This window comes from Nicotiana tabacum, chromosome 3, assembly GCF_000715075.1.
Source record: "Nicotiana tabacum cultivar K326 chromosome 3, ASM71507v2, whole genome shotgun sequence".
NCBI lineage: Eukaryota > Viridiplantae > Streptophyta > Magnoliopsida > Solanales > Solanaceae > Nicotiana > Nicotiana tabacum.
Genome location: NC_134082.1, coordinates 44,898,011 through 44,970,099, shown reverse-complemented (window position 1 = coordinate 44,970,099; position 72,089 = coordinate 44,898,011). Strand labels below are relative to the sequence as shown.

Here is a 72,089-nt window from a genome sequence, read left to right as displayed (position 1 = left end):
TCAGCCAGCTTATTGCGCCCACGTTGAGTAAGAAGCAGATGGAAAGTCATGTTTCCATGACATCAAGGAGTACCTGACAACAAGGGAATATCCAGAACTTGCCAACGCTACTCAGAAGCGCACACTTCGTAGGTTATCCAGCAACTTCTTTTACAATGGAGGAATCCTGTACAGGAGGACTCCCGATTTGGGTTTACTAAGGTGTGACGAAGCAAAAGAAGCATCCAGGCTATTGGACGAAGTGCATGCAGGGACCTGCGGGCCGCACATGAATGGTTTTGTCTTAGCAAAGAAGATACTCCGAGCAGGGTATTTTTGGATGACTATAGAAACAGACTGTATCCAGTATGTTCGCAAATGCCATCGCTGTCAGATACATGCAGATATGATAAAGGTGCCTCCAAATGAGCTTACTGCAACAAGCTCACCATGGCCATTCGCCGCTTGGGGAATGGATTTCATCGGACCTATCGAGCCTGCCGCATCAAATGGGCATAGGTTCATCTTAGTGGCAATCGATTATTTTACCAAATGGGTTGAAGCAGCATCATATAAGGCGATCACTAAGAAGGTTGTGGCAGATTTCGTCCGCGACCGCATTGTTTGTCGGTTTGGAATTCCGGGATCAATCATCACTGATAATGGTTCCAATCTCAACAGCGACTTGATGAAAGCAATGTGTGAAACATTCAAGATCAAACACAAGAACTCTACAGCCTACAAGCCTCAGATGAATGGAGCTGTGGAGGCAGCCAACAAGAATATCAAGAAGATACTAAGGAAGATGGTCGAAAGGCACAAACAATGGCATAAGAAATTATCATTCACCTTATTGGGATACCGCACCACAGTCCGCACATCGATCGGAGCAACCCCCTACATGTTGGTTTATGGTACAGAGGCGGTCATCCCCGCCGAGGTAGAAATTCCCTCCTTAAGGATCATACAAGAAGTAGAGTTGGATGATGCAGAATGGGTAAAAGGTCGCTACGAGCAGTTCGCCCTTATAGATGGGAAAAGGATGAATGCAGTTTGCCACGGTCAGTTGTATCAGAACAGAATGTCCAGAGTCTTCAACAAAAGAGTTAAACCAAGGAAGTTTACACCGGGACAGCTGGTGTTGAAGAAAATATTCCCACATCAAGATGAAGCCAAGGGGAAGTTCTCTCCCAATTGGCAGGGTCCGTACATGGTTCACCGGGTTCTAACTGGAGGAGCCCTTATTCTTGCAGAAATGGATGGAGAAGTCTGACCGAAGCCAATCAATTCAGATGCAGTGAAACTATATTATGTGTAACCATTTATGATTCCCTTTATGATGTAATTTGAACTACGCCTGACCTGATTCCTGTTTAAGAGGGGATACGTAGGCAGCCCTATGGGTTCGGTCACAATTTAATAAAAATTCCATTTTTCCCCGCTATTGGAACTGGGGCAGAATTTTGAGAAGGACCCTTAATTCCAAAGTTGATTTTAGTCCATGCATCGCCAGAAGCGCCAGCCCAGTAAACTGAGGCAGAATTTTGAGGAGGACTCTCAAAATTCTGAAGACGATTTTTTTAGTCATTCAGCACAGCCGTCAGAAATGTCCGCTCAGCGAACTGGGACAGAATTTTGAGGAGGACCCTCAAAATTCCGGAGTGAAAGAGGTTGCAATGTCTTGAACCACGTCGTAGTCATTGGTTCATCTAAAGAAAACTATTTTCGATTATATACTTACGTTATATTTACTAAATCATGCATAACTATTATCCGAATTGCTGTTGTTTAGCGACGCTACCCCAATGACACACAACGTCAAGAGCCCGGGGAAGACGAACTAACTTTTTCCCCTTACAGAACTCACGATTTTTCTTTGGATGCAGGCACTCAGTTCGCAATATCATTAGATATATTTATGCACTCACACTTTCCCAAGAATGCAACTTCTCAGAGCCATCACGTGCCCGCAATTGCTATCCGTACACAATCTCCCCAGCAGTCACATTGTCATAATCGGCTATCAACTAAGAGATCTTACTACTAATCGTCCTTTTACATTCTTGCACTGCATGAGGCTACTTTTCTGCCTTCCAAGGTTAAGCTCTACCTCCATCTGTATATCTTTGCATTGCATAAGGCTACTTTTCTACCTTCCGAGGTTAAGCTCTACCTCCATCATCATTTGCATAAGGCTACTTTTCTGCCTTCCGAGACTGAGCATTGTCTCCATCCTGCATTTCTCATCATTTGCATAAGGCTACTTTTCTGCCTTCCGAGGTTAAGCTCTACCTCCATCATCATCTGCATAAGGCTACTTTTTTGCCTTTCGAGACTAAGCTCTGTCTCCATCTGCATTTTGCATGAGGCTACCTTTCTACCTTCCGAGGTTAAGCTCTACCTCCATCTGCATTTCCTGCATTGCATAAGGTTACCTTTCTACCTTCCGAGACTAAGCTCTATCTCCATCCTGCATGGCTGAAATATCGCCACTTCATTTTCTTGCATCGGCTGAAAGATCGCCACCTTATCTCTCTCGCATGGCTAAAATATCGCCATCTTTTATTTACGTCTTGCATCAGCTGAAATATCGCCAAATCATACATTTCATGGGCTGAAAGATTGCCACCTTCTGCATTTTATGGGCTGAAAGATCGCCAAATTGTCCAAAGGCGTCATTGTTCGGAGGCACCATTTGCGTAGCCCGAGAACGTCATGTCATGGCCTGAGGACCCCATTTTATCTTTTTTATATCATTATTCAAAGGAATCATAGTTCAGAGGCATCATCTACATGGCCAGAGAACATCATTTCATGGCCTGCGAATTTTTATTTACGCTCTCATATCCCGGGACGTCATGGTCCAAGGACGTCATCCTAACCGTCCAAAGACAGCATTCATGGTCCAATGGGAATTTGCATCACGTTTAAATATATGCACAATATATGTTCGTATTGCTCATTTGTAGGTAAACCGGCTAGCAACGGCCGTCTCATCAGGATCGATCTCGCTCCAGTTCCCGCAGCCTATCGATTTTCAGAAACCTCTCTCAATCTAAACATCGCGTTCGTCTGTTTCAAATCTCCATCGGCATATTCCGTCAATTGTTCCTGAACTACATATGGCCTGATTCCTGTATGACCAGGGATATGTAGGCAGCTTAGAAACCAGAGCTCAGTCAAAATTCCTTTCAAATCGCCATTTCCGGTCAAAATTGGCCATCTTGTCTTTACCCGACAACTCTTTCATCCTCCTCGGGTAAAGAGGGGCAGCTGTTGATACCCAATTTTTCCCTAGGTAATTTTATACCCAAAATATTTCAAAATAGCATATATGTGCATATATCAGCACACCCAAGAGTTTTGGTATTTTTAATGATTTTTAAAACCAAGTTATTGCCTATTTTAATACCATAAATCCAATAATTGTTCCCAAAATTATTATTTTTGGTGAATAACTTATTTTATCCTCGTATTTACACCAAAATATAATTAAGGTGATTTTTGCACATTTTTACAAATTCGTTTGTCATTTTTAAAAGCTAAATTGCATATAATTGCAATTATAGCCTATTTTGTAATTGATAGCATCTTATAATTATAAAATTAACCCCAGCATTTTTTAATTAATATTTATATGATATTTGTCTACCCGGTAATTTTAATTTGTTCTTAAAATCGTTATTGCTATTTTTATAAAACAAAATGGGAAAAGTGGCTATTTACAATCTAGCCTTAATTGTATTTCAATTTCAGCCAATTTGGCACCCCTAATTAACCCAACTCAGCCCCAAATTCGAGCCCAAACTACCCAGCCCAATTACCTTTAACCCGACCCATCACCTACTCAACCGACCCAGCCCATAACCCCGTTCAATCTCGGCCGTTGATCACTTAGATCAACGGCCACCATTGATTCTTTCCTTTTTAATTTCAAACGAACCCTAAACCTACCTCATTCCTTCAGAGACGCCGCCTTTGAATCCCTTCTTTCTCTCAACTCTCTCTCAACCCACCTCAAACCCTAGTCGCTGCCTCTCACTGAAACCATAATCCATGGCTTCCTAGGCTCATCGGAGACCTGTACCAGCCTCTCATGGCCTCTACGTGCTCGTCTTTGAGGTCTTATGACCAGATCTTGAAGGGGTTTCGACCAAGCCTTGCTTGATGACTGTTCTCCGGTCGTCTTCAACCTTTGTCCAGGCCAGCCAAGGCTGTTCGAGTTCGATCTTCGACTTTCCTACTTAGATCGATAGTTTTCAAAGCCTTTCTCATCGCCTGGGTTTCTTACGAAATCCTAATCTCTAAGATTCCTTCGATTTTATTTCAGATCTGCCTCGGATCTATATGTGTTTGAACTTTCTAAGCATCTTTCTTAAAGTTTCTTTAATTTTTTGCTTTCAAAACTCTTTATTCTTTGATTAGGGTTTTATGTTAAGGTATTTCGAATCTCTTCTCTGATTCTCGACATGTTTTACTGTGTTTTGCTTGTGTTTTTTTCTATCTGAGTTAGCATGTTTAAAACCATAATTCTTGAGATTTTGTTTGAGTTTCTTAGTCTGTTTGTTAACATTCGTTTACCTTATTTTTCTATCTGAGTTAGCATGTTGAAAACCCTAATTTTTGGAGTTTATTCGAGATTCTGAATTTGTTTGCTTGTATCACTTGTTTATTGCCTCTAAACCTGACTGATTTTGAAAACCCTAGTTCTTTGGGGGTCTATTTGAGTTCCTGAAGTTCTTCGTCTATTGAAATTGCTCAATGTGATTCCTTTACTTCAACTCTTTTTTTTCTTTATGTGACTCTTTTGGTTCTGAGTTCTTGCTACCTGTCAAACTCGACTATGATTTTCACTCGACTCTTTGCATGCCTCTGATCTTTTTCTCTATTACTAAACCACTGAAACTTGACTATCATGCTTCGAATGCTTGCTCTATGCTACTACTGTATGTTGTTTCTTTTGCCATAGCTTGGCCTCACATGTCTATTACTTGTGCATTCCTTTATATACTAAGTCTCTTCTGTGATTGATTTTCAAACTCATAACTGATTTCAAAACTTTTCCCTCTTACTCGCCTGTTAAGGGTTAATTGATTCTCTTTCTTGGTTTGGCCTTACTAAACCCTTTCCAAAAATAAGTACAATCATGTACTTGGACTTAAATACCTATTGTATGATTTTACTGCTCCTTTTATGGCAACAACCATTCTGCTTATAGACTGATTTTCTTTCCTTATTTTGATCCTGTTAGTATCCGTTTGAAAAATAATCCCTTGATTAAAGGGAAGTCTTGTGTTAATTGATTCTGATTGTGATCATGCCCATATTTGTGTTAAAGCTATACTTGTTACCTTATTCTTTACTCGTCTTCAGTACTATAAGTACCCCCCCATTCTCTTTTGCATGACACTCACTAACACATTGCATATCACGAACACACACAGCATAAGTCACTACTTCTTCTCTCAAATACTCTTAGTTTTTCTTAAAAGCATTCGAGTTTTTCTCTAAACTCATAAGCTAGAATCCTCTTCTCTGATTGTGCTTTGGCTGCAAGTATTCTACTTTTCTTCCTGCTTACTTTTCTGCAACTGGTATGTCTCTTCTTGTTTAAATTTTGCCTCTCTCTTATGTGTTTATGCTTCAGTCTTCTCTTTGTTTATTTTACTGCTTTTTGCAAGTTTGTTTATTCTTGCTGCTATATGAATCCCCATCCCTAAACCCTTTGTATGTTGAGTTATGGTTCAGAAAACATGACAACACTTGATATTGGTGTTCATGTATATGGACTGGACTCCCTAAGTCCTAAACTCTTTCAATTCCCATTCCCTTTTCCCTTTATGTGTATTCTGAGCCTGAGACTTTGGTCTGGCAGTGTCCTAATCACTGTCCAGACCATAGTATGACCTTCAATAGGTCTGTACTCTTTATTTTGTTGGCTGAACATGCCTGGTCAGGGGTATGCCAGCCTATCCTATGGCTAGGCATGACCACCAGCCTGCCATGGCACTCCCTAACCCCCTCTTGCACTTACACTCATTCTTAGAAACTAAGTTCTGCCCCTCTCTTGTGAGCCTTGCCTTGGGACCCCCTGAGCTCCCTCTGAACTTGGACACCTGAGGGTTGGCCCTTCCACACTGCACTATAACTCTTTCTAATTAATATCTTGGGTTTAAGCACTGCTTTGAGTTCTTGAAACTCCTTGGATCTCTGAAACACCCTAGATAAGAGAAGGCTTTGGAAATCTAGATCTCGGAAGTGGTTCAATCTCATATTGTTAGATACTAAGTTTGAATTAGGCTGCTCGGATATAGCTGTAATTTCTGATGTATTTTTATTTCTGTCTTATTTTTCTAGTTTGTAATAATTTGTATAAACTCGGGGATCTAGTGAAAAGGGGAGGGAATTTACTTTTATGCACAAAAGGGTAGAAACCATGCCTATAGGACTTTTATTGTTAATCTATGCAATCTCACAAGTAGAAACCATGCCTATAGGATCTAACTTTCTGATTTATGCAACTATGCATGTAGATACCATGCCTATAGGGATTTGCATTTATAATGACATTAGGCAAACCGTTAGGTTTAATGATAAATCAGCATATAGATATCATGTTTATAAGGCTGTTAACGTTTGAAAGGTATTAAAATCAGTAACTCATAGAGATCATGCCTATAGGAACTTCAAATCAGAATTGTTTCACTCGTCTAAAACAGTACTGACCCTTTTTGCTAAAACAAGCGACTTTCTGCACGTTTTCTGAACCCTTAAAACTTTTCTTGCAACCAAATCCGTGCATCTTTTTCCTTCTTGATAAATATTCTCAAATCAGTGCATATTTTCTGAAAACTTACTGCTTTCCTGATAATTTGACAAACATTTTTTCAAATCAATCTGAATTCATTTCTTTATACTTATCTGATAAACCTTTTGAATCAGTCTACAATTCAGTTCTTTTGTGAAAGCTCGGCAACTTTTTTTCTTAAACAAGTATGTTTTCTAAACCTCGTTTTACACCATTGTCTTTGTATTAAGTCTGCAATCTTTTCTGAAACTCATCTTATTCTGCAACTCCTTTACAATCAGTAGTTATGTCCCACACTTAAGGTAAAGTTGACTAATTAAAGTGGCTCAGTCTTTAACAACTGCATTCGAGCGAGCCTAATGCGGCTTCCTGTCTAAAAGTATGAGTTGAACCAGTCCGCTTATCGCTTTAATTTTAAAAACCAAACCAGTACATGCAAGACATGCTAAACTCCATGGCTTATCTAATTTAAGGAGGTTTACTTGAGCCTTACTTGCTTATCTGCCTCCACTTTTACTTGTATTATGTGTTTTGATTAACGCCTTAGTATTTTATCCTTTGAAACTCTCAAAAGGCCCTAAATCCCTTTCCCTTTAGGATTAGTAGTCCTAAATGCCTCCGGGACTGATAGGATTGGGACGGGTACTAGCATGCAATAAGTAACGAAACTTTCCGCGCTTTAATAACTTAACGGGGTGGGAAGGGTAGAATATGGATATGATGACCGGTGCACTAATATCACATGCGACCCCTCTTCCGAGGAGAGATTGCTGGATATTGCATTGATGTGATCCATATTGTTTGTAAACCTAGGACCCCCTCTCCCCTTTACTTGTTAATTCTTTATAAGTTTTCTTTTAAACTTTCTAAACTCCTTCTACTTCTTTTCTTTTTCAACTCTTAAACTTGTTTGCGAAACTATGTGAAGCCCTTTGCTTTATTTTTCTACTTGTCTTCTTAAAGTCACAATTGTAGCATGGCCGGGAACCACACTTGTGGATCCTGAGGGGTGCCTAACACCTTCCCCTCGGGATAATTTCTAGCCCTTACCCTAATCTCTAGTCTCTTCATCTCAAACCTTTCTTAAAAATGTCCTAATGCACTATAATCATTAGGTGGCGACTCTTCAACTTCTAAGACCCAATTCTCGAAAGGGAATAGAATTGTCCTCCCAGTGTCGTATACCCGATTTCGACCCGTAGAAAAAGGGGGCGTCGACAGTGGGCACCATTTTTAGAAGATTCAGAGGGGTGGCGTAAGAAGGTATTTTAATACAATTCAAACAATATTAAAGCGGTAAATAAATGGTTAATTAGCACATTAGGTGCACAAAATACAGTAATATCAACAATAAATGAAGCCAAGTAAAAATCATATTAACAAGCTTTAATTCTTGAACCCTGAACCAGAGATTCTGGTTTTGATCCCCAGCAGAGTCGCCAGAGCTGTCACACCTCCTTTTTCACACCCCGAGAGGGTATAAGGGAGTTTTTCTAATTTAAGTAACAATCGAAACGGGATTATTTATCAAATTCAAAGTCGCCACTTGAGATAATTTAATGTGTCCCAAGTCACCGGTTTTAAATCCCGAATCGAGAAAATTGACTCTATTTACTGTTTGTGAACACAGAAATCCGGCTAAGGAATTCTATTAACCCGGAAGAAGGTGTTAGGCATTTCCGAATTCCGTGGTTCTAGCATGGTCGCTTTGATCATACTTGGCTTAAACAAATTGTGTGATTACCTATTTTCGAATCTATGTGCATTTGCCTTTTTTAATTAAGAAATTATCTTTAAACAGGTCACGCGTACGTGTACCCGTTTATTTGGCGCGTCAAAAATCATATCACGTGAACGTGTCCACAATTAATAATGCTTTATTATTATTAAGGAAGTTTGGCCGAAGTTGCGCGAATGCATACTCCAGTTTTGTTTTTAAGAATCATAATCATGTCACGCGAACGTGTCCACAACCACGATGGTATATTAAACGTGCCTAAGCCAGACTACGAACATTTGTCATTTTTATATTTAAGTCATAAGATTAATACGAGGGCCATGAATGATTAAATTGTGGATGGCACACCTCGAACTATATAAACTAAATTCAATTAGCGGCCTATTAGCAACCATTCTATTATTAAGAAAATTTGTTTGAAGTTGCATGAACACATACTCCGAATTGGTTTTTAGAATCGTAATTATGTTACGCAAACGTATACACAATCACGACGGTATTTTAAACGCGCCTAAAGGCTTTTATACGAATATTAATCTATTCCTCAAAGATGACTCTCCCTTTATTTCATTAGTAATGTGCATTGATAAGCTAATCGACGACATATGAGTTAATCAAATCACGTAAACACTAAAGCTTGGATGTAAAGTAAACTTAGCATATATTTCAAAATCAATTGCAATTGTGATTTCAAACGTCCTCAATCAGACAAAATTCGCGAAGGCCCAATCATTTTGAAACCAAGCTTTCTGATAAGTCAAATACATTTTGCTCACAGAGGAGCCAATTTGAGCCTACACAATTTATTTGAGTCAACTTCTTGGGCTCAAGGACTGAAAGAATTCAAGCTCATATTCATAACTTTATTTGGGCCACTCATGAGCCTGGCCCAATTCAATCTATATGCACAAATCAACACTAATTATGGATATATAGCCCTTACATAGAATAAATTAAACAAATAGGAATTACTGTATTGATTCCTCAACTTCAAAATCTCAACAAGTCAAGGAGATTGAATCACATCAAAATGGCATAAAAGTTGAGGCTAATGAGATTAATAATACTCAAATCCGAATATAAGAGACAATAAATATTCCCTTGGTTCTTAACCATCCAACTTTATAAACCATCCTTATGTCTAGTTATAATCATCACATCATGCATATTTACAGAATTAAACAACTAAGGCATGCTGAAAATGTTCAAGTGTCTAAACTCAGTTGGCAGCCTTATAGCCATAGTTTAACATTCTGAAATTACAACTAAATCATTGAAACTAGAACATTTGGCTTCTAAGTCTACTAAATAAAAGAGTAACAGTACTAATACTAGACTATAATTAGAGAATTTATAGTTATCAAACCAACAAACATGTTAAATGCTAACGGCACAAAGATAAGATCCAAGTAATTAATTTTCATGTTATACTTCAACTTGTCATTTCAAAAGTTGTGACAATACCTGGATATAGCCAAAAACAACAAAAACTTTAGCAAGATGATAATGAGATCAACAGAGCTTTAAACAGTAGTAAACAGCAGCAATACAATCAGCTTAATCCATGTTCAGAACCCAGAAACCAACAAGGTGTTCAAGCTTTTAAAAAAACCAGAAAGATGAAAACCAGCTAATCAATGGAACAGTACTTGAGATCCCCTTTTTTGTGTTTTTCTATTTCTGAAACTCTATCAGTGTGTGTGTATTTTTCAGTGTTCTAGGTACAGAGAATAGTGCTTGAAAATCTGATTTTGAGTGAAGGAAAGGCAGCCTTTTATAGGCCTCTAAGGTCATGTGCTTAAAAACCAGCCTTGAAAATTATTCCCAGCCTGCAAGCCATCTTTTTAACTACTCGGACAGCTGGTTGTCCCTTATTGGCTCAGCATGTTTGTGCTGACCAAATGGGGACAGCTGCCCCAGGTTCCAGAACCTTCCTATACCAATCTTTATCTGAAAATTTCATTCCTAACTCCCAAATTACCCCCCTAAGTTCTTAGTTGTTCAATTAACCCCCTGAAAATTCTAAATACTTACAAATTAAAGAAAACAACACAAAATAAGAACCAACAGGCAACAGAAATCAAATGGCACCAATTTCCTAAACCTAAATATGTTTATAATTGAGATGGAATTAGGAAGAACACATCATTTGAACAATTGAAACCAACATCACTATTAACTAATTAAGGTTCGAACTTTTGAACAAATTAAACACTGCCATCAACAGGGCACCAAACTACAATGAAAGATTAAACATGCTTGTTTCCAAACGAACTTGCCTAAGCATGAACTAAACCAATCCGGATAAACCCTAGCCAAAAAAACTTAAAAATTTAATGACATTGATAGAAAATTCATGAACAAATCCTAAAATACTGGCTAACAACAATGATTAAGCACAGAAATTAATAAACCATTCTAAAACACTAAAACCCTAAATCATGCAACTATGAATCAAATCAAATGCGGAAAGAAAAAAAAGAAAATGGTTAAGAAAAGAAAACAAAATGTTACCCATACCAAATGGGACTTGGAGAGATTGGCTGGAACCTGGATATGGTTGAGGCGGGTTTGAAACAATGAATCAAGCCCACATGAATCAATTGTCCCCATTGAGAGCAAATAAATCATGCGGGTATGACCCATTCGAAATCCAGTAGAACCTTAGGCTTTCTTCTTCTTCTCTTTTTTTCAGATTTTTTGTTTGATTTGAAATTGCTCCAGTTTGACAGGCCTTTTGAGCAAATCGACAGGATATGAGGGGTGAAGGGAACGAGGAGATGACTTGATGAGGTTTTGGGTAGGTTTGGGCGAATTAGGGTTTTGGGTATTGATTTTAGATCTAAGATTGGAGAGAATTGAGAGGGATTTGAAGGAAATCATTTTAGGATTTAGAAAGAGGAGAGGACGGGGATTATCGCCGTCGGCGGAGACGATGGGGATTTTAGGGGGAGGGGCAGATCTCTAAGGTTTGGAGTTTAGGGATGGAGATAGGAACTGAGAGGGTTTGGACTGGGGGGACTAATTTCAGACACTAATATACGTGGGGGTGATAAGTTCTGAGCCGTTGGATCATTGAAATCCAACAACTGAGATGAAGGGGCAGAAATAGCATCATTTGGTATGGGGACGAGGCTGGACAGGTTTGGAGGGATTGGGCTAGGTCGGACCGGGTGAAATTTTAACTGAAAATTTGGGCTTTGACCCTATACAATTAAACACACGATTCTCTTCTATCCAATTCTTTTATTTTTCCCTTTTTTTCCTTTTTCTTTCCTTAATTAATTAAAAACCTAAATTAAATTCCTAAGTTAAATTAATTTGCAAAATTAAGCTAATTATTTACTATAATATTTACAAAAAATTAATTACTCCAAGATTAAAAGAGAAAACTACTAATCTAAAATTAAAAAGCTAAAAATGCAAAAGTAAGCCAATTTTTGTGATTTTTATTTTTAAATAAAACAACTAATTTACTAATTAATCCTAAAATATGAAACAAAATCTCAATGCAATGCATGGTATTTTTGACATTTTTCATGATTTTTAACAAAAGTAAACATGCACAGAAATGTAAACAATTAGCTCAAATTTCCACAAAATCCTATAAAATTGCAAAAAATGGAAAAAATTATTTTCTTATATTTTCTAGGAGTAATTCCTATAGGGCAAAAATCACGTGTTCACAGTAATTCTTGAAATTCCTTCCACGCATTCGTGTGCGCGTATGAGCGCTCAGTATCAGATGTGTATCGACGGCTTAGGATTCCCTGATCGAGGGGCGAGATGTGATCTCTATGTGTTGATGTTGGTCTAGTCTAGAAGACTTGAGGCCGATTTTTGCCTGTAGCTTGAGCGTTGAGGCATTGATTGCGTGAGCGCGTGCTTTTGGATTTATATATTCGATAGTGTCCCTAGTAGGAGTGATGATCAGATGGCTATGTGATGAGTATGCGGTGACGGCGAGAGGTGTCCGTATGATTTGAATGTGACGAGAAGGGGTCGTTTGAAGGTAGAAAGAACTATTTGGTGTTTGATTTCCATTGTGATTTGATGTATAGCCCGAGTTGTGCACGTGTTGAAGGATATTTTCATGTTTTCTAGTTGGGGAGTGAAGTAAATTTCACGTTGTAATATGAGTACAGACTATAGATATGTGATTTTTGACCCTCCCCAAGATTTTATATATTTTAGCATGTAAATATTTAATTTAGGTCTAATATTGCTATTTCAACTAATTTTGACTCTTTTACTTTATTTTATTACAAGAAAATGAAAATTACAAAAATATTTTATTTTATGTATCTTTCATAAAGTAAAAAAAATACAAAAATAGTACCTTATTTGTATCTTTATATAATCTTGAAAAATACAAAAAATATATAATAATTTCATGTTTTAATATAGTTTAGTTTAATTAATTAGAATTTGTTTTTGCATCATGTAGTATAGTTATCTTATATTAAAGGAATTTAGCTATGGTTTTGAATAATAATTTTGGAGTCTTCTTAGCCCAAAATTGAGACAAAAAAAGACATGGTCCAACCCAATTATCATTAGCCCATTCTTCCCAACTCATTAGCCCATTTAAGTGCAAGATTTACCTAGCCATCTATTTTCTTCTAATCCAATGGTCATCATCCCTTCCCACTTCCATATAAAATACCCAATTATAGAAACTCTACCCTAAGTTTTTCAATTCTTAGACCTAGACAACAACAAAAAATGGCAGCAGCTGGACGACAAGAACAAAAAGAAATCTCAAGCAATACATTTTCGAACAGAACACTAATATTTCTCTTGAAATCATCACTTGAATTTGCTTCAATACCTAACAAATTCCTCAAATTTCTCCTTGATTTAGAACTCATCAGAACAATTACCAACACCTCTACTCCTCTTCGCCTCTTTCCAAAAATGAATTCGCTAGTCCAAATTACCGATGTCGGAGAGTATTCGCTACTACAGCTTCATTCTTTTGGAAATTTGAGATAAAATAAGGCTTCAAAGAAGGGTTCTGCTCATGGCTTTTAAAATTTTAGCTCCTTTTCTGATTTTTGATTGTGAAACCATGGAATTCGATGGAGTTTGAGTAAGGTCGCTTTGGTTTTGGCTTTTCGGCACCGATGCGAGTTCCCGTCTGCGGTTTGTCATATTTTTGAATTCAAAGCAGTGAAACAATCAATTTTCGGCTAATGTTAAGGTCCATATCTCCCACTATTGCTCTGTTAAGATATTATTTGTGAGTATATGATCTTTCTTATTTAGCTTCATGAAGATTGCATTCTCTCTGTTAATCGTTAGGTCTCATTAGCCTTTTTGTTAAATTTGTTGCTTACCTGTTTGATGGACGAGAAGGTTGAAAGAAATGTGATCCTTGACCACATAGTGAATGCTTGAATTTTGGAATATAATAATCATGTCTACAAATTAAGATTGGAAAACGGAATTTGTAATAATGCTTTGAGTTGTAAATATTTTTCAATAACCTTATAATGAATCTGGTAGTGATCAAATTCACTTTTCTTCTACAAATATCCAGAAACCATGCTTTGCAATAATGTCAAATTAGTTTTAGGAAAATCATAATCATCGTAGCTTGCTTTAGGTATGTAGTAAAGTCATTATAACTACGGGTATGGTTCCCGTGGTGTAGTTGTGATACTCAGTTTCAAGTTAGTTTTTTAAATATGAATATCTGTAGTTCACTTAGTTGAATGTTTTTCTTTTAATAATTTGAGGTGTGCCTTACCAAATAAAATCTTGAAATGTGTGGCCCTCACCCTTTTAATTTTAATCCTTAGAAATCGAGGCGTGCCATTTAGTTGAATTTTTCATGGCCCTCGCAAACCTGAAAGTGCGTAGTTGCTTTAGGCGCGCTATTTAAAAAGTTACTTTCCTAAACTCGGGTGTGCATTTATGTGACCCAAATCCAAATCCCAACAACGTTAAATAAAATGTGTCGTAGACCGCGGGTGCATTTATGTGACGTGGTTCAAGACGTATTTTAAATGACGTTGGAATCTTCCTTAAAATGATTAAAAGCGGTTAATTAGTTAAAATTGTATCATAGGCTAAAACATGTATTAAAATCAGTAAATAGGTCAAATATAATAGTTGAGCGACCGTGCTAAAACCACGGAATCCGGGAATGCCTAACACCTTCTCCCCAGTTAACAGAATTCCTTACCCGAATTTCTTGTTCGCGGACTGTAATACAGAGTCAACCTCTTCCTCGACTCGGGATTTGAACCGGTGACTTGGGACACCTTAAATTATCCCAAGTGGCGACTCTGAATTTTTAATAAAATGATCCCGTTTCGATTGTCACTTTAAGATGGAAAAAACTCCCTTATACATCCCTTCCTAGGGTGTAGGTAAAAATGAGGTGTGACAGCTCTGGCGACTCTGCTGGGGATTTAACCTAGAATCTCTGGTTCAGGGTTCAAGAATTCGAGCTTAGATGAATTGTTACATTTGGTTTTATTTTTTATCTGATTTTATTACATGTTTGAGCCTAATGTTCTAAATGTTGCTTTTTACCGCTTTGATATTATCTGAACTGTATATATAAACTGCTACGAAACCCCTCTCTTCTCTCTCCTGAGGAGTGCACGCTGGTCGTGACTTCTTTCTGTTAGTGTCATATCCCAAATAGGACGAGGTTCGGACAAGTTGCAAAGTCGGATGATCTTTTGGTTACCGGTACGCAGCCCCCCCTCGGCTCGAGTTGTCCACTCGGGTAAGCCTGGTCTAGAACAATACACCCAGGTTTTAAACCTAGAATAACTCAGCCTCATGCCGGATCCCTAATAGGAACGTTTGTTTGTATCACGTGCATTTGACTTTGGAGACTCAACACAGGGGTTGGGTCTGTCTATGACAGGTGTACCCAAAAATCAAAAGACCACCTTGATGCATTTTACGTGCTACTTGCGTATCTGTCTGTTTCAGCTTGCATGTTGACTGGCTTCTAGAATAGGGAAAGAAAATAAAAAAAATCAAAAAGGAAAAAAAATAAACGGGAGTGAGAGGCAGGCATTTGGATTATCCTGAAACTCTGCCGAAATTTTCAAAAAAAAGCGAAAAAAGTCATTTCAGAATAAGTCATGTTTTCCTGTTCCATCAAAACTGGACGAACTACGCGGGTCTGATTCTTACCGGATGTGAGATACGTAGGCAAACCTCATCGGTTCCGGCCCACTATTTTCAAAAAAAAAATCCAAAAATATTTTCTTTTACTTCCTTCTTTAGAAAAGTCTTTCTTTAAGACCCCAATTTTCTTTTATTTTTTTTTAAAAAAAAATCCAAAAATATTTTCTTTTAATTTCTTCTCAAAATCCAAAAATATTTTCATTCTTCTTCAAAAAATGGAAAAGAAAATTCAAGATTCAAAAATACTTTCTTTAGAAGTCTTTCTTTCATAATTTTTAAATAAAAGTCCAAAAATTCAAAAATATTTTCTTTTTCTTTAGAAGTTTTTCTTCGAAAATTTTTTTTAAAAAAAAGAGGTCAATAGTCAAAAAATATCTCTTTTCTTTAGAAGTCTTTATTTGCAAAATTTTAAAGAAAAATCAAAATTCCAAAAATATTCTCTTTCTTCTTTATAAGTCTTTTTTTCGAAAAAATAAAATGAAATATTCAAAATCAAAAAAGTTAGTTTATTTACTTTATTCATGATCTTCCCGAACTACGCAAGATCTGATTCATGTTCCCACATGATACGTAGGCAACCCACATCAGGTTTGATCAACCACTGAAAAGAAAAATGAAAAAAAGGGAAAAAAAGGAAAAACAAAATGAAAATATTGATAATAATAAGGACCGACTGAGTCCATTCTAACATGTTTTGTTTTAAATTGCAATAGAAAGTTGAGGTGGTCAGTTTGTGGTAAGCTGGAAACACAAGATCCAAGGAAAAATGATAACTGACATCGAAGCTGTTACAAGTGTTCAAGAAACTCAGGGTCAGAGGGTTCAACAAGAGTCTACCTTGTTTGAGAAAAATAGAATACTGAAATAGCAAATGACCGAAATGTGTCAAGCATGGGCCAGTGGTCAAGGACAGTCTCGTCATGAGTCTCAATTTGCTACACAGCAAGAGCAATACCACTCTCATGAGTACCACTCGTACTCGTTTGATCTTCCTGCAAACATTAAAAAGCCTGCCCGAAAGATGGTACAGGAAGAAATGACCCAAAGAGTAAAAAGCTTAGAACAACGGTTGAAAAACATGCAAGGGTTGGCAGGTCAAAAGAGTGCTGCCTTCAAAGATCTATGTATGTTCCCCGATGTCCACTTGTCTGCTGGTTTCAAGACTCCCAAATTTGAAAAGTATGATGGACATGGAGACCCCATAGCCCACCTGAAAAGGTATTGCAATCAACTGAGAGGTGCGGGAAGAAATGAAGAATTGTTGATGGCTTATTTTGGGGAAAGCCTTACTGGAGTAGCCTCCGAATAATTTATGGATCAAGACACGTCTCGCTGGTATGTCTGGGATGGCATGGCACATGCCTTTGTCAAACAGTTCCAATACAACATCGACATTGCCCCAGACCGCATTTCCCTTTCAAACCTGAAGAAGAAACCAAGTGAAAGTTTCAGGGAATATGCCATTAAATGGAGAGAGCAAGCAGCTCGAGTTAAGCCACTCATGGATGACCACGAGCTAATCACTGTCTTCCTTCAAGCACAAGAGCCAGATTACTTTCAAAACATGATGTCCGCAATTGGCAAATCCTTCTCGGAAGCAATCAAAATGGGAGAAATGGTAGAGAATGGTCTTAAGACAGGCAAAATTATAAGTCAAGCAGTTTTTAAAGCCGCAACTCAGGTTGTCCGGGTTGAATCTGATAATTTTAGCGACACAAATGAGAAGGTTGAAGAAATCATGATGACATCAGGGTCGAGAAGAGGTCCCAGGAGAACATCTCGAAGGTATGAGCAGCCTCCTCAAGTTTTCCATGACTCCCCTGAGCATTGTTATCCACCTCAGAACCCACGATACTCTGTCTCTCCACATCAGTATGTTGTCCAGCCACCAAAACACCCCAGAAGGCGAGCACGAGCATCACAAAATCTCCACCAGCTTCCACAAAATTTTCAGGTACCCTATAACTCACATCCAGGCCAGAGGTATAGAGGGGAACAAAAGTTGAAAGATAATTTTACACCAATAGGAGAGTCCTATGCAAGCTTGTTTGAGAAATTAAAGCATTATGACATGATTGCACCTATTCTTCCAAATCAGGTGGACCCACGTGCAAGAAGCTTTGACCCTTCTAAAAGGTGTGAATACCATTCCAATGCCGAGGGGCACAATGTTGAAAACTGTCGGGATTTGAAAAGAGAAATAGAAAGGATGATCCAGGAAAAACTGATTGTGATTCAAGACAGTGGCGCCCAGAATATAGTGCAGAATCCTTTACCTGCACATGATGATGCACACTTTGTGGGGATGATGCGTGATGACATGGAGTATGAGAATCCTCTCGGGAATTTGCTAACTGAAGTTAATGATTTTGAAATTGGAGAAGGCTCTGCTGATCCTGATGAGCAAATTTGTGGCTGAATGTCAAGCTTAGCAATTGTAAAGTCATTCCCTCCTCACTAGGAAGGAATCTTGGTAGTTTGTTTTGATGTTTTTTCTATTATCTGGGTTATTTCAGGGTTGTGATCCAGATTTTATTTGTTTTATTGAGTCAAGTCCTTCTATCCCTCCATTTCGTTTGTGTGAGTATTGTCTTTCTGTTCTTTTGCTATTTTCATTAGCCGGGTTATTTAGGGTTGTAACTCGGATTTTAGGTTGTTTGTCTTGTTGTTTACTCAATGAAATATAGTTTTTTCTTTTGTGTCATTCCATGTTTAGTTCTTTTCCCGCTAGTTTTAACGACATGACATGCATGCGGAATTTTTGGCCAGATCTTAGAAAATTGTTTAAGCTTGAATTGGACAACTGAGAAAAAGACAGTTTCGAGTATAATAAAGAGTTGAAATATTTTGGAATTAAGGTCGAGTAAAATTCACCTTCAAATCATTGGGAAGATCGGGCTTGAGGATGTTTAATCAATTGATGTTTGTTGGAAAGTTTGTCGCCAAGGGATGAAAAATGTCTTGTGACCACGGCACACCAAGAAGACAGACATGTTCGTCAATGTTGTGATCGCGAAAAGATACCATGTTTGACGTTCTTGAGGTTGGGAGGCCCTTTTTCTGCTACCCAAACACTTTATATCCTTTGCTACTCCTTTTGAGCCTGTGTTATTTTTCTTTGACTACCCTCTTTTGGAATCAAGTTTAGAGTCAAAAAAAAACAAAAAAAAACAAAAAGAAAAAAAATTCATGTCCCAATAGTACAAACTGGAGCAATTCTTAGAAAGTTTAGAGAAAAAAAAAAGAATTATCAAAGGTCCATGCCCTCAAAAATAGAATCTGGGGCAAACAAAAAAAAGAAAAAAAGAAAAAGAAAAGAAAAAAAAGAAAAGAGAAAAAAAAAAGGAAAAGAGAAACAGAAGGAAAGATGAAAAATAGTTTAGGTCAGATGTTTGAACTACGTTCGACCTGATTCCTTAAAAAAAGGATACGTAGGCAGCCTCATGGTTCGGTCCAACCAAATAAGAATTTAAAAGAAAAAAAATTCAAAAAAAATCTCCCAATAGCTGAAACTGGGGCAAAGATTTTATTTTATTTTTTGGAAGAGTCGATTCCAAGAGTTGTAAGTCCACAACCCCCTTTACTTTGAGTTTATTTTGAGCCTTCATGACGTCCTTTCTTTCCAACCCTATCCAAAAACCTTCCAAATAAAGACCTCCCGATATGCCTTCAAGAATGCCAAGAGAAGAATGCGATGAGCAACGGTTGTCACACGACATATAACACTGTCAAGTTACTCACAAAAAGAAAAAGAAAAAGAAAAAGAAAAAAATGAGAGAGTCTTATTAGTGAAAACCCTCACGGGCACTGTAAAGCGACGGTAAGCAGAGATGAATAAATGAGAGGGTTGCTGAAAACCCTTCGGGCACTACTTGTCGAAAGTGAGTCGTGAAGCTGATGCGAAGAATTGGCATAAACAAGCCTGACTTCAAAGGTCATAAGAATGGTAAAAGGGAAGATTGGATTAGTTTGGTAGATCGGCTGTTAAGTCCAAAATGCATGTCATGATCATTAAGGTTAGTTATTGAAAAAGAAAAAAGAAGAAAAAGAACTCTTCCTTCTATCCTTCCGATAGGGGCATTGCTTGTTAATACTTGTTTCTTTGCATCATTGTGTCCTTCACTCCGAGTCGGTCCTTGTCAAAACAAGCAAGAAAAGATTTCAAAATATGCTACCAGCTTTTCAATTGCATAAAGCAAATTTGGCCAGCACTAAGTTGTTTCCGTCAATATACCTTGAGGATTCATACAAAGGCTTCCCCAAAAAGACTCTTGTCAGCCTACTTGGCGCAAGCAAAGATAACTGGTGATTCTCTCTGACAGACAAGTTGCTCAAAAGCAGAAAGTCATTCAAGATATCAGAAAAGGTCACCTAAGCAAAGATCTCCAATTGGGATAAGGCTGTTTGAGCTGCAAATACAAATGGTACTGGTGTGAAACAATCAGAGTTGGTGCAGAACAAAAGTCTTTTGAGACCGACTCAAGCTGATTGAGCAGAAGCCAAGATGCCAAAGATTCAAGACCACAAACCGACCACCATTTTCAAAACTGACAAATTATTCTTTGTATGAAACAGGAACAAAGCGGTGCAAGGAAAGTGATTCAAAAAGAGAAAAAAAATGAATGAAAAAAAACAAAAAAAAGAGAAGAAAAGAAAAGACGAGAAGAGCCGACAAAGGGAAGTTTCTCAAATCTTTGCCTTTATTTGTCTTGCTATTGTGCATAAAATCTTGCCATTGATCTTCACATTTTTCCTCCTAGGATAAAAACCTAGTCTGATGAATTTTCTCCTAGGATATAAATCTTAGTTTGATGAATCTTTCTCCTAAGATAACAAAAAAGGGAACCTAGTCTAATGAACTTTTTCCTAGGATCAAAATCTTAGTCTAATGAATTTTTGTCCTAAGATAGAAAACCTAGTCTGATGAACTTTCTCCTAGGATCACGATCTTAGTCTAATGAATCTTTCTCCTAAGATAGAAGACCTAGTCTGATTAACTTTCTCCTAGGATAGAAATCTTAGTCTGATGAATCTTTCTCCTAAGATAGAAAACCTAGTCTGATGAATTTTCTCCAAGGGTAAACGTCTTAGTTGGATGAATCTTTCTCCTAAGATACCAAAAAAAAACAAAAAAAAAGGCCTAGTCTGATGAATTTCCTCCTAGGATTAACGTCTTAGTATGATGAATCTTTCTCCTAAGATAGAAAACCTAGTCTCACGAATTTTCTCCTAGGATATTTTGAAGAAAAAAAAAAAGAGGAAGTTTGGATTTGAAAAAAATGGGTCAATTTTTAGTTTTCTTAAGATTACCAGTGTTTAGTTTTCCTGAAATCAGGGGGGCCCGCCTGGAGAATAGGGTGAGTTTTTACTGTAGTCAAGCTTTATAGTTTTCCTAGTCTATTATTTAGTTTACTCTCATCATTGCATCAATAGTACAAGTGGTTTACAATTTTGCTAACAACTCACAAATCTTCCTAATGCAAACTGGGGCAGAAAAAATTTCTTTTGTTTTGTCCGTTTTATTGTAATCAGGCGCCCACCTGGAGAACAAGGGAAGACAACTCAAGTTTATAGGGAAAGAAGTGTTGAAGGAAGACAACTCGAGTTTCAAGGGAAAGCAGTTTCGAAGGAAGACAATTCAAGTTTCAGGGAAAATGGTTCAAGGTGCAAGGGAAAACAGTGTCAAGTAACAAGAGAAGACTATTCAAGTTCAGCAATCAGGCGCCCGCCTGGAAAATAAGAGAATTCAATTCAGAATGCAATTCAGGTCAGCAACAAAAGAAGCTCGCGTCAAAAATGCGAGTCAGCAGTCTAAGATGATCAACATAAGTTAGTCACAATCCAGAATAAAAAGAAAAAAAAGAAAGACAAGAAGTGAATCCAAATGCAGAAGTTAATGAAAGATGTGAGCTGCTCAAGACAGGGCTAAGGTCATAAGCTCTGCATGTCTCGTCTTGGTTTGAAAAGCTGAAGAAGATTGAACCAACACCTGCGGCTAACAAGTATCAAGATTCAGATTAGGGTCCGCATGAAGAACCAACCAAGACTCAAGATCAAGCTTCAGAAGACTCATAGATAGGAATCTTGTAACTCGTAGTTGATAGGCTTAGTTAGTCTTTTTCATTTTTGATTTTGATGTAATAACGGGACCGCGGACCGGAACCTCGGCAGAACGGCACCTCGACTGGCTCTCCACCTCGGCATACTCTATCATCTCACTCACTTCTGAACTACACGTGGCCTGATTCCTTTATAGCCAAGGATATGTAGGCAGCTCAGATACCAGGGCTCGGTCACATTCCCTTTTTTCTCTTAGTTTTAGTCTCTCCAAATAAGGGTCGGGTCAAAAAACCTGTCTAGTCGTTCTTTGTCTGAAAACTCTCCGCGTTTCCAGTCAAAGAGGGGCAGCTGTAGACATGTGATTTTTGACCCTCCCCAAGATTTTATATATTTTAGCATGTAAATATTTAATTTAGGTCTAATATTGCTATTTCAACTAATTTTGACTCTTTTACTTTATTTTATTACAAGAAAATGAAAAATTACAAAAATATTTTATTTTATGTACCTTTCATAAAGTAAAAAAATACAAAAATAGTACCTTATTTTTATCTTTATATAATCTTGAAAAATACAAAAAATATATAATAGTTTCATGTTTTAATATAGTTTAGTTTAATTAATTAGAATTTATTTTTGCATCATGTAGTATAGTTATCTTATATTAAAGGAATTTAGTTATGGTTTTGAATAATAATTTTGGAGTCTTCTTAGCCCAAAATTGAGACACAAAAAAGACATGGTCCAACCCAATTACCATTAGCCCATTCTTCCCAACCTATTAGCTCATTTAAGTGCAAGATTTACCTAGCCATCTATTTCCTTCTAATACAATGGCCATCATCTCTTCTCACTTCCATATAAAATACCCAATTATAAAAACCCTACACTAAGTTTTTCAATTCTTAGACCTAGACAACAACAAAAAACGGCAGCAGCTGGACGACAAGAACAAAAAGAAATCTCAAGCAATACATTTTCGAACAGAACACTAATATTTCTCTTGAAATCATCACTTTAATTTGCTTCAATACCTAACAAATTCCTCAAATTTCTCCTTGATTTCGAACTCATCAGAACAATTACCAACACCTCCATTCCTCTTCGCCTCTTTCCAAAAACGAATTCGCTAGTCCAGATTACCGACATCGGAGAGTATTCGCTACTGCAGCTTCGTTCTTTTGGAAATTTGAGATAAAATAAGGCTTCAAAGAAAGGTTCTGTTCATGGCTTTTAAAATTTTAGCTCCTTTTCTAATTTTTTATTGTGAAACCATGGAATTCGATGGAGTTTGAGTGAGGTCGTTTTGGTTTCGGCTTTTCGGCACCGATGCGAGTTCCCATCTGCGGTTTGTCATATTTTTGAATTCAAAGCAGTGAAACAATCAATTTTCAGCTAATGTTAAGGTCCATATCTCCCACTATTGCTCTGTTAAGATATTGTTTGTGAGTATATGATCTTTCTTATTTAGCTTCATGAAGATTGCATTCTCTCTGTTAATCTTTAGGTCTCATTAGCCTTTTTGTTAAATTTGTTGCTTACCTGTTTGATGGACGAGAAGGTTGAAAGAAATGTGATCCTTGGCCACATAGTGAATGCTTGAATTTTGGAATACAATAATAATGTCTACAAATTAAGATTGGAAAATGGAATTTGTATTAATGCTTTGAGTTGTAAATATTTTTCAATAACCTTATAATGAATCTGGTAGTGATCAAATTCACTTTTCTTCTACAAATATCCAGAAACCATGCTTTGCAATAATGTCAAAATTAGTTTTAGAAAAATCATGATCATCGTAGCTTGCTTTAGGTACGTAGTAAAGTCATCACAACTACGGGTACGGTTCCCGTGGTGTAGTTGTGATACTCAGTTTCAAGTTAGTTTTTTAAATATGAATATCTGTAGTTCACTTAGTTGAATGCTTTTCTTTTAATAATTTGAGGTGTGCCGTACCAAATAAAATCTTGAAATGCGTGGCCCTCACCCTTTTAATTTTAATCCTTAGAAATCGAGGCGTGTCATTTAGTTGAATTTTCCATGGCCCTCGCAAACCTGAAAGTGCGTAGTTGCTTTAGGCGCGCTATTTAAAAAGTTACTTTCCTAAACTCGGTGTGCATTTATGTGACCCAACCCAACAACGTTAAATAAAATGTGTCATGGACCGCGGGTGCATTTATGTGACGTGGTTCAAGACGTATTTTAAATGACGTTGCAATCTTCCTTAAAAATGATTAAAAGTGGTTAATTAGTTAAAATTGTATCATAGGCTAAAACATGTATTAAAATCAGTAAATAGGCCAAATATAATAGTTGAGCGACCGTGCTAAAATCACGGAATCCGGGAATGCCTAACACCTTCTCCTGGGTTAACAGAATTCCTTACCCGGATTTCTGGTTTGCGGACTGTAATACAGAGTCAACCTCTTCCTCGACTCGGGATTTGAACCGGTGACATGGGACACCTTAAATTATCCCAAGTGGTGACTCTGAATTTTTAATAAAATTATCCCGTTTCGATTGTCATTTTAAGATGAAAAAAACTCTCTTATATATCCCTTCCTGGGGTGTAGGTAAAAAGGAGGTGTGACATAGACTTAGGAAGATTAAGTGACGACGTAATGTTTATGACGGTGGAAGGGTATAAAGAGATGTTAGTTTGAGGCTAAGCAGGTGGGTTATCTCCTACGGAGTGTTCTGAAGTTTGTGTGATCCTTATGTTGTTTGTTGGAAGACCCCTGTTACCTGTGGGATATATGTGTCACAAATTGAATTTTGATCGCTTAAGAGAGTGGGCTTGACTGTTACGAGAGTGAATGCGAGATTTGCAGAAGATTCAAAATGCTAGATGGTTGGTGTTGCATGAGCTTATAAAGGATTTAGTTTAATTTCCCTATGGTATTATGGAAGTAATAGAGTATATGCATTATGATTTATTGTGTGTTTTGATCTATGGCTTTGAGCCAAGTGGCGGAGTCGGCTATTGATTAGTTGATTGCACGGTTTTATGCTATGTTGGTTCCAGTTTGAGGCGTACGAGTGAATCAGTTATGGCTTACGGAGGTTGAGACCGAGGATAGCTCGAGTAAAGGAAATTTCAATAAAGGTTATGTTATGCTTTATGGGTATATGAGAATCAGGGAATGACTTGAGTTATTATTGGTAAAGGATGTACGGTGCATGGAACAGGAAGTTGCTTGGTTGCATTAAGGTGAGGTTACATTCTGCGGCGTCGGAGTGCTAATGGAGCACAGGTTGTCCGGTCTGTTTGATCGGTCTAATTGCAGTTTGAGTAGAGTGGAGGACTCTCGATAATGGTTCTAATGAGTTCAAGATTTTACATGTAATATTTGGAGATTTTTCAAGTTGTGTAATTGACTAGAACCTGAGGTTTGCATTGGAGGGTGTCAAGACTCGTGGTATTTCTATATCATTATAGATTATACATATCAGTATCATGAAGGTAAAGGTAATGACTTTAGATTCGCAAGAAGTCTCTTCAGGGTAAGTATTTCGAATGTGGTGCTTTTGGGGATATTTGAGAGAGTATTCAACGGCTTATGAACCGTAGGACGGTGTGGCTTTATGCTTGAGTCTCGTGTGGTGAGTCTGGGTCGAGGATTGTGGTGTTATAGCGAGAAGAAGTACCAATTTGAAGGTAATTTGGAAGGAACTTAGAGAAATTGGGACCGCTTGGCAGTAGGTTGGATCGACATGATAATGGATACGATCGGTTCTTGGGTGCCTATAATACGGTGGGTTTCTACAAGTGTTTCGCGACAATGCTCTTAGGTTTTGATGGCTTGCATAGCTTGGTTGAGTTAGATGAATTCAGTCCTGACAGTTTGGTTTTGTGCAAATGGATTTCAGAGAGTTCTTGATGGTTTCTACCACGGTTAGAGATGTATATTTTCTACGGACGTGAGGAGCATGTGATGTATAGTGATTTTCTTCTAGATGGGATCAAATGGAAAGTTCTTGGCTAGTTGAGTACGTAGTTGCTTGTGGCTCGGAAGGGGTTATGAAGTTCTCATATTTATCATAGGATGGCATGTTATATGCGGTATGTTGTGTAGGGTTGAAATTTGCATGTGTAAGGTCACGGTTCAGCTCTGAGAGGAAGGGTCATAAATTCTTAGACATCATGGGCAGTTTCAGATGATTAGGCAAATGATATTGCTAATTGGTGAGGCCTGATGATGGCATACGTTTTAGAAAGGGTAATGTGATTGAGTTAATAATACATCATTGGTATCGCGGCTCTCTCTTGTGGGTCGACTGCTGATATTCAAGTTTGCTTGGTGGCACAGAAGGATTTTTGGAGTATCTCGTGGAATGATTGGGTATTAGAGGTGTGGTATGTATTCGAACGGTGGAATTGGGATCGGACATGGCGATTCGTGTGTTTTATGGACTTGGAGACTGGGAATTCTCATAGACAGGTTATGATGTAGTTGTGGGTCGTGCGTATCGGCCTGGTATGGTGACTATTGGAGGTTTGGAGATCCGAGTGGATCCTTTGTTACTTGGTATGGTAGAATTTGGATGTGATATTGGGTATAGACTGGTTGTCTAAGGGTTGTGTTATTCTAGGCTGTTGCACTAGGGCGGCGATGTTGGCTATGCTGGGAATGCCATGGGTTGGGTGGCGAGGTTTGACGGATTATATTTTCAGTAGGGTGGTTTCATTTTTGAAGACCCGGCAGATGGCTAGGAAGGGTTGTCTTTCTTATTTGGCCTTCGTGATGGAGGTCAGTGCAGAGACTCCTACCATTGATTCAGTTCCGGTGGTGAGGGATTTTTCGGATGTGTTTCCTACTGCCGAGCATGTCGCCGGACAGGGTTGTTGATTTTGGTATTGATTTGGTGCCGGGCACCGGCAAAGTTAAAGGAGTTGAAGGAGCAGCTTCAGGAACTCTTTGATAAGGGGTTCATTGGTAAGCTAAGATGGATGTATGATTCTACATCGAGTCGGCTTGGTTGACTCCGAGTTGTGTTTTGAGGGATGTGTTGACTCGATTGCTATTGAGCTTATTGGCGATCTTGGGAGATCTATGAGTTACCTTTCTATGTTGCGAGGTGTTGGGATTTGTTTGTTATAGGCACATGTGGTGCGGTTTTGTTGGGGTCTCTCAGTGGAATTCGAGCGGGAAGAGTATTGGGTATTGCTTGGCGGATGGCGTATTGGTTGTGTCCTTTTGGGTTTGCATAATGTTATGTCAATTGCTTCGCCGTGGTTATGATGATTTGCTTTGGTTCTAGACATCAAATTGCGCATGGTTGTCGATTTTGAGCAGAGTGACTTGAGGTGTTTCATGTGGACCAGTGTATGGATAGGGTCGCGCATTGCAGCGAAGTTATGTGGAGGTATGACCCTTCGGGTTTGATTCGTGTGTTCTGTTTCTACGATGTATGATGGATTCTCGGTATTGTATTGTGATGGTACTGGTAAGCTTGCGGTACAGCTCTTTCATTTGAGTCATTTTTCATGATTTGAGTACGTTCGGATTGTTGCTTATTGGTGTGCGGATTGCACGAGTTGCAGCTTTAGATGGTATTGATGTGTCATGTCACCAGAGTAGTTGTGTTGGATTAGATGAGATTGTTGGGATCTATAATGAATATAAACAGATTTGGTTTCAGCATGTTGAAAGGATAATATCGATGTTCGGCTTAGAAATTGTTATGGTCCTTGCCAAAAGAGAAATGGCTTCACGAATGGTTCATCTGAGGAATGGTTATGACTTCCATGTGTTTCATTCATCATTGGCAGTATATGGAAATGTTGGAATGAGGCTTTATTGGAAAAGAGGCTTATTGTCGATATTCGGTTGTTTTGAGCAACTACTATGATTAGAAGTTATCGCTACGAGTGTTTGAGTTATGTGGTACGTCAGATAATTGCATTTGAGGTTGCAGGTATGGTTTGTTACAGCTTGTTCGGGCTTATTCAGAGTATAAATGTGAGATTCTAATCTTGTAAAGGATAGTGGAAATGTGGTTCTAAGGTTTATGGGCTAGGTTGAATTGTGAAACTTCAGTTGCATTGTGTTATTGGTCCTATATGAGATAGGGTGATGCGGGATCACCCCCGGGTATGTGCATGGTAAGGTTACACGGCGATTTGATGGGTTTTGGAATAACTCTAGGCACGTCCGAGGACAAACGTATGTTTAAGTAGGGGAGGATGTAACGACCCGGCCAGTCATTTTGAGCTTTTGCATTTCGCTCGCCAGTTCTCAGGCATGACTAGCCCCGTGTGATGTATTATGACTTATGTAAATCATTGGTTTTGGTTTTCAGGATAATCAAAATGAACTTGGAAGAACAGTTCTCAGTTTGAAGCTTAAAATTTGAAAGATTTGACCAAGTTTTGACTAGTTGGTATATGATCTCGGATTGGAATTTTTATGATTTGGTTAGCTCTGTTAGATGATTTGGGACATAGGAGCATAACCGGAATGTGTTTTGGAGGTTCGGAATAGATTTAGGCTTGAATTGACAAAATTTAGAATTTTGGCATTTTCCGATTGATAGGTGAGATTTTAATATTAGGGGTCGGAATGGAATTTCGGAAGTTGGATTAGGTCTGTTGTGTCATTTGTGACGTGTGTGCAAAATTTCAGGTCATTCGGACGAGGTTTGGTAGACTTTTTGATCAAAAGCGGAATTCAAAAGATTCTTGGAACCTTAGGCTTGAATCCGATGTTATTTGGTTGACTCGATGTTGTTTGAGGTGTCTTGAAGATTGGCATAAGTTTGGATAGTGGTATATGACTTATTCGTACTTTTGGTTGAGGTCCCGAGGGCCTCGGAGTGATTTCGGATGGTTAACAGGTGATTTTGAGTTGGTTTGGCAGCTGAAGTTTTCTGTTGCTGTCATAACCGCACCTGCGGCTAGAGGATCGCAGGTGCAGACTCGCAGAAGCGGATTTTGGAGCCACAGAAGCGGCCAGGAGAGTGGTAGGCTGGGACCGCAGAAGCGAGGTCCTGGTCGCACCTGCGATTGCGCAGGTGCGGAATTCTTTGCGCAGATGCAGCTGTGGAGTTTTAAGTGAATTCCGCAGGTGCGACCATTTAACTGCAGGTGCAGTTTTGCTGGGTCAGAAACTATAAATTCCACCCTTCGCAATTTTTGGCCATTTTTCTCAAAATTTCATTCGGGAAAAAGCTTTTGGGAACAATTTCAAGGGAGATTTTCAGAAGGATTCATTGAGGTAAGGTCCTCGGTTCCTAAGCTCATTTTTATGATGATTTTTAAGGTTGTAAGCTTGAATTATATGGGAAAATCAATAGCAAAATTGGAAGTTAGGGCTTGGAAATTGGAGACCTAAATCTAGGGATTTAGGGGGTCATTTGTGGTCGGATTTTGATGTATTTGATATGTATGAACTCGTGAGATTGTAAGGATTCTAGTTTTGTAATTTTTTTCGGAATCTGAGACATGGGCCCGGGGGTCGGGTTTGGCCAATTTCGGGATTTTTGATGTAAATTGGTTGTTTTCGAGTGAGCTTTGTTCCCTTAGCATATTTTGATGGTATAAATCTATATTTGGTTAGATTTGGAGACCGAGTCGAGAGGCAAGGGCATCTCGGGCTAGAGTTTGGACCGAATTGAGGTAAGTAATGATTGTAAATATTTGTCCTGAGGGTATGAAACCCCGGATTGCACATGGTTGTGCTACTTTGAGGTGACGCACACGCTAGATGACGAGCGTGGGGTCGTGCACCATTGGGGATTGTGACTTAGTCCGTCCCGTATGACTGTTAAGTCGCGTATTTGATTGAAAACTGTTTGATATCATTGTGTTTTGGAAACTATTACCATGTTGTAGGTTGAATGCCGTATTTGGGCTTCGTGCCAACTGTTTTGGACCCTTAGGGGATTTTTACTATTATTCCTCACTATTTTGACTTCATATTTGTACTCAGTTATGCTGTATTTTACTATTTTCATAACTCAGCCATATTTACTCCGTTTTGATATTTTGGGTTGAGCATCATGTTTTACTGTTGCCCGAGTGGCTAGAGAGATTTCTGACTAAATGAGGCTGAGGACTTGTGTTGTGAGGATACTATGGGATCGGGTTGCGCGCCGCAGTAGTATTATACTGATTCATGATTATGAGGCCGAGGGCCTGAGTTGTTAAGCCACAAGATGGCTTGTTATTGCGCTTGGGCCGTAAGGGGCCTCTCCCAGAGTTTGTACACCCCCAGTGAGCGCGGGTACCCTGAGTGAGTGATATATTGATTATGCCACGAGATGACTTGTTATTGCGCTTGGGCCGTAAGGGGCCCCTCTCAGAGTCTGTACACCCCCAGTGAGCGCGGGTACCTAGTGTGAGTGATATGACATAGCCCAAGGGGCTGTTCTTGATCCATGTTATGCCCGAGGGGAAGAGTATGAGTGATTGTGAGGTAGCCTGATGGGCTGGTTCTGATGATATTATGTTGAGGGGCGGTTTATGGTACATGTTTTGCTCGAGGGACTGTTTACGTTTCTATCATTTTGTACTCACTATTTTTATCACTCGTTTGAAACTATTGAAAGTTGTTTTAAAAGGGTTTTACTGAAACTGAGCTAGATTTACGAAGAAAACGATTTCTGTACTGTTTTGAAAATGTACTGCATTTGATGTAGCGTTATGCTATGTTTTTTGTGTTTTCTTACTGCTCAGCTTTCATTTACTTTTATTACTTACTGAGTTGGCGTACTCACATTACTCCCTACACCTTGTGTGCAGATCCATGTATTTCTGAACCCGGTAGCGGGTGTTGATTGCTCAGTGGCAGAGTCAGTGGAGTTAGCAAGGTAGCTACCCGGCGTTTACAGCCCTACTCTTCTCCCTCTTGTCTTCCTTAAATTGTATTTAGCACATTTTTGGACTCTTCTTTATATTCAGACCTTAGTAGATGCTCGTACTTGTGACACCCCGATGTCGGGCTTGTGTATTTATTCCGCATTGTTCATTTAGACTTACATTATGAGATATTTGATTAATTAAAGGCTTAAAATGATTGTTATTGATTAAGTGGTTAATTTGGGAGTTGTGTCGGCTGGCCTAGTTTCATGATAGGTGACATCACGACCGGGCCGGTTTTAGGGTCGTGACATATAACTAAGTATAATTAAAAATAAATAAAAATATTAAGTAATAAATAAAATATGAGAAATTATGTAGAAATACGTGAATTAAAGGTTAGGAAATAAGAAATAAGAAAATAAAAGATAAATAAGGTAAAAAGATTAATATTTGACAAAAGAGATTTTTAAAAGTTAAAATAAAAATAAATTAAAAGAATAAAAAGTAAATTAAATAAAAAGGAAAGAGATTCAAAAAATAATCTTGTAATTAATCATGTAATTACCAATAATTCTCAGTCCTTCTTTGATAATTAAAGACTGTAATTATATCCTCTCAATTATGCTTAATTATTGGTCAGACAAATATGTTAAAATTGTGTAATTACACTCAATTCTAACTACAGTGTAACTTTGTCTAAGAGTATCATGGTGTATGATGTTCGTTGATGATATAATTCTGATTGATGAGACGAGAGTTGGCATTAATGAGAGATTGGAGGTATGGAGGCAGGTCCTGGAGTCTAAAGGTTTCAAGTTGAGTAGGACTAAGACGGAATATTTGGAGTGCAAGTTCAGCGATGTGTCGGGGAAAGCGGACGTGGAGGTGAGACTTGATTCGCAAGTCATCCCTAAGAGAGAGAGTTTCAAGTACCTAGGGTATACTATCCAGGGAGACAGGGAGATCGACGAAAATGTCATGCACCGTATCGGAGTGGGGTGGATGAAATGGAGGTTAGCGTCTGGAGTCCTATGTGACAAGAAGGTGCTACTGAAACTTAAAGGTAAGTTCTATAGAGCAGTAGTTAGACCGGCCATGTTGTATGGGGTTGAGTGTTGGTCAGTCAAGAAATCTCATATCCAGAAGATGAAAGTAGCCAAAATGAGGATGTTGCGATGGATGTGCAGGCACACTAGGATGGATAAGATTAGGAATGAAGATATTCGGGAGAAGGTGGCGTGGCTCCTATGGACGACAAGATGCGGGAAGCGAGGCTTAGATGGTTAGGGCACGTGCGGAGGAGGAGCCTAGATGTCCTAGTTAGGAGGCGTGAACGGTTGGCTTTGACAGGTACAAGAAAATGTAGAGGGCGGCCTAAGAAGTATTGGGGCGAGGTAATCAGGCAGGGCATGACGCAACTTCAGATTTTCGAGGACATGGCCCTGGATAGAGATATGTGTAGGTCGAGCATTAGGGTTGTAGGTTAGGGGGTAGTTGAGCGTTTTTTCCTCGTTGTTCTGGCTAGTCTGATAGTGTTTTGTATAGGACTGCTAGCGATTTTTGTTTCATCACACTTTTTTTTTCAATTTTTATTATTATCATAATTATTGTCCTTCCACTTAGTTGTTGTCTCTTACGATGCTGATATTATTTGTCTGATTTATGTTATTATTGCACATGTTTTATTTTTGAGCCGAATGTCTCTCGGAAACAGTCTCTCTAGAGGTAAGGTATGTGTAAGCTCTTCCTTCCTAGACTCAACCGGTGAAATTATTATTGGGTTGTTGTGCGTTTGTCTAAGAGTATCGAGTGTGTGCCTCGACAGGAGGCAGGAGGTGGAATCATTTTAGACAAGTGTCCCTGACGTGCACATGGTCAGTCTCATGACTGCGACAGTTTGAAAGAAAGGGAAATGCCTATATTACCCTTAATTGTAACATAACCGTTTGAACCTGTCCACTTCTACTCTTCTGGATCTTCCAATCAAAACTGAGGATATTATTGTCTTTCAGACTCACCTTCTCCTCCCATTACACTTTCTGGTGAAAATCAAACTGCTCCACTATAGTACACCAGCAGCCCCTTTGCCGGCCCCTACACATTCTCTCTCTATCTCTCTCTGCTTCAAATGGTACTCTGATTAATGCTGCTCGGTGGGCCGGGCCTGAACCGGACCGGACCGGGCCCGCGGTCCTAACGGGCCTGGTGGGCCTGGTGGGCCGGTCCTGGGTGGGCCGGTCTTGGTGGGCCTCTGAGCCCGTCACGGGCTGGTCTCCATGGTTGAGCCCACGAGCCCGGGACCGTTTGGCCCGGGACCGGCAGGCGGGCCTGGGCCGGTCCTGGCGGGCCTGGCGGGCCCAACGGCTATTTTAAAAAAAAAAAAAAAAAAAAAAAAAAAATCAAACGGCCATATTTAAAATCTAGCCGTTTGGGCTGAAAATATGACCGTTTTTTAAGTTAAAAAAATGGCCATTTGGCCCCCAAACTTTATTTTAACCCCAAACTTTATATAATTACACTTTTCCCCATTTCTCAACTATAAATACCCCCTCATTCTTTCATTTTTATTCACCAATTCATCAATATCTCTCAATATCTCTCAATCTCTCTCAATCTCTCTACTACAATTACTTAATTTATTGTTGAAATTTCGTGAAAAATTGTGAAGTTGTTGAATTGAAGTTTTCAAGTGTTCAACGATTTTCAATTTTCAAGAAGTTGTTCGGCAATCCGGTAAACTCGTTTCAACTCTTACGTTTTTATAATATATTTTTGTGTGGTTTAGTTTGCATAATTATAATTAATATGGCATTTACTTTGAAAAAAATGTTTGGTAAAGGAAAAGATAAAACCGGTGAAAGTAGTGGCCAACCAACTACCCTTCCCCCGGCTCCCCGACCTAGAAAAGATAAGCAAGTTGAAAGTAGTCGCCAACCTAGACGTCCTCCTCCTTCCGTAATTCTTGATAGTGATCACCCTTGTTTTCAATTTACCGATAGTGAATTTTATCATAATGTTGCACCAGGTGATAGATTAGATGATGAAATTATGAATGCTCTTTATCCTAATGAAACCATCTTAGAAAATAATGAGGAAAATGAGGATGATGATGAAACTCAAGCACCGGATTTAGATGATACACCTACTAGTCCTCTTAATAACCCAAGTGATGCACCGGTCGACCCACCTGTAGAAACTCCTACTTTTAATAGAGAACCTGCTAAACGCTTAGAAACATCATTAGTTTGGAATTTTTTTACTCAAGTAAGAGAAAAAAATAAGGCTAAGTGTAAAACTTGTGGGAAATTAATGTCGCATAAATATGTAGGAGACCGTAGCGGCACAGGTAGTTTGACTAGGCACATAAAAACACACCCTAGAGATAAGGCTAGATTTTTTCAAATGAAAGCGCATCTAGAGGGGACAAGTGTAGATTCTGCGATTAACCCTAGTACAGGTTCAAATCTAGTTCAACCAGGAATTAACACTGTCACTGGAGGTATTTTATATTACGATCCAAATAGAGATCGTGAAGAATTAGCAAAGATGATTACTGTTATGTGCTTACCTTATACTTTTGCTTCTAATCCTAATTGGGTTCATTATATTAGAAGAGTGTTTAATCCTACTTATAAAGGTTGGCCTCGCGCAACAGTTAAGAGTGATATTTATAAATTCAAACATGAATATGAACAATATTTGCGTTATTTATTTACTCATATACCTAATCGGATTTCTATTACTACTGATATTGGTAGAAGTGGTAATGATTGTGATTACCTAACTGTTACAAGTCATTGGATAGATGAAGAATGGATAATGCAAAAACGCATAATTGCATATAGAATAATTAATTCGCGTCACACAGGTAAATTTATAGCTAACACTGTTGCAGATATTTGTAGATATTTTTGCTTTAGCGATAAAATAATGGCAATTTCAATGGATAATGCTTCTAGTAACACCAGTGCTATAGGCATGCTTACAACAACACTAAATCCTGCATTTACTAATATTTTCCATGTTAGATGTATTTGTCATATTTATCATTTAATTGTCGGTGATGGTATGCGAATATTAAACATAGAAATTGAAAAGGTTAGAATGGCTCTTAATTGGCTTTTTTATTCAAACCGTAGAAGTAGACTTAGAGAGTATTTTAAAAAATGTGATGAATATGGCCTTAGAGAAAGAAAGGTTCCTAAACCTTGCCCGACTAGATGGAATTGTATGTACGAAAGTTTAGTAGTAGCATATGAATATAGAAACCCAATTAATGCAACGTTTAATTCTCGGGTAGGTGGTGAAGATGATGATGAAATGCTTACCACTCAAGATTGGACTAATGTTAAAATTCTTTTAGATTTTTTAGAACATTTTCAAATTGCAACAAATGCATTTTCTGGGCAATATTATCCTACTATTTCAAACTGTTTAGTTTATATTGCAGCACTATCTGATTTGTTTGTTGAATTTAGTGAGGGTGGGGATATTTATGAACTTGCTATAAATGAAATGAAACAAAAGTTTAAAAAATATTTTTTTCCTATCCCTCCTATTTATGGTCTTGCTGCAATGCTAAATCCTACAATGAAATTGGGAGGTCCTCATTTTTGGTATTCAAATATTTATAAGGCTTTAGATCTTTCAAATGAGGAAATTGCGACACTTGCAGATGCAAAAGCTTCAATTAAGATTAACGCTCAAACAGTTTATAATGCTTATCAACTTGCCTTAGAGCATGCTAGGCCAACTATTCCAACCCCTACTTCGTCTAGCTCACAATCCTCTAAAAGAGTTGCGGGCTTAAAAGCTCTTAAATCTTGGACGGAGTTCAGGGGGTCTCAAGGTGAAAATTATGATGAAACTTCACATCTAAATGAGCTTCAAGTTTATTTGTCTCAGGGACTTGAAAAGGAGAATCCAGACGGCTCTTTTGATCTTTTGGAATGGTGGAAGGCAAGGGAAAAACATTTTCCTGTTCTTGCAAGGATGGCTCGGGATATTTTATCAATTCAAGCTTCAACTGTTGCATCAGAGAGCGCTTTCAGTCAAGCAAGACTGCAAATAGGTGATCATAGAGCGTCTATGAGGGATAGCTTGGAAAAATCAGTATTGTTTAGAGATTGGATCCGCTCGGAAAGAAGAAACTTTGGAATTGCAGAAGCACAACCGGCGATAGATGAAGCTTATGAAGAAATGATAGCGGAACTTACGGAGGATTCGGCTTCGCCCGGAAGTGGTGATGAACAAGCTTCTTTTCCACCACCACCAACGCAACCTCCTCCGAACCTTGAAGGATTTATGAGATTTGTTAGAGATAATACATAGAATAATATGTAACTTGTATTTTGGCACATCTTCCTTAGTTTTTTTCCTTCTAATGGTGGTATTAGTACCTTGTTGTGCTCATTCCATTGGGGGAAGGATGACTAAGAAAGATATGTCATTTTTTGGTAATAAAATTTATTGCTTCTACCCATGAGCTTCTTTTCGCAATATTTCTTTGTCTATACTTAGAATTATTTATATGCTACAATATATACATAATATACAATATATATACTACAAGAAAATATATTTATAAGATACAATATATACATAAGATACAATATATATACTACAAGAAAATATATAAGAGAATATATATACATAAGATACAATATAATATACTACAAGAAAATATATTATGCTACAATATATACATAATATACAATATATATACTACAAGAAAATATATAAGAGAATATATATACATAAGATACAATATAATATACTACAAGAAAATATATTATGCTACAATATATACATAATATACAATATATATACTACAAGAAAATATATTTATAAGCTACAATATATACATAAGATACAATATATATACTACAAGAAAATATATAAGAGAATATATATACATAAGATACAATATAATATACTACAAGCAAATATATAAGAGAATATATATACATAAGATACAATATAATATACTACAAGCAAATATATTATGCTACAATATATACATAATATACAATATATATACTACAAGAAAATATATTTATAAGCTACAATATATACATAATATACAATATATATACTACAAGAAAATATATAAGAGAATATATATACATAAGATACAATATATATACTACAAGAAAATATATTATGCTACAATATATACATAATATACAATATATATACTACAAGAAAATATATAAGAGAATATATATACATAAGATACAATATAATATACTACAAGAAAATATATTATGCTACAATATATACATAATATACAATATATATACTACAAGAAAATATATTTATAAGCTACAATATATACATAAGATACAATATATATACTAAAAGAAAATATATAAGAGAATATATATACATAAGATACAATATAATATCAAGAAGTGATATTTATGCATGACAATTTAGTGTTTTACTATTGTTTTGTTATTTTCTTTTTCGTCAAGCACTTTAATAATTAGATATACATATATACTACATATTAATATAGCCATGATACTACAAGAAATTGTCTTTAAAAAAAAAAAAAAAACCCGCTAGGCCCGCGAAGCCCACGAGCCCGGCCCGTTAAGCACAGGACCATGTGGGCTTAGGCCCGTCACGGGCCGGTTCCACCCATTAGGCCCACGAAGACCGGGACCGCCAGGCCCGGGACCGCCAGAGCCCGGGACCACGAAGCCCGGGACCGCGAGGCCCGGCCCGTTAGGCCCACTAAGGCCCGGGCCCGGGACAAAATACAGCCCTAACTCTGATTATTAGATTTTCCAGCTTCGTTTAAGTTCTTTAGTTCTGTCTGCTTCAGGTATCTTCTACTATTTTTCTTTAACTTCGTTTCTTGTACTTGCATTTTGTACACTTGGTATCTTGAATTCAGTAATTTCTGCAGATAAAAAGGGCTTCTTTTAGGTTGATTTTATTTGGCTTTTTAATTCTGAAGATGGGGTCTGTTGTTCTTGATATATTGAGCTATAAGAAACTTCCTCAACTGTTTAAGCATTTTTCTTGAAAGAGGGATGGACAAAAGCTAGGTTTTTTCCCTTTTTTTGCTGCTTTATTCACTTATAGCCCAATATATTCTACTACTATTTAGCTAGCGTTTGGCCATAGATTCCAAATTTGTTTTGAAAAATCTGATTTGGGTGAAGTTTGGTTTGAAGATTAAAATGTGTTTGGACATACGTTTTCGAAACATATTTTCCAACTTTATTTTGAAAAAACATGTATATAATTCCCAAGTATTAGGATTTTGGCCAAAATCAGCAATTGGGGTGATTTTGGGGTTTGGGATTTTGCCAAAATGTGGGCAAAATTTATGGCCAAACATGAGTTTTGAAAATAAATCCCAAATTTATTTTGGCAAAACTCATGGCCAAACGGGGCCTTAGACTGTGTGGTGAGCTCCTTACAGGATTATACTATGTTTTAGCAGAAAGTTCAGTGACTGGATAAAATTATAGTAATGGTGTGGCATTTATTAGCATATGAAGCTTACCACTTTCGTGGATAACATATCTGAATAAATCTAGAGAGGCTTTGAGCTAAGAAAATTTGGTTACTTTTGATTTAACAAAAATAAGAAGTTAACCAAGTATATCCCTAATATACCTTATAATCAAGTGTAAGGACAGTTATAAATATATCGAAAGCATGATGAGTCGGAGCTCTGATCTCTTCTTAAATTATGAGTATATGTTTTTTTATAAATAAGGTTTCTCTTCTGAAACTTCAACATCCTTAATGATGGACTACTGGTAAGTTCAGCCCTTAAGTGTAATATTTTAGGCCTCCTTTTCTCCTTTTTGTTGTTTATAAGATTTCCGAGGATCATAGAGAATATGAAGGCAAAAATAAACGGATGCATTTCCCCTTCGTTGTTTGGTGGTGGCAAAAGCAGGGAGGAAACAAAAAAATTTACCCCTTCGATCTTATTTCAAGAAAAGAACTGAACATATGAGAAATTGGTTTCTAAACATTTTTAAATTAGCTTTTCTCTACACTAACCAAACAAGTGATAAAAAGTATAAGTTTCAAAATTTTGAAATTAGTTGTAAGTAGCTCTAAGGAAAATGAAATCTGAGCAAAAGCTGAAGTGAATTAAAAATGGATGCCCATTTCTGTCTTGCATCATCACTATGCAATTAATTAAACAAAAGTGGTGCTCGTTTATTATTTGCTGGGTATTGACAAAAGAGTGAAACTTCATCTAAATCTCTCAAGATTCTTGAATTATCATGTTGTTGTTTTGGTCAGTCCTTTATGTTATGTTCTTTTACAGGGACAGCTCTGCTTATGGCTTCCCCTTCCTCTGAGCCTACTGCCAAGCCTGAGGGTAGCAGTGGAAATGATGTCGGTGGTGGAGAAACATCAGAAGCTATGGGTTCTATAGGGACTGATCAGCTATTACTATATAGAGGACTGAAGAAAGCAAAGAAAGAGAGGGGTTGTACGGCCAAGGAGCGCATAAGCAAAATGCCCCCATGTACTGCAGGGAAGCGCAGCTCCATCTATCGGGGTGTCACTAGGTACGGGATGGAAAAAGGCAAATTGCAGATTTTATTGAAGTTTTCGAGTATCTTTGTGCAAATATGTTTTTTTATCTTTTGCTTATTTGCATAAGAATCTAGTTTCTCTACATTTAGCTTCTCTGAGTTCGCAGACCAAAATTGGGTTCTTTTATGGAGGTCTACCTATGAATCTTCTAACATAGCAGTGAGGGAAACACTTTTCAGCAGTTCAGTGCCCTATGAGAGACACCAGCATTAGTAAACGAATTAGAAAGCTTAGGATCTTGGATTTTGCATATTAGTGAATGAGCAACATCCCCATGGTAGCTTTCTTGACTTATACATGGCGATGAGCACATAGCTGTAAATAGGGAGGTGAAGTGTATTAGGACTCAAGAACCATGCCATGCATGACAGAAACATGTGTGCAAATGTCTATTGTCTACCAATGCAGCCTGCTTATAGATGATAAAATCGTTATATGATATTTGAATTTGCTTCTATATTCTAAATACACTTTTTGAAATGCTAAAGGAAGGGAAAAACTAAAAAAAACAGTAGAGGTGTTTGTAGAATTTTTTATTTGGTTTGAGAAAAAAATGAAAAAAGGGCAGCCCGGTGTACTAAGTTCCTAGGGTCCGGGGAAAGGCCGGACCACAAGGGTCTATTGTGCATTTCTGCTAGAGGCTGTTTCCACGGCTTGAACCCGTGACCTCCTGGTCACATGGCAACAACTTTATCAGCTATGCCAATGCTCCCCTTCTTTTTTGAGAAAAAAATGAAGTTGAAAAAATTTGGGATGAGAAAAGTTTCCTGCCCCATTTGAGTCCTTAGGTAAAGATAAAACAAAAAGGCTCATGGAATTTAGAATCATTCATTGGTTGTGTTTACATCTTGGTTTAGTATGTAGAAGGAATGAAGAATTTCCTCTTTATGACTTTTAATAAAATAGTTAGTGAGTAGCCATTGTATGGAAGATCAAGGCCTAAAGGTTTTGTCTCTTTTCTTGACCGGGTATTTTGTTTGTTCTATTTGTTAGAGTCAGATAAGATGGTATATGTGAACTCTCCTTCTGTCTTGGCTGTTTTTTTTTTTTTTGCGAGATATTGCTTGCCTCAAGAATTTTTCTTGTTTCTTGGAAAAATTTTGAACTATGTTTTTAATTTCATGGGACTAGGCATAGATGGACTGGCCGTTATGAAGCTCATCTTTGGGATAAAAGTACCTGGAATCAAAACCAAAATAAGAAAGGAAAGCAAGGTGTTTCTCTTTGTTTCTCTAGCAGATATTGTTGTTTCTATTGCTTGCTGATCAGAATTCAGCTCGATGCTTCAGTTTCTCGTGAAAATACTGATGTTTAGAAAGTGTTTATATTGCATGGACTTTGGGGCGTTTATTGCTGCTTGATCTGCATGGGCAGTTTACTTAGGTGAGTACCTTGATTTATCCTTTTCTTAGGTACGGCACAAAAAATGAGATTAAATTGTTTTGTAACAAAACTTCTTGTAGGAGCGTATGATGAGGAGGAGGCTGCAGCAAGAGCATATGATCTTGCTGCTTTGAAATATTGGGGTCCTGGAACTCTCATTAATTTCCCAGTAAGATGTTTGTTATTAGTTTGTTTCTCAGTTTATCAAGCAATACAAGCATCTTGCCCTGCCCCATTCCCCCTCCTCCTACCTGTCTCAAGGATGCAACTCCAATTCTTCCCTTGCTTTATTCTCTTAATTCCTGACTTATTTATATATTGGATCTGTTAAAGCTTTACTCTTGTGAAAGGACTAAGCGGAACCTTTACGAATGTTTCCTAGCTGTATCAGGTGATGTGCAATGAGTTTACTTTCATGTACTGAATGCACTGACTGTTTATGTAGGTGACAGATTACACAAGGGACCTTGAAGAGATGCAAAATGTCTCAAGAGAGGATTATCTTGCGTCATTAAGAAGGTAGGTATATTGTTTGCATATGCATGTGTTTGGAAGGGTATTTGCTGATTCCTCATAAACTCATTTTTGCAGAAAGAGCGGTGGTTTCTCCAGAGGGATCTCCAAATATCGTCCTCTATCCAGGTGTGCTAAGACAGACCATGTGTCTTTTTATATGGCTTCGTAAATTAAAAAATTATGTGACAAAGGACAAAATGCTGTTCAATTCTCCTGTCACATCCACATTTACTTATTTTCCCTGGTTCTTGATCTTCTTCATAAGGTTTTTTTAGATATATCATCATTAACAATGTCTCCTGTATTTTCTTCTCTGCATCCAATGTAGTCGATGGGATCTGCAATTTGGTCGTGTGCCTGGAGCTGATTACTTTAACAGCCTACAGTATGGTGAGTGCAGTTCTTGTCATACAAGAAGTTCGTATTACAACAGTAACTTTTAGACCACAGATTTAGTTAGCAAATCAAGTGCTGAAGTCAGCTCTTATAAATCCTTAAATTTCTCGAAGGTGATGATGCAACAGTCAACAATGAGTACATTGGTGGTTTCTGCATGGATAGAAAGATTGACTTGTCAAGTTACATCAAGTGGTGGGGAGGTAATAAAGCTCGTCAAACAGATTCCCATTTGAAAACGTCAGAGGAAACAAAGGTTGGTTGTCCTGAAGATATTGATAATGAGCTTAGGGCTTCAGAATTATCAATTCAGCAGACTGAACCATATGAGATGCCCCGTTTGGGTGTGTGCCAAGAAAGAAAGAATCATAAAAGCTCCGCACTGTCTGCTATGAGCATTTTGTCACAATCTGCAGCATACAAGAGTTTACAAGAGAAGGTTGCTAAAAAGAAAGAAAAAGTTGAGAATGATGAGAATGAAAACAAAAGCACTATCAACAGAGTCGACCGTGGGAAGACGATTGAGAAATCATGTCCTGATAGTGGAAGCGAGAGGCTTGGAGCTGCATTTCTAAACCCCGGGGGATCATCTATTAGCAGAAACTTGCACCCACTTACTCCACTCCTGTCGGCACCACTTCTCACTAACTACAACAACGTAGATCCCTTAACAGACCCTGTTCTTTGGACATCTCTTGTTCCTATTTTTCATACAGGTTCTTCACGCACTGCTGAGGTGGGTTTATCTCTTCATTGAAGCTTACTTTATCTTGTCTTGCATATTCTATATAGAAACATGGAAGAAAGATAAAAAAAAGTTAATAGAGTGGAATGTAATTTAAAATCATAGTGCTTTTTATATAAGAAATATGGAAGAAGGATAGAACTGTTAAACAATCTTGGTTGCCTAGGATGTATATATCCTAGTATCTGAAGCTCTCAAATAATGAGGTGACTAATAATCCAGCTTTGCATGCCCCCAGGGCTTAGTTCAAGCGGCAAAGGTCGAGGACTTGTGACTTAAGTCACAGGTTCAAGCCCTGTGTCATGCGGACTAAGCTTGGTTTTAAGTGGAGAAGGGTAGAGAGGCGAGCCCATTATCCCGTGTTTTGAAGGCCACAGTTGGTCCTAAGGGCTGACCCCGATGGATTTCTCGGTCATCAAAAAAATAATCCAGTTTTGACTTTTGCATGATACTATGTCAAATTTAAAATGTTGCTAGCTTAAATTTTGGACCGTTTTAAGTATTTTAACAGTGATAAAAATTCCAGCTAGGTGTATCCTATAATGGAACCTGCACTTAGCTAAACCTGCGCTCTAGTTTCCATGTCCAACGGCAATTTAAGTGGGAAAAAATGACTGTTGTTAAGATATACATAGAGTAGTAATATTAGTATTACTTTTGTCTTTGAAGAATGGATAGTTTTCAGTCAGTTGTACCTTGGCTTCCCCTTGATATGACTTGTCTGGACAATGGCCGTTAACAAGAGATCTTATTGAGTAGTTACTCTTGATCTTAGCTATACATCCTTTTACAAGCAGCATCAGTGGTACCTCACTTTTGAGATATACCCTTTTGTATGACTGCAATTCCCAGTTATGCTTATTTAAGTCTCCAAAAGTATCATCACAATGCAGAAAAGAATATCACAAGTTTTTACTGTTGAGTAGCATTTTTCGATGATTCCCTATAGATATATGTGCACAGATATGGCATTTTGAGATTGAAGGGACGTGTATCTCATAAACTGGGATTATTTTTCGTGCAGGTGCACAAGAGCGAAGCAACTTCAGATTATACTTTATTTCAGCAAGAAGATTAACTTCTGCCTCTACAAGTGAGATACACACAACACAACACAAAAATTTCCTGTACATGGATTTTACTCACTATGGGCTTTTTATAATATCTTATTGGAAAACCAAACAGGATTGTGGTTTTACAAGTTTTAAAATAAGTCACTGGTTCCTTATTTCCATGGTGGTTATTATATTATTAAAAGAGTCTAGAGTTTTCCACAAGAATGATTAGAATTTTGTTGTGGCCCTTATTGGTTCTAGTTTGACCATTATATTTCCTACCCACTCTCTAACAAAATAGTTTCTTTCCCCTTTGTTTCTACACTTTATATATGTATTCTCAAAATTGAAATTAATTAACTTGACTGAAATCTGAAGTTGAGTTTCCAAGTATGGTGATTGCTTGTTCATTTTTCTATATAAAATATAAGAAGCTAGCTGCTTGTAATGCCTCAAATTGAAATGCTTGGACTATAAAATGATACCAGTAAGACAGGGTAACTACTACCAAGGGGTGGGTGAGAATTGAGATGGTCGGGATCTTTCTATCCTTAAACAAAGGTTTCCAGTTTGAGACCTAAGAATGAAGGATCTTTCGGTCCTATTGCTGGACTTTTGCAGTCCTTTATTTAAAAGTTGGCTACATTTTCAATATTGGTTATCTATCTGAAGCTTAAAATTCAAAACTAATCTTCAGATAGACCTGATTTTGAAAAGGCAAGGAACACAAAAGTGGCCACCTGGTGTAAATAATTTGATCTTCCCAACTTGTAAGGTTGTTACATGATAAAAATAATTTGATTCATTTTCAAGGTGATGCAAGTATATTCAACAGCTCAAATTTTGTCACTATTTATGAGAACATAAATTAGCAGAACTAACAATTTGGTAATTTTGCTAGAATAGTGCCATAAAAATTCTATAAAATAATACGCATTTAATTTTGTGTTTTGAAACCTCAAATAGCTCCTTTTAATCTTTCTCGATTTGCATGCGCAGTCTGTGTCTTTTTCCGGAAGACTTTAGGTGAAAAATTGATTAAAATATGAATTCGTGCCTCAAAAATTCATTTGAGTTGACTTCGGTCAATGTTTCGAGCAAACGGATCCGGATTCATATTTTAACGGCCCGGATGGGTCCGTATTGTGATTTGGGACTTGAGCGTATGCCCGGAATCGAATTCAGAAGTCCCTAACTCGAATTATCACAATTTATTAAAAACTAGAAGCTTAAAGGTTTAAAGAATTAATAAGTTTAACCGTACTTTGACTTTGTTTCTACCAGATCCGGATTTCAGTTCCGGAACTTAGTATAAGTTCATTATTGTATTTATGACTTGTCTGCAAAATTTGGTGCAAAACGGAGTTGATTTGACGTGATTTGGACATCCGTTTGTTAAAATAAAAGTTCTTAAGCTTTATTGAAAATTTCATTCGTTTTGGTGTCTGATCCGTAGTTCTAGGTATTATTTTGGTGTTTTGATCGTGCGAGCGAGTTCGTATAATGTTTTTGGACTTGTGTGCATATTTGGTTTGGAGCCCCGAGGGCTCGGGTGAGTTTCGGATAGGCTACGGATGGTTTGAACTTAGAAAATTCTGGTTTCTTTAGCTTCCGTTGTCATCTGGTGCTTCCTTCTTCGTGATCGCGAAGATACTTCCCCGATCGTGAAAGGTAAATTGGGACTGGGGAAGAAGTGCTCTTCGTGAACGCGAGGAGATGGTCGCGGACGCGGAGCAATGGGGGGGTCTGCCCTTCGCGAACGCGCCCATCCCTTCGTGAACACGTAAGGTTATAGACTTGTGGGGTACTGGGTTGATATTCTTCGCGAACGCGGTCACTGGGTCGCGAACACCATGGCCAGGGAGAGAGTCATCGGAACGCGAGGGACATTTCGCGAACGCGAAGGCCAACTTGGTTGTTATGCATCGCGAACGCGTCAGGTCCTTTGCGAACGCGGTGAAGACCTGACGCACAGACCTTAAATATTTCAATATACGGGATTCACCCATTTTTCACCATCTTTCCATTAGAGCTCGGCCTAGAGACGATTTTGAAGAGGAAATTCATCACCATTCATAAGTTAGTATACTTTAACTCATTTTTTTCCATTTCTAACATCACTCACTAATTTCTAGCCTTAATCTTTGCTCTTCTATAGTAGAAAACTAGGGATTTAGGAAGGATTGTGGATTTTTACAAATTCGGGATTTAGACCTCAATTTGGGGTCAGATTTTATAATCTGGCTCGGGGGTGAATGGGTAAATAAGTTTTGGTCCGAATCTTGGGTTTTGGCCAAGCGAGCCCGGGGTTGACTTTTTTTGACTTCTTGGGGAAAGTGTATAAATCCTAACTCTATGTATTGTAGTTGATTATCTTAGCATTATTTGACGTTATCGAGTCGATTTTGGTTAGATACGATTGGTTTGGAGGAGGATTCTAGAATAAAGGCTCCTAGAGCTCTGAGTTGACTGCGAAGTGAGGTAAGTATCGTGGTTAATGACTTGAGGGATTAGGACTTGTTTACCTATTTGCTACGTATTTAAATGTGTGGGTACAACGTATATATGAGGTGGCGAGTACTTATGCGTTATTGTTGGGTTAAAGCATGCGGGTGAGATTTGTTTCCTTGTAGTTTATTGCCTTATTTAAATATGATATCCATGCTTACATTAGTTTATTACTTACTTGATCGTTCTTTCCGCATTTATGAACTATTTGTGATGGTTGAGTATTTTGAAAGTTGAGGTTTGGCATCTTGGAACCATTATTGATGTAAGATTTATTCTTGCTTATTTTATCTCCCAAATTTTCATATTCATTACTACATGGTAAGGGAGAGTGTTAAAACACGAAGGTTGATGTCGTGCCGTTTATTGCTGCATTTATTGATTAATACAAAGTGAGGAAGAGAGTGAAAGCATGAAGGAAGATGTCGTGCCGTATTTATCGTTTCATGGAGAGGTTGAGAGTAAAAGCACAAAGGGTGATATCGTGATATTATGTTTGTTTCATGTTGAGGTTGAGAGTAAAAGCACGATGGGTGATGTTGTGTCGTCTTTATACATTATATTTATCCGTTTTCATTGGTTAATGATTTATTTGATTATCTTATGTTGTCATTCCTGTTACATCTATCGTATCTTGTTCCTATTCGCATGTCCCCTCCCAATCGTACGTATTTAATACCTATTTTTGTAGTTATGTTGCACGTATATCTTCGTTTGTTCGGATTTAATTATGTGAGTATCTTGTCATAGCCTCGCCACTAGCTCGTCGAGTTTAGTCTCGATACTTACGGAGTACGTTGAGTCAGTTGTACTCATACTACACTCTGCACTTCTTGTGCAATTTTGGTACTGGTCTCAGCTATACGTGAGGTGCATCAGCTCGGATTAGCATATTTAGAGACTCGAGGTAGATCTACCGGCGTCCGCAGACCTTGAAGTCCCCTTCCTCTTCCCTCATTTACTGTTCATTTCATTCGAAACAATTTTATTTATTTCAATCTCTATTTGTAGAACCTCTAGAAGCTCGTGTACTTGTGATTCCAGATCTGAGTTGTACTTAGATATGATGGTTATTATGCCACTTCGTAGTTCATTTTAGTTTTATTTTCAGTTTAATTAGTTTTAATTATTTGAATTGTTTAAAAATTGACTTAAGAATTTCTCTATCGTTGGCTTGCCTAGCAAGTAAAATGTCAGGCGTCATCACGGTCTCGAAGGTAGAAATCTCGGGTCGCGACAATTTACAGCCTGGCTGGGGAGTTAACTATTGTTTTGTAGAATAGATCTTCTCAGAATCCAATGAAATTACATACATTAAGGGTGTGTTTGGTATGAAGGAAAATGTTTTCTATGGAAAATATTTTTCTAGAAAATATTTTCATAGAAATTGAGTGGTTTTATCACTTATTTTTCCTTGTTTGGTTGATTAGTGAAAACGTTTTTCCGAAATATTTTTTAGTGTTTGGTTAGAGAGTAGAAAATATTTTTTAGGAAAATAATTTTTTATGCTACTCTCCTCACCCCCCCCCCTTTCCCCAAGTCCCTATGTTTCCTGTGCTCTCCCCCCGCTCCTCGCTCCTGCCGCCCAAATACCCAACATTTTCATGACTCTATTTTCTTCAAGAATTTAATTATTATATAAAAATTCATACAAACCCAAAAGAACTAATATGCTACTTTACTTTTTTATGCAAAAACAACGTTGAAATTTGTGTTCCATAACAACAACAAAAAGTACTCTGTTTTTTGGTTGGAAAAGAAAGTACTATTTCTACAACATGAAAATAAAATACTCATTTTGTTGAAATGAAAGAAAACATTCATTTTGTTGAAATGAAAGAAAATACTCGTTTTGTTGAAATGAAAGAAATTACTTTTTTTTACATCATGAAAAGAAAATACTCTTTTGTTGCAATAAAAGAAATTACTTTTTACTACATCATTTTGTCGAAATGAAAGAAAATATTTTTTCTAGATGAAGAAGTACTTTTTTGTTAAAATGAAAAAAAAAAAAATTATATCGTGAAAAGAAAATACTTATTTATTGAAATGAAAAAATACTCTATCTATAACATGAAAATAAAGTATTATTAATAATATTTCTATTTAGAGTGGGGGTGGGGGTGTGAGGTTGGGTTGGTAGGGGTTGCTGGGGATGGGGAATGCGGGTAAGGTTGGCAAAGAGTTTTGAAAAAAGTTTTCCCTTCTCTTGATAGGAAAAATATTTTCTTCCAATTAGTTCATGAAAAAAATATTTTCCAAAAGCCAATCAAATATAGAAAACTTGGAAAATATTTTTTTCGAAAAATATTTCCTTCATACCAAACACACCCTAAGTAACTAACCAATCAATCGTAATGTCAAGGAATGAAAATAACAGAATGTACAAGAAAGTTGCAGTTTCTCCAAAGCAAAGTCATGGGAACAGGAAAAGGAAAAATGAAAAATTCAGTAGTGTGCAACATTGAATTATGTCTTCATAATTTGTAAAAAAATAAATAAATAAAAAAACTCTCTCAATGAATACCACCACCACCACCACTTCACCGCCGGAACCACCCGACATAAGCTCCATGCATTTCGATATACCAACGATAATCAATACAACCATAGACCCAAACTCCACAACTCCAAAATGCTCACTCACCTTTTCCCAGACACTGCTCAGTAGCAATCAATTCAGCCACCACTCAACCACATGCCATCAAACACATTCAAACCTAGACTTATCAGACGAATCCACCATACAAGACTTACAATACGACACCTTTATCCCAATCACCTTTGCAGATAAATCCAGATAATACACGCCTTGGAAATATTCAGTTATTGTCAAAGTATTTGGCCGGAAAGTAGGCCACCAAACACTTAAATCAAAACTCACATCACTATGGAAACCAACGGAGGATTTACCTCTTATTGACTTGGGCTGTGATTTCTTCCTTGTGAAATTCCAAAAAGAAGAAAATATGTTCACAGCCTTACATAATGGCCCATGGTTTATACTCAATCACTTTGTTTCTGTTCGTAAATGGGAACCCAAATTCATAGTCTCTAACACTCAATTAACCTATACAGCTATTTGGTTAAGACTCCCTGAACTCCCTACTGAGTTTTACGACCTGGAAATATTGCAGTGAGTAGGAGAAAAAATTGGAACACTACTCAAAGTGGATACCTGCACCTCAGCAACCACACGTGGTCGTTATGCAAGAATTTGCATAGAAGCACCCTTAGAAATGCCTCTCAAAACCCATGTCTACATTGGATCACCCAAGCAACACCTTATATACGAAGGTGTTAATATGTTATGCACTACTTGTGGCAAACTTGGACACACAAAGTCCCTCTGTTTATCCACCTTTTCACACACACCTACGACTCCCACCACCATACATACACCACTACCCCATCAACCTTCCTCCTCACAAACATCACCTCTTAATACCTCATCACCAATAGCTCTCCAATCCACATCACATATCCTACTTCCACAAACGCAAACAGATGTTTCTGAATGGAAAACAGTAAACTTTCCCTCCAAGAATCGTTCGAAAGGAAAATCATCAACTTACCAAACTAGCCAATCACAAGAAACAGCCATTGGCGGTGCCGGACCCACAGGTAAGTCTTCTAATCCTAATACACTTAATAACACTAATGGGAAAAACTTAGGCCTAAAAAACCTAATTACTACAACCTTTACAAACAATTATCCTAAGCTTTTTAATAAAGATAATCTAATTATGCTTAATGATATTTCTAACTTGAATCAACCGGATACTCATTCTGGGCCACAACAAGAGGCCTAAAACACTACACACACGGCCACACCTCCACAACCCACTATAGGCCAACCTCTACATTCAGTAGCCCACAATGCTGACTCATCCACCATCTTTCAACAAAGCACAGAAGAAAGACACGTGGCACACACTGCCACTCAAGATACATGCATGGACCCCCCCTCAGACTATAGGCAATCAAGTGCTCGCCTATGTTACGGCAACCTGCCAAACTCCAGCATCTCACAAAAGCCCAATACCCTCATTCCCTACCCAATTAGCTAAACATTCAACTGACAAAGCCCAACACCCTATACAAGTAACCGGCTCCAATACTACACATGAAATCACCTACAAACCTCCCTTATCAAATCAACCGGCCACTACAACCACTAAAAAATCAAACACCACTAAACCACAATTATCACCCTCCAAACCCAACACATATACTCATAACCCTCCATCACAAAATACAACACATTCTAATGAACCACTCACCCCACAACTTCCAACACAGGAACACGCTCCTTCACCAATACAACTATGCTCCAACACCCTATCTTCCTCAACACCATCACCATGCAATCACCACAGGATCTCCCTCCACAACCAACTCCCATTTACATCACGTAATACCCACCAACTCAAGCATACCCACAGTCTTGGTTGGAAATGAGCATGCAGGAACATGCACTGACCTTTACGATGGAGATAGACAATCAAGATGTCATTATAATGATACAAAATCCAACAGACATAGCTCAGATTGTCAAAGAAGGGATGCGGATGGGAGTAACCCTCTACAACCAGTTCAACTGGGCCATGCATCATCCTTCAGCTCTTTATCAACAACATCTAACTCCACAGACACCATTCCCACTACCCATGTTCTCACATCCAACACCCATAACGACCAATATAGACCTACCCTTTTATCCACCACAACAACCTCCACAAACATTTGTACCTTGGATCCAACCTCGCACATCAATCACCCCCATAATACCCCTCCATGCACAAGCCTCTCCATACCAACCCCTAACTCCTCCCCCCAGTCCACTACCACCTTCCAGTCCATTGCAAAACGAACTCGACGAAATAGCAAGCTTGGAAGTGGCAGCAACTATGGCAGAAATAAGAGAGACTCTACCTATTCTGAGCTACCTCAATGGGAACAAGACCTACATCCTCAAAGAACAGTACGAAAGAAAGGTCATCATAACATGTCCCCCAGAGCTCCAAAGTGTTTCAATCAACATACGCCCACCAAGGAACCCAGAAGTGGGGAAGTTCGCTATAGTCCTGATCCAGCACTAAGGAACACATCCAACGATGGAGAGGGAGACTCCACCCAACCCAACCATTAATCAATCCATGCAGTTTGTCATATGGAATTGTCGTGGGGCTTAGTCACCGGAATTTAGAAGAAACTTTAGATCAATGCTCAACTATCACAAGTCATCTATAGTTGCATTGCTAGAAACACACATGCAAGATCATGCATACCTTAAAGATGAGTTTGGCTTCTCCAACTTGGCGCAGTCACCTGCCCAAGGAATCTCTGGAGGAATTGCACTACTGTGGAAGGAGAAGGACATTAAACTTGAACAAGTGGCAGTTACCAATCAAGAGATTCACTCCATTGTCCAGGTACATCCTAATACTAGCACTTGGTTACTATCTATTGTTTATGCGAAAAATGACCTCCATGCACGTTCTATACTGTGGGATAATCTTCGTTCTATATATGATCAAATTAAATTGCCTTGGTTAATCGGAGGGGATTTTAATGAAATTACTGCCTCTAATGAAAAATATGGAGGCCTTAGTATTAATAATAATCGTACTGACCATTTTATAAAATGTATTAACTATTGTAATCTTGTGGACCTTGGTTATACGGGTAGTAAGTACACTTGGTCGAATAATCAACGATTAGCTAATAGAATACTTGAATGATTAGATAGATGTTTAGCTAACTATGAATGGCTAAAATTATACCCAGAGGCTTCAGTATTTCATTTACCTAGAACCCATTCGGACCATAGTCCATTACTGTTAACCTTAAAAAAGAATAATAGTCCCCAGGATAAAATTTTCAGGTTTGAAACAATTTGGACTACTCATCCGAAATTTATCTCCATAATCACACAAAACTGGACCCCTAACAAACCTACATTACAAGCTATTAAAGATTTTCAAGAGAATATTACTGAATGGAATAAAAATATATTTGGGAATATTTTTAAGAAAAAGAATACCTTGCTTGCAAGGCTTACAGGAATTCAAAAATCACCTAGGTATCCGACTAGTCACTTCCTTCAAAATCTTGAAAAAGATCTCATTGATCAATTCAATGGCATACTCAAACTGGAAGAAGAATTTTGGAAATTAAAGTCAAGGATTAATTGGCTTCAAAATGGAGATGCCAACACTAAGTTCTTTCATCTAACAACTCTCCAAAGACGTAGACGAAACCGTATAACTGCTCTAAAAGACTCCGTTGGGAATTGGTTATTAGACCAACCAGCTATCAATGAATCTATTCAAAATTACTACCATAATCTTTTTACTACTACTACACACACACCACCCCCTACCACGACAAGATATGAATTCCCAAAATTCTAATTACTGCTTAACAATCGACCAACAACTTACAGAAGTCAATATTACTGATGCGCTACAGTCATTCGAACCTCCTAAAGTTCCAGGACCGGATGGATTACACCCGTACTTCTATCAAAAATACTGGGCCCAAGTTAAATCACAAGTTATCGGCTTTTGCAAAGATATTTTTAATACCAAACAAATCCCACAAGAACTCAACAAAACCTACCTTTGTCTAATTCCTAAAACTAAACAACCATCTCAAATAACTCAATATAGACCAATCAGTCTTTGCAACACTCTCTATAAATTAATCACTAAAATTATAGTCAAACGAATAAAACCTTTACTAATGACCATAATCATCCCTGAACAATCAACATTCCTTCCTAATCGAAGAGCTTCTAATAACGCAATTATAGTGCAAGAAATTATGCATTATTTTAAAAATAAAAAAGGTAAGCAGTCTGCTTTCTTGCTCAAATTAGACTTGGAAAAAACCTTTGATAAATTAGACTGGGGCTTTATTCATGACACCCTTCATTATTTTAAATTCCCACCAACCTTAATAAAACTAATTATGTCATGCATCACTACCACTATAATCTCCATCTTAATCAATGGACAACCAACTCAGTTTTTCTCACCTACAAAAGGCATACGCCAAGGTGACCCTTTATCTCCATATATCTTTATATTTTGTATGGAAATGTTAACTAGGAAAATACATATAGAGGTAGATTGCCTTAGATGGCATCCTATAAAAATTTCAAACTAGGGCCTCCCTTATCACACTTACTATTTGCTGATGACATAACCATCACTTCGAAATTAACTACTAAGAGCATGAACTCCATAATAGATATCCTTAATCTCCTAACCACTCTGTCCGACTTGACTATTAATTTTAATAAATCAAAAAATTTCTTCACTAAAAACATTACAAACGAAGCTCGAGACAGTGTTACACATTTATTTAATATGAGGGAAGGTCAAAATTTTGGGTACCTTGGTTACCATATTTTTAACACAAAACAAACACCAACTCATTTCCAATATTTACTGGACAATTTTAAAAATAAACTTTCAGGCTGGAAAGCAAACTTTCTCACAATGGTAGGACGCACTGCGTTAATCAACGCAGCACTAAATTGCCTGCCTAATCATGTCATGCAACTCATTAAAATACCCACTAATATTATTACGAAACTCGAACGTTACCAAAGGAATTTCCTGTGGGGCACTACACCACAAAAATGCAAATTGCACCTTATCAAATGGGCAACTGTCCAACTACCTAAGGCACAAGGAGAACTAGGTATACAAAACCTGCACCATAAAAACAATGCCTTACTAGGATCCCTGGCATGGCGACTTTTCCAATCTCCATCCTCCTACTGGGCCAAAGTAATCCTATCAAAATACAACACACACACTAACTCCAGAACTATATCCTCGAATTGGAAAGCAATAATCCTTGGCTGATCCTCTTGTCAACTGGGCATACGGTGGCATCCAGCAAACGGCAACCGCATTAGTTTCTGGAATGACCCATGGCTAGGAACCAATCTCACCCTTAGAAATTCAATTATAGGGCCTCTACCACAACAACATCAAATGGCATCACTTGCCACTTACTTAAATAATAACACTATTAATATTAGTTCAATTTCTTTCGAAATTCCACCTAATATACTCATACTACTTAAGAGTTACTATATGCCTCCCATCACAAATAAAACTACATGTGACCAAATTTATTGGGGACTTACTAGTAGAGAGTCATTTACAGTTAAATCACTTTACAAACAATTAGATGCAAATGTAAATTCACCTTCCTTCCAGTGGATATGGAAACTAAATATACCGACAAAAATCAAACACTTCCTATGGCTTATGACCCATCACCGTCTGCCTACCCTTAGTTATCTACATAACATCCAAGTTGCTCCAAATGCCTTATGCCCAATATGTCATACACAAGAAGAAACTATCAACCATTTATTTTTCCTATGCATACACACAAAAAATATTTGGGACAGCCTGTCCATTAACCTATCCAATATTAACCTAGATAGATCACACGACAATATCCCACATCCACTGTCACAACTCCTAAAGCAAAACCCTAATCCTACACAACAACTCCCATCGAACATACTAATTCCCTTTACTCTTTGGAATTTATGAAAAAATAGGAATCGAACTATTTTTTATGGTAAATATATTCCACCAAACCCCGCTCACATATTAAGTCAAGCTGCAGAATTCTTCTATTTAGGCATAACCCCCAAACAAACAACTAAGGCTCAATCACACATGCATGTCAAATGGCATCCCCCCACCAACCCTTCATTTAAACTTAACTCGGATGGAGCTTGTCCCACGGAAAATAATAAATATGGTTTTGGAGGAATTATACGAGACCACTCAGGGAATTGGTTATTTAGGTTCCCGTCCAATGGGAAGCATCTTATACATGGAACTCACTGCACTACAGGAAGGACTAAATTTGCCCTCCAATATAAATACACTCCGCTGGAAATTAATGTCGACTCAACAGAGGTAATTTCAGCACTTCTCCTCAATAATTACCACTACTCGTCTTTAATCAATGAATGCAGGTACCTACTACATCAACTGGGTAGCCCTCGTGTGACACATGTCTACAGGGAGCAGAATCAAGTGGTAGATTTATTAGTCAAACACGGAACAACTATCCCCATGCAACATCCATGTACCACTCTTTTGGAACACCACTTTTTGCTAGGGATCAATACATGGAAGATCAATGTGGCACACTCTACACACGTCCCAAAACTGATCCTAAGCTTTTGGGACATGCTTCTTTTTGTTTACATATGCTGCCACAAACTATGCCTCTAGATAGCATGGGTAACCAACGATGTTTTTGTATTGATGTACCTTAGAATGCTCCTTGTACTACTACTTAATTTATAAATGTATGCTTTTTTTGACCAAAAAAAAAGTCATGGGAACAGGTCTTCTAGGAGTATATCAACAACAAAAGCGACATTCCTAGTGTGAGTGGAGTCCAGGGAGGGTAGTATGCATGCAAAGCTTACCCTTACGTTGTGTGAGGTAGAGAGGTTTCTGATAGACCCTTGGCTCAAGAAAAATATTTTAAAAAATACAAGAGTAAAAAAGTTAAGATGAAAATACTAAAGAAAAGAAAAATATTAACAGCAAAATTAGTAAAGATACCCAGAATAAAAGAAATATCAGTAGTAATAAAGTTGAAGAATAAGATAATCATAGAATAATAATTATAATAACGATAAGGAGAAGATGGAACAGATAAGGTATTCTAAACTAGAATCATGCTCTTCCATAGAAAAAAGAGAAATCGCTCGACTACTTACTAATCTTCTACCCAAATCCTCGACCTCCAAGCTCTTCTATCTAAGGTCGTGTCCTCAGTGAGTTGAAGAGTCTTCAGGGAGTAAATTCTAAGCATTAGTTTAATTTTTACATAAGATGGGAGAAAAGAGAAACAAATCCATAGGGAGGAGGCAGATGGAAGCTACACCTGAATGGAAACTATCATTGATTTGAAATATCCCTTTCACTAAATACACATAACAATGGGTAAATAGGCAGCTGCCTAATTGCTATATAATTCCATCTAGCTAAAAGACTAAACATCGAACCCCTCTTGGCCTCGAAAACTGTACTCTATGGATACTAATAACTCGACGATAAGTTACACTGTGACATGGGGTTCAGGTCAGTCTTCTACAACGATAAGTTGATGAAGCATTATCAGGATGTCGCCAAGGATGAAACATAACCATTACGGTGTGATTTCTGCCATCTCCATGCGACCTGCAAACTCTCTTGAAGATCAATGTATTTGGCTGTCCAGTTCAGTTCATTTCTAATCTTAGTTGGATCACTGTACACTTCTGCATAATCACCAGGCCTACGCGGAAGAAAGTCAACTTTGATAGGTACCCCAGTAGCAGCTTTACAAGCCTCCACAAATTCCTTCACTGATCTACCTGTTTTCGGAAACAAGAGGGGAGACTGAGACCTCGAGATCATTTCGAGCAAACCAAATTCGACTATGTAGAACAGAGTGCATTACCTCTTCCTGTTCCAACATTGTAGATCCCAACTTTCCCTGGCCTTGCCTTCTCAAGAGCTTTAACATGAGCATCAACCAGATCGGTCACGTCTATATAATCCCTTATGCATGTACCATCTGGTGTCTTATAGTCTGTTCCTCTAACCTGCATGACAAAGAACTCCGGCTCAGTGCCAATGGCTTATTAACAAAAATCATGTCACATGATACAAAGGTCCACTTTCCCCACTCCATATCAAGACTCTTTACCCTTATGCATAGAGCAGTCTTATCTCTCTCATTTGATTGTTATTGCAAATAAATTAGCAACCAGGCAAAATTTTGCCTGACATTACAAAACATATTCAATAATACAAATATGCAGACAGCAAATATTTACTGACCTTAAGCCCAGGTATGATCCCACGAGCTGCATCAAAACAAGCACCAGATATCCGGCCATGTTCACGAAGTTCAGGCCGGGGAGCTTCTCCTAGTCTTCCATCTGGATCAGAACCAATCACGTTGAAATATCTGAATTTTGAGAAACCGATGTAAGCATTAGTTTGAGCAATACAATGCGCTATACATAACAATTCAAGAACAAAAATTGGTCAAAGAAGCACAAGCTTGTAGTTACTTGGTAAATAACAATGAAAAAGCAGTGCACAACAACTGAAAAGATCTTCCATAAGTTACTTAGCAACATCAGTTATAGGACTTGCAATAACAGGAAACTAAAATAGTCTCATCTAGACATGCCGATTACAAGATAAATGGCCAAAAACATCAACAAACTGCATAGACATAATAATGAGGTGCTAGAGTTCATGAACAAACAAGTGAAAGGACAAATAGAAAGAAATAACCAAAACCACAAAACAGAAATAGAAGAAAAAAGTGAGGAGAAACACTGTTAAGGATCACTTAGCAAGCGTGAAAAACACATAAACTAAACGCAAAGGAGTATAAGGTAAGAAAAAGTCAACCTCAGAATCATGACAGCCATGTTTGAGTTCTTATGAAAATCCAGAATGATATCCTCCGCCATTTTCTTTGCTTTTCCATATGGATTAATAGGGAGCTGCAATTTGAGAGAAGAGGCACAGCTGTTTCACAATAAGCTCCCAACATACAAATGGTGGATCTCTCCACATTGAATTAAACATCATTCAAATGCTTCTAGCCTAATACATGCGTAAGCCCTTTAAAACACTCACCTGTGGAGTTCCTTCTGTAATGGGCATCTTTTCAGGCTCTCCATAGGTTGCACATGTACTAGAGTAAATTAAAGTTGACACTCCATGAGTTGCCATTGCTTCTAATACAGTGAGGGTATTTGAAGTGATATTGTGATAATATCTGATTAACACATGAAGCAGCACACAAATATAAGTGAAGGGAAAAGCCAATGCAATATTGCCATAACAATAATGTTCCCAAACATAGAATAACATCATGGTTGATAGTTAATATAAAGTAAATCTTTCAAATGGAAAATTAATACACTAAATTTGATGTAAAACAGGCATTCAGTCAATTTGAAATAACATGACAATCCATTTTCAGGTACCATGTAGAGAAAGAAAGATCACAGTTTTTTTTTTAAATATCCACTTTTAGATAAAAGTGCATAACTTGCCAAAGCACTGGTGGAAGAGTTAGCTCCAATGTAATTTACCCAAAAGCGAAAATTTAGTGTCTTTGTTTGGGAGAAATGCTTCTTTAGAAGCGCTGATATTCTAGCTTATAATATTCTTAATTCGCGAACAATAATGTCACAAAAATTATGATATATATACATACTTGATCTTTTCGGGAGTCCTTTTCATTACTTTCTGTTTTCTTTTTCTTTTAAAAGAAAAAGGGATAGAGAAGAATTTATTGATCAATGTTACAGTTTAAAAAATTCAACTCTTTTCCTCTCAAATCATGCAGCCCGAGTATATATACATATGCCAAAATTTCAAAGAAACTGAATACTTACTTGAGAGGATCAAGGGTGCTCTCGCCAACATATGCTACAGCTGCAAAATGCATGACCGCATCAAATGCATTTTGGGAGAATATCTTGTGCACCTGCAGATATTAATCACAGGAATAAGTAGAATGGCAATAACAAACAACTTAAGTACCAAAAGAGAGCTGAGAGCTGCAGTCTACCGATTTTGCATCCCCTAAGTCAGCATATATGAACCGAAGCCTGCCAGGTTCAGGAAATAGTTCTTGTAGAATCCTAATAGCGCCTAGGTTTCCTCGTGAAAGGTTGTCCTGTTAAAATCAGTAAATCATATTTCCTATGATGTCCCGTGCAAATATTCACACTCAAGAGTTGATTAATTCGAAAGTAAAATGAAAGAGTTGTCTAAGGTTGATTATGAAAGGACCTATTCAAAACTTCAAGTGGAGAAATTACCACTACGGTCACCCGGTAAGATTCTTTCAGAAGACGCAATGCTGCATGGGAGCCAATATAGCCAGCACCTCCAGTGACTAAGACATGAGTGACACCTGGTTCATGCCGAGAGAACTGAGGAGAAACAGGCAACAAGAGAAACAACCATGGTGAGCAGCAAGCTCAAATATTAATAAATAACAAAAAGGCTACATTTGTTTGTTATAAACTTGCAATACAATCTTCTTCAATACTCATTAAAAATAGAAGAGTCTGCAAAATCAGAACATGTACATATTTCCCCTTTCTTACTCTTAGCAGGAGATTACATTTAGAAGAAGCACTATTTTAGATGTCAACAAGAAAATAGAGAACTAAACACTGTCAAAGATGAAGTAGAAAGACACATAATAAGGGCAAATTTTGGAAGATGTTAGTTAAGGTTTTTCTATTTCTTGAAGAAATGCCACATGAGTATTGTGACTCTTAATTCTCATTGAAAAATTATAAATGCACTAACAACAAAGGTAAACATATTACCTCTTACTAGAGATTATTAACATGGGAATAAATAAAGAAAAGGATCAGGGACTTACTACACTTGGGGTATTAAAACTTGGGGACTGCTTGAGCATAAGAATGCATAGTGCTGTCAACATAGCAGCCATAAGAATTTTACCCACATAATTGCTCTTCTTCTTTGGATCTGCATAATCCATTCCTACAACCAATACATAAAGTTGTTTAGACCCAATAAAAGGTGCTGTGTTTTTTTATAACATAAACACTTGACACATTGACAAACAACCATCAGAAGCATGAATATAAAGATCAAAACACCCACTCATTTTGACTGCCACAAACAGAAATGTCTATTTAGGTGCTAATCAAATTGAAATTCTCTCCATAAAAAAAATTCAGGAAATAAAAGGCAGCTGCTAGGGCTTTGGTCTAGTGGTAAGAGCGCAACTTCTGATGTGCAGGTTAGACGCATGTCACGAGTTCGAACATTGCGGCAGACAAGGGTAGAGGGCAGGTCCATTAACCTCCGAGTTCGAATGTGCACCACTCGGGGATTACTTGGTTATCAAAGAAAGGCACAATAACAAGCAAAATTAACAGACAATTTAAGAGCTCACCTCCTAAAGGCATAGATCTATTAGACCTTGGCTGACTTCTTGTTCTGCCTAAGTTTTGCATTGCAGAAGCTCTTCAATGCTACAAAGCAAATAATCGAATCGGTATAAATCAAGTAAAAACCCTTCTCCTCTTCTTTAGAATTTCTGTCAATATGCAGCAACAGATAGTAAAACTGCAGTCTTGGGGCTATGATCAGTAAAAACTGAAAGTTGGACTGCTGACAAATTGGTGAAACAATAGGTAAAAAAAACGTAGAGAAGGAAAATTAACAACTGGGACCCTATCTTAAAAATATGTTACATAATTATTCACATCCTCGGCAAAAAATCTTGATATCAATCCCCAACAAAGACCAACCAGAAAAGGCAAGTTTCTAATTTGGAATACTCTACCAGCAGAAAATTAAAAAAATGCCAAGAAACTGAAAGACACCAATCAAAATTAACCCCAGAATACCCAACAAAGGACGGGAAAAATTTAAACCTCGAGATTGTTATTTAGAATCTACTCAGCACCAATTAAAATTAATAAAGAGAAAAAGGGGAACACCAAAAAAACCAGCATAAACAGAAGATAAAATGTAATGTACAAACATATGATCAAAATGCAACCTTCAGATTAAACTAGAGAATGGATAAAAGTAAAAATTGCCAGTTTCAGCTTTTTTATATGGCGCAAGAATTAGGGGGGAGGGGACGGTGGGGGAGTAGGTTTGAATGAAATAAGGAGATCTGTGAGAAGAAAAGGCCAATAGAAAGTGACGCACTACTTGAACATATAGTCTGAAGAACCGACGATGACTTCAATTCTCGGAACCAAATTAAAACAAATTCAACAAATGCTATCTATTTTTTTGAATAGAAGGCAATGATGATTTCACTGTATCAGAAAGATAGAGAGAAACGTACGAAGAGGAGGAAGAAGAAGAAGAGGAAAAGCAGTGGTGCTTAATGCTTTCCTGCCTGTACCTTTATTTTAATTTGTTTAATTTCCAAATGCAGTAGAATTCTGTTACAGAAAACGTGAAAAAATTGCTCGGGTTCCCTTTAATTTAATTTGTTTAATTTTTCTCATTGCTTATTACTTCCTCCTGACTTATTATTTGATGAGTCAAACAATTTTTTTGATTAATATAATTTTATCAATTTATTTAAGTATACTAAATTGTTAGATATTGACTTACAGTACATTATTATTGTACATCTTATTTTGAAGAATTTATATTGAAAATACTAGTGTATATAATTTATTAGCTACGAGGTTAATCAAATTTGTATTTAGACACAAACGTGATATACGTGAAAAATTACAAATAAGTTTAATATTAAGTAGAGTAAATTTTACTTTATCCCCTTAACCTTTAAAATCTAGGAAATAATACCCTCTTCATCTTTTAAATGGGCATGACAACCTCTTATGTAACATTTTCCGGTGAGAAAAATATTTGTGGCGACTTTAATCACCATAAAATCCATGGTTTTTTGTAGTGTGCATTGCTAGAGAAATGAAATGAACATAATAATATATCAAGGATTGGATAATATCCTTTTTCAACATTTTGCAAATTGTTTCAGCCTTAAATAATACTAACATTGTGATGAATAAATCAAGACAAAGGCTTGGGCAAACTTCACATGACAGATTTTTCCAAACACTATTAAAAATGAGTTAATTACCTCAGCATATAATTGTGGAGGCAACCCAATTTGTAGTTGCTTCTTAACCAAATTTTTATCTTAGTTTCAACTTATCATTTTTAAAATTTTGGATTAAAAAAACTTTTAAGAAAAAAAGAAAAAGACGGTAATATTTTTTTCTCACCAAAAAATGTTGCATAAGAGCGTTGTGTTTTCTATTCAAAAGGTAAAGGGGATAAGTATTATTATTCTATCCTTTAAAGGTTAAAGGGGTAAAGTGAGATCCGTTCTATTAAAAAAATTTAAAAGTCGAACTCACTAAAAATATAAATTTTGGATTTGTTTTTGACCAAAAATTAAATTTTTTATCCTGGTACTTCAAATTCCTTCACATAAATTGCAATAAAGGAAGTAATGTTTATTTATTTATTCTTTATTCAATTAGCGGGGAGTAAGTGGGTAACTAATATCTACAAGGCAGTAGTAAAATTTAAGCTCCTTAAAACTATAGTCTATAAAATAGTAACTGTAATAAATAAATACAAAGAAAAATGGCTTCCCTAGATAACCGAGAAAAGTTAGTTTTTTACGAATATATTTTTAAAATATATTCTTGAAGAATGAATAGTAAAATATCATTTGGACGATTTATATAACATGATATGAAAATAGAATAATTGTGTCGTAGGTGGTATTGTAAAATAACATGGTTAAGGCGGAGAATGCGGGAAATGGAAAAGGGAGAGTAGACAGAGGGTTCTTTATTTCATCAATTCCTTGACAGAGAGTACAGTAATGCCTCCAGCAGAAGAAGACATCTCTCTTTGTTAGATTCCAGCGACAGTCCCCCTATCTTGGATTTTAGTACCATCTTAATAGCCACGTGTCTCTATTCATCTTTCACTGTGTCAGTCACATTTATGCTTTTAACTTTTTGGTCTCTTTTCTGTTTTCTTGTTCTTTGCTTTCTATCCTAAGTTTATTTTGCTTGGTACGTTTTCACTCATTACTCATATTAATTAATATATATTTTATTAAATTTAAAAAAATAATTTTAAAAAAATAATAAATATCGTAGGTATAACAGAAATTTTTTTTTATCTTCTCTTAATATATATAAAATGACAAGTAAAAATAAAAATTTATTTTTAATATACATGCTATAAAAGTAAATTGAGGGAGTATTTCCTTCAACTTAATTCGGATAAATTGGATATATGATGTCTTTTAAAACTTAAATTGTCAATTGATCTTTAAGTCTTAATTATTTATGCATGAGACTTTCTTGTTTAATTAGTTTTAATATGAGATAATGATTAATGAGAAGTTGAAGTGGAAATTTCAAACTGTATACCTATAATTTTACTTATTACACATTGGACCAATTATATAGTATTTTTATTAGCATAATTGAATTATAAAAAACCCTGAAAAATCTTTTTCTTCATCACTGTGCATTTCGGATTTTGCATATTTGAGCTGTACAACTTTGTAAAATTGCTAAGTCACTAGACCACTAGTGCATAATAGATCATAAGTAGTTAAATAGACCATAGCAATCCTTATCAAATAGACTCAATCCGACCATTAGCTTATAATCAACCATTTGACAACTGATTAGTAATGGAAGACTATATATTACTCTATAGTCATTATTCCTGTGAATGGGTTTAGAGGTCAATAATCCACAAATCCGTTTTAAATTTACTATAGACTCATTTCAAACTTAGACCCTAGGTTTTGACACAACCAGCTAGTCGTCGTTTCATAACCAACTCGTCTCCTTCAGTGAATTAATATCACCTCGAGATGATATTCCAAGGTGTTTTTGCGGAATATCACTGCAACAATCAATGCCATATAGAGATGATATCCCTAGGTATTTCTACGGAAAACAGGCAGTATTGAAGACTACATAGTACAAATTCAATCTGGATCGAAGATTTTGGCATGTAAATATCTTGTGAGCAATACATATGTAGATTCTTTATTATTTAGTTTTATTGGTTAGGAGTTGATACACAAATATTATTATTTATTCTTGTGTGTAAGATGTAGATCCTTGCCGTTTCGAGGAATGATACGATGAACCATGGCAGCAGCAATACGAGCGCAAAACACAACATGAAATTGATGCTCGCTAGCCAAATATACTATAATTTAATTATTGTTTTCATAGGGATATGATTTTAAAAAAACGTTCAAGTAATTTTTAGTTTAACGATATTCAGGATGATTAATATTTTGATGGGAATGATTATGAACTAAATTAACTATTAAAGCAATTAACAATTGATCACAGAGAACTAGAGTAGAACAATGGGTTATTATCAAGACGAAGAATAAGAGTTTTGACATGATAGGTGCAAGACTACTATCCTGAATTTATCGCTGTTATATTTCACTCTTAAGGTTCCATCGATTCTCACGAATTCAATAGATGATTAGCTTATACTTCCGACTCAGACTCCTCTCTCGATTAAAACTAAATTTTTCGAATAAACTAATATGAAGTGCGATGAAACTTGCAAGAATCTATTGGTAGGAATGATATAAGAGAAACTTCTCACGAATATTTCTCAATCTTAATTTAAACGGTAACTCAAAAAGCTCTCTCGATTATTTCAAAGAATCACCAAAATAAACTAAGACATACGTTGCAATAATGTTCAATAAGATGTTCCTCTTTCGATTAAACACTATTAAGAATAAAATTACAACTAATATTAAAGCTCCTCCAATAAATTCAAGCAATTAAACAATAGTCAAATCCATAGACAACAACCAAGTCACCAAATCATGTCAAACCCTAAGGTAAACTACTCTATAGATATGGAGCAGGCCCGTTCTTATTTGCCCTATTGATGGATGCGCTAACACACCATATTTAAGGGGAAGTGCCACGATGTATGTTGTTCGCTGATGATATAGTACCGATTGATGAGACGCGAAGCGACATTAATGAGAGGTTGGAGGTTTGGAGATAGACCCTTGAGGCTAAAGTTTTCAAGTTGAGTAGGACTAAGACAGAATATCTAGAGTGTAAGTTCAGCGATGAGTCCGGGGAAGCGGACATGGATGTGAAGCTTGACTCACAAGTCATCCCTAAGAGAGGAAGTTTCAAGTACCTTGGGTCAATTATTCAGGGAGGTGGGGAGATAGATGAGGATGTCACGCACCGTATAAGAGTGGGGTGGATGAAATGGAGGTTAGCATCTGGAGTCCTGTGTGACAAGAAAGTGCCACCGAAACTCAAAGGCAAGTTCTATAGAGTGGTAGTTAATTAAACCGGCCATATTGTATGAGGCTAATGTTGAGCGACCAAGAATTCTCATACCAGAAGATGAAAATGGCAAAAATAAGGATATTGAGATAGATGTGCGGGCACACTAGACTGGATAAGATTAGAAATGTAGATATTCGGGAGAAAATGGGCGTGGCTCCCATGGACGACAAGATGCGGGAAACGAAGGTTAGATGGTTCGGGCACATGCAAAGGTGTCACGATCCAAAATACGACCCGTCGTGATGGCGCCTATCGATGATACCAGGCCAGCTGACATTACCAAAACACTTTTAACAATAACCAAAAATAAATCAAGACTTTTTAAAATAACTGAAATCTTTGTCATAAAACGGGGTGAACCCCAAAACATAAATGCGGAAATAAAGCCCGACATCGGAGTGTCACTAGTCATGAGCATTTAACATAGCCGACCTGAAAGTAACAAGACTAACATAGTCTGGAATCCAAAAATATAGAAAATAATGATAGATAGGGAAGAAGAAGGTAGGGCTGCGAAGGCCGGCAGCTACCTTACGATATCCAATAACCAGTTACGAGTACTATCAACAACCTCCACGTCCAACAGCTCCTAGATCTGCACATGAGGTGCAGTTAGTAACGTGAGTATGCCAACTCAGTAAGTAACAATAATAAATAAGGAACTGAAGATAGTGATGAGCTACATAGTTTTAGTTCATTTCAATAATTTCAGAAAGGAAAATAGTCATGTTTCCCAAGTTCCGGTAATTCAAGTTAAGTCAATTTATTTCAGGCAAGTTCAAGTAAAACCAGATAAGAATATCTTTCAATAGTTTTCAAAACATGGATATAAGGCAATTGTGCATCAATAATGTAATCATATACTGCCTCTCAGACAATCATATCTCAGTCCTCCCAATCACTCCAACCTCACAATCATTCGTTATTCTCAGTCACCCATTCCTCACAATCACTCAGCACTCGGGACTCGGCACCCGCACTCAGTAGGTACCTATGCTCACTGAGGGTGTGCAGATTCCGGAGGGGCTCCTTCAGCCCAAGCGCTATAACAAGCCAATCATGGTATAAATCAATCAGGCCCTCAACATCACTCAGTCATAAATCAATAAAACATATTACGGTGTGCAGCCCGGTCCCATAAATATCCTCACAATAAGGTCTTCGGCCTCACTCGGTCATAAATCAATCTCTCCAGCCTCTCAGGCTCTCAGAAATAAGGAAAACCAGCCCAAGCAGCAATAACATGAAGTATCAGATAAAATACAGAGACTGAGATATAATATACGATTAAAAACTATGACTGTTTACAAATAGAATTTAATAGGCAATTCAACATGTAACGCGACCCCTACGGACCCAACAGTGCCAACATATAGCCTAAACATGGTTTCTAACATGATTTACAGTCAATCATTCATAACACATAGATAGCATAGAGCTAACAACATGTTGTTCAACTTTACAGTTTCTACGGGATGGACCAAGTCACAATCCCCTCGGTGCATGCCCATACGCCCGTCACCTAGCATGTGCATCACCTCCAAAATAGTCACAAGACACAACGTCCGGGGTTTCATACCCTCAAGACCACATTTACAACTGTTACTTACCTCAATCCGAGCAAATTTTACTCCGCGATGCCCTTGCCTCTCGAATCGGCCTCCAAATATCCCGAATCTAGCCAAAAGTAATACAACACAATCAATATATGAAAAGGAACCAATTCCACAAGAAAACTACTAAATTGGGCTCAAATCCTAAAATTGGCTCAAACCCGGCCCCCAGGCCCACGTCTTGAAATCTGACAAAAGTCATAAAGCTGGAAAGCCCATTCACTCACGAGTCTAACCATACCAAATTTACTCAAATCCGACAACAAAATCCCCTTCAAAACCCCCCAAAATTCTATCTCAAGAACTCTTCCATTTCCCCCCTAATGTTTCACCCCAATTCCCAATTTAGATGATAGAAATCAAGATACAATCATGGAATTTACCCAAAATCAAGTGAGGAACACTTACCCTAATCAACTCCCTGAAAATGCATTCAAAATTTCCCAAATCCATGGTCTCTAGCTCAAAATATGAAAAATGGGCTCAAACCCTCGATTTTGAATATAACACTGCCTGCCCAGATTTTCTTCTTCGCGAACGCGGTCAACGCCTCGCGTTCGTGTTGAACAAAAAGATGTTGACCAGAAATTCCTCCTTCGTGAACGCAAGGTCCCTCTCGCGAATGTGAACCTTACATTGGTTGACCTTACGCGAACGCAGAACCATCTTCGCGAACGCGTAGGCTTAAATGACTGAAGCTCCACCTGACCGTTGACTCTATGAGAACGCGAGGTCCTGGTCGCGAACACGTAGCCTTAATATCCTATACTTTTGCACATGCGGAAGCCACTTCACGAATGCGAAGAATAACCCATCTGTCCTTCCTAGATGCCTTACGCGAACATGAGAACCCCCTCGCGAAAGCGATGAAGAAAAACTCTACAACAAAATCCCAGAAAATCTATCAACTTCTAAAGACAAAAATGATCCGTTAACCACTCGAAACTCACCTGAGGCCCTCGGGACCTCAACAAAACATACCAATCTATCTCATAACATCATACAAACTTAGTCGAACCTTCGAATCACTCAAAACAACATCAAAACACCAAATTTTACTCAGATTCAAGCCTAAGAACTTCTAAACTTTCGAGTTCCACAAACGATGTCGAAACCCGCTAAACCATGCCCGAATGACTTCAAATTTTGCACACAAGTCAAAAATAACACCACAAACCTATTCCACCCCCGATATCAAAATTTTCATTGCCGACCAAAATCGCCAAAATTCTAACTTTTGCCAATTCAAGCCTAATTCTACCACAGGCCTCCAAATCATATTTTGAACGTGCTCCCAAGTCCAAAATCACCTAACGGAGCTAAAAGAACCATCAAAATTCAAATCTGAGATCATTCACACATAGGTCAATATCCAGTTAACTTTTCCATCTTAAACTTTCTCCTAAGAGACTAAGTGTCTCAATTTACTCCAAAACCACTCCGGACCTGAACCAACTGACCTGATAAGATATAATACAGCTGAAGAATATAAAATGAAGCAGAAAAATGGGGAACGGGACTGTAACTCACGAAATAACCGGTCGGGTCATTGTAGGAGGAGAAGCATAGATGCCCTAGTTAGGAGGTGTGAGCGGTTAGCATTGGAAGGTACAAGGAGAGGTAGAGGACGACCTAAGAAATATTGGGGTGAGGTGATCAAGCAGGACATGGTGCGACTACAGATTTCTGAGGACATGGCTCTGGATAGGAAGGGATGAAGGTCGAGCATTAGGGTTGTAGGTTAGAAGAGAGTCGAGCATTTTTTTTCTTCTTTGTTCCGGGACAGGGCTGGCCTGTTGATGTTTCGTTGTGGGTTGTTAGTGGTTTATGTAGTTTCCTCACTATTTCCTATGGTAGTATTGTTGTTTATAGTTATTTCTTTTACATCTATTTTTCTTTTCTTATGATGTTGTTACTATTTTTTATCTTCTATTGTTGTCACTGTCACACCTCCTTTTTCACCTACACCCCCGGAAGAGGGTACAAATAAAGGGAGTTTTTTCAATTAAAGGACAACCGAAACGGGATTTATTTGTTTAAAGATTCGGAGTCTCCACTTGGGAGATTTATGGTGTCCTAAGTCACCGGTTTAATCCCAAATCGAGGAAAATATGACTCTGTTTAACAGTCCGCGAACCAGAAATCCGAGTAAGGAATTCTGTTAACCCGGGAGAAGGTGTTAGGCATTCCCGAGTTCCATGGTTCTAGCACGGTCGCTCAACTGTTATACTTGACCAATTATCTGATTTTGATACATGTTCAAACCTATGTGCAAATTTTAACTTTAAACCGCTTTTATTCATTTTTTAAAAAAAGAAAATTGCAACGTTATTAAAACATGTCGCGAACCACGTCACATAAATGCACCCATGGTTTTGACATATTTTAACATCGTTGAGATTTGGATTTGGGTCACATAAATGTGCACCCGAGTTTAGGAAGGTAAATTATTAAATGGTGCGCCTAAAGCAACTACGCGTTTGCAACATTGCGAAGGGCCATGGAAATTCGCTAAATGGCACGCCTCGATTTCTAATTTCAAAGGATTTTATTATTCGAAGTTGTATAATCTGGTTACATGAAATGCACTCCCGAATTAAGATTCACATATCGTAATCATGCCACGGGAATCGTACTCATGGCCACGATAACTTAATTACCCATAGTTACGATGTTTGAGACTTAGTGAATTTCCCAAGATTTTGACAATATACCAACATTCAAACGTTGTCCATTTAAACAAATGCATTTATATATTAAACGCACGTTAATACACTATAGAACTGATGCATATTCATCATACAAATGCTACATAACTAATTTTATAAGGAATGTCCACTATCCAAACACACTACAGTGAAATCATAAGAAGCCAACTAAACATTTTTAATGAATTTCCAACATTGATAGTACTCTCTAATTTCACAATTCATCTTAAACACATCACAATGCTTCAACAAACACATAAAAGAATGAAAATAGTTGTCAAACAATCATGGGAATGAAACAGACGAGGAATGAATAATTCCATACAATTCTGAAATTTATATCATTCAAACAAAATGTAATATCTGATTACAGCAGCACAAAGACAAACAGAGAATAAGTCTCTTCAAAATGATTCCGAGTTCTACTGACTTGTAGCTCCAGAATTGGATGGAGACGTGACCAAGACCAACGGAACTTCGACTTCGGAACTTGCCGGAAGTCGATGAAACATAGGCAGACCTCGACTCATCAGCCTCGAAACTCGCCGGAAAGTCGAACTAAACTAGAAAACGAAACCAGCAAACTCCATGACAGGGAGTAGCGATTTGCTGGTCGAAGTTTGGTTGGTTCGTCGTGTTGAAGCCAGAACATGTTGGTTCGTTGGTGTTGAAACAGGCGACTCAACAGGGTGGGGGTCATTGGTTTGGTCGATGTAGAGAGCTGGGTCGTTTGGGGTGGTCGTTGGCTGTGTGTCTCTGTGTGTTGTTGGAGCAGAAAGGGTAGGCTCCGATGGGGGAGGGGGTCGTGAGGAAGACGATGCAAGGGGGGGCAGGGTTCGTTTCCTGCGCAGCTGCTCGCAGCTTTTCTGTTTTTCCAGCCTTTTTTTTTCCAGTGTTTTTCGTTCTTTTTGTTAGCCTCTTTCCATGCGCAGCTTTTTTCGTATCCCCTTTCCTTCGTTCATCCGTGTTTTATATAGTATATAGTCTAGGTTTTTTTTTGGGGTAGGGTTTTAGGTTAAGGGGTATGGGCCTAGGAATTATGGGCTTGGCAATTGTGGGCTAGGCCCAAAATTAGGCCTAAAGATGGGTTGCTCGAGCCCAAGCTCTATTCTTTCGCTGCGAACGAGATTAAAACTACGGGCCCATTTGTTAATTATTCCTACTTATTCAAATAATTATTAAAATAAAACTAACCATTAAAACAAATCTATTTTTGGTATTTTCAAATATCATATTAAAATAAAATACGATACTATTTTTGTATTATTTTTTTTAGATTAAAAAATGACTACAAAACATTAATGATCCTATATTTTTTTTTAATTTTCATTTTTCTTGTTGTAAAATAAAGTAAAAGAGTCAAAATTAATTAAAATAGTTATATTAGGCCTAAATTAAATATTTTGCGCTAAAATATGAAAAATATTGGGGAGGGTCAAAAATCACATGTCTACAGCTGCCCCTCTTTGACTGGAAACGTACAGAGTTTTCAGACAAAGAATGACTAGACAGGTTTTTGACCCGACCCTTATTTGGAGAGGCTAAAACTAAGAGAAAAGGGGAATGTGACCGAGCCCTGGTATCTGGACTGCCTACGTATCCTTGGCTATAAAGGAATTAGGTCACGTGTAGTTCAGAAGTAAATGAGGTGATGGAGTATACCGAGGTGGAGAGCCGGTTAAGGTGCCGTTCCGTCGAGGTTCTGGTCCGCAGTCCTGCTATTACATCAAAATCGAAACATGAAAAAGACTAGCTAAGCCTATCAACTACGAGTTACAAAATTCCAATCTATAAGTGTTCTGAAGCTTGATCTTGAGTCTTGAATGGTTCTTCATGCAGACTTTAGATTTGAACCTTGGCGTTTGTTAGCTGCAGGTGCTAGCTCGTTCTTCTACAGCTTTTGGGTCAGGACCAGACATGTAGTGCTTGTGACTTCCACCACGTCTTAAGCAGTTCACATCTTTCATCAACTTCTGCATTTGGATTCATTTCTTGCCTTTCTCTCTTTTCTTTATTGTGACTAACTTCTGTTGATCATCTAGAACTGCTGACGCGCATTCTTGACACGAGATTCTTTTGTTACTGACCTGAATTGCCTTCTGAATTGAATTCCCTTTTTTTTCAGGTGGGCGCCTAATTTTTGAACTTGAACTGTCTTCTCTTGTTACTCGACAATGTTTTCCCTTGCACTTTGAACCATTTTCCCCTGAAACTTGAACTATCTTCCTTCGAAATTGCTTTCCCTTGAAACTCGAGTTGTCTTCCTTCGACACTGCTTTTCCCTAGAAACTTGAGTTGTCTCCCCTTGTTCTCCAGGTGGGCGCCTGATTACAATAAAACAGACAAAACAAAGAAATTTTTCTGCCCCAGTTTGCACTAGGAAGATTTGTGAGTTGTTAGCAAAATTGTAATCACTTGTACTATTGATGCAATGATGAAAGTAAACTAAAGAATAGACTAGGAAAACTATAAACTAAGCTTGACTAAAGTAAAAACTAACCCTATTCTCCAGGCGGGGCCTCCTGACTGCTAACTTGAAATGTATTCCCTGCTCTTCAGGCGGGCTCCTGACTGCTGAACTGGAAATGTATTCCCTGCTCTCCAGGCGGGCTCCTGACTGCTAAACTTGAATGTATTCCCTGCTCTCCAGGCGGGCTCCTGACTGCTAACTTGAAATATATTCCATGCTCTCCAGGCGGGCTCCTGACTTCAATAACATAGACAAAACAAAGAAAATTTTCTGCCCCAGTTTGGTGGCTGGGCACAGATGTAAGTGTAAAACGAATCACATTACCAAATATTAATAAGGACTTGAAAGCTGAAACTTGAATTGTACTCCCTTGTTCTCTAGGTGGGCTCCTGATTGCTGAACTTGAATTGTATTCCCTGCTCTCCAGGCGGGTTCCTGATTGCTGAACTTGAAATGTATTCTCTGCTCTCCAGGCGGGCTCCTGACTGCTGCATTTGAAAGTATTCCCTACTCTCCAGGCGGGCTCCTAATTGTTGACTTGAAATGTATTCCCTGCTCTCCAGGCGGGCTCCTGACTGCTGACTTGAAATGTATTCCCTGCTCTCCAGGCGGGCTCCTGACTGCTAAACTGA

The 72,089-nt window shown here is 37.7% G+C and overlaps 3 protein-coding genes across 10 annotated transcripts; 2 read left to right on the top strand and 1 right to left on the bottom strand.

The window, feature by feature from the left end:
- Positions 1 to 32,574: 32,574 nt before the first annotated feature.
- LOC107798970 (AP2-like ethylene-responsive transcription factor At2g41710) lies at positions 32,575 to 43,420 on the top strand. Of its 3 annotated transcripts, XM_016622008.2 has the most exons (11): positions 32,575 to 32,686; positions 37,329 to 37,375; positions 38,849 to 39,095; positions 40,255 to 40,337; positions 40,498 to 40,506; positions 40,587 to 40,675; positions 40,952 to 41,025; positions 41,098 to 41,148; positions 41,351 to 41,412; positions 41,532 to 42,154; positions 43,188 to 43,420. In XM_016622008.2, the coding sequence occupies exons 3-11, from the start codon at positions 38,863 to 38,865 to the stop codon at positions 43,239 to 43,241; spliced, it is 1,278 nt and encodes a 425-aa protein (XP_016477494.2). In that variant the 5' UTR covers positions 32,575 to 32,686; positions 37,329 to 37,375; positions 38,849 to 38,862; the 3' UTR covers positions 43,242 to 43,420. The 3 variants fall into 3 exon arrangements, with proteins under 3 accessions (XP_016477494.2, XP_075105484.1, XP_075105482.1); XM_075249383.1 differs by lacking the exons at positions 32,575 to 32,686; positions 37,329 to 37,375 and adding an exon at positions 37,461 to 37,479; XM_075249381.1 differs by lacking the exons at positions 32,575 to 32,686; positions 37,329 to 37,375 and adding an exon at positions 37,485 to 37,601.
- Positions 43,421 to 50,951: 7,531 nt separating this feature from the next.
- On the top strand, positions 50,952 to 51,470 carry LOC107798969 (uncharacterized). Its single transcript, XM_016622006.1, has one exon. The coding sequence runs from the start codon at positions 50,952 to 50,954 to the stop codon at positions 51,468 to 51,470; it is 519 nt and encodes a 172-aa protein (XP_016477492.1).
- Positions 51,471 to 55,666: 4,196 nt separating this feature from the next.
- Positions 55,667 to 60,706, bottom strand: LOC107798971 (UDP-arabinose 4-epimerase 1-like). 6 transcript variants are annotated; one of them, XM_016622014.2, is made up of 11 exons: positions 60,652 to 60,706; positions 59,743 to 59,821; positions 59,200 to 59,324; positions 58,625 to 58,738; positions 58,372 to 58,479; positions 58,196 to 58,287; positions 57,429 to 57,570; positions 57,198 to 57,292; positions 56,613 to 56,742; positions 56,230 to 56,374; positions 55,667 to 56,143 (listed from the first exon to the last, which is right to left on the bottom strand). In XM_016622014.2, exons 2-11 carry the CDS (start codon positions 59,801 to 59,803, stop codon positions 55,905 to 55,907), a joined length of 1,251 nt encoding a protein of 416 aa, XP_016477500.1. In that variant the 5' UTR covers positions 59,804 to 59,821; positions 60,652 to 60,706; the 3' UTR covers positions 55,667 to 55,904. The 6 variants fall into 6 exon arrangements, with proteins under 6 accessions (XP_016477500.1, XP_016477497.1, XP_016477495.1 ...); XM_016622011.2 differs by having other exon boundaries at positions 59,743 to 59,886; positions 60,652 to 60,675; XM_016622009.2 differs by lacking the exon at positions 60,652 to 60,706 and adding an exon at positions 60,355 to 60,645 and having other exon boundaries at positions 59,743 to 59,886.
- Between the last annotated feature and the right edge of the window lie 11,383 nt (positions 60,707 to 72,089).

Bases quoted from the DNA above. Each gene is read 5' to 3' on its own strand.
- LOC107798970 (XM_016622008.2), top strand. From the start codon at position 38,863: ATGGCTTCCCCTTCCTCTGAGCCTACTGCCAAGCCTGAGGGTAGCAGT. The intron at 41,026-41,097 runs GTAGGTATATTG...TCATTTTTGCAG, and splicing joins TATCTTGCGTCATTAAGAAG to AAAGAGCGGTGGTTTCTCCA. The intron at 42,155-43,187 runs GTGGGTTTATCT...TTTTTCGTGCAG, and splicing joins GTTCTTCACGCACTGCTGAG to GTGCACAAGAGCGAAGCAAC.
- LOC107798971 (XM_016622014.2), bottom strand. From the start codon at position 59,803: ATGCAAAACTTAGGCAGAACAAGAAGTCAGCCAAGGTCTAATAGATCT. The intron at 58,480-58,624 runs GTAATTTCTCCA...TGATTTTAACAG, and splicing joins CTTACCGGGTGACCGTAGTG to GACAACCTTTCACGAGGAAA. The intron at 56,144-56,229 runs GTAATGCACTCT...TTCCGAAAACAG, and splicing joins CAATGTTGGAACAGGAAGAG to GTAGATCAGTGAAGGAATTT.
- LOC107798969 (XM_016622006.1), top strand. From the start codon at position 50,952: ATGCTCAACTATCACAAGTCATCTATAGTTGCATTGCTAGAAACACAC.